Source organism: Grus americana, chromosome 1 (assembly GCF_028858705.1).
Source record: "Grus americana isolate bGruAme1 chromosome 1, bGruAme1.mat, whole genome shotgun sequence".
Taxonomy (NCBI): Eukaryota; Metazoa; Chordata; class Aves; order Gruiformes; family Gruidae; genus Grus; species Grus americana.
The window spans coordinates 189,631,362-189,703,450 of record NC_072852.1 but is presented as its reverse complement, the minus strand read 5'-3'; the positions used below and the strand labels follow the sequence as shown (position 1 = coordinate 189,703,450).

At 44.3% G+C, this 72,089-nt stretch overlaps 1 protein-coding gene across 1 annotated transcript; it reads right to left on the bottom strand.

Annotated features, from left to right (window-relative positions):
• Positions 1–21,133: 21,133 nt before the first annotated feature.
• Positions 21,134–67,356, bottom strand: FAM124A (family with sequence similarity 124 member A). Its single transcript, XM_054835548.1, has 4 exons — positions 67,011–67,356; positions 56,649–56,680; positions 38,254–38,993; positions 21,134–25,167 (listed from the first exon to the last, which is right to left on the bottom strand). Exons 1-4 carry the CDS (start codon positions 67,067–67,069, stop codon positions 24,364–24,366), a joined length of 1,635 nt encoding a protein of 544 aa, XP_054691523.1. The 5' UTR covers positions 67,070–67,356; the 3' UTR covers positions 21,134–24,363.
• Positions 67,357–72,089: the final 4,733 nt, after the last annotated feature.

Genomic DNA, 72,089 nt, shown 5'->3' with positions numbered 1-72,089 from the left:
CCGCTGCGGTGCTGCAGGCAGCAAGGGTGCCCGGGAGGAGAGGGATGTGTCTGCTCATGGTGCATGAGGAGGAAGTGCAACAAAGACGACCTGCGGGAAGCACAGAGGCCACAGCAAAGCTCTCAGGCTGCCATGGTCCAGGTGTCCTGGTGCAACCCAAAAGCTCAAAACAATCTCCCTGAGACCAGACTCCCTCCCGATGCAGGATCAATCTTAGTCCATGGTGTCTTGCACCAGGAAAGGCATTACTATCTCTGTACAGGAACTACTATGTCAAGTATTCTGGGCTCATCCCATCCTTGTGACTGCTGTGAACAACAGATGAGACCTGAAGGGACAGTCATGCACAGGGACGAAGAATCCTGCTGGAGAAAATGCAAGGTTAGTTTACAGCAGTGAGGATAAGAGCAGGGGGAAAGCAGGAGATCCAAAGGTCGATCAATAAATACATTCACAATGGCATTAGGATCTGGTAATTGAAGTTAAGTCAATTGCAGAAGAGAGCAATAAGGGGTTGACTTACAACAGGGTGGATAGGTTGCGCCTGCTGCTGGTGTCCAATTTAATGTGGCCTGGCTGATTTGGCTCAAAAATGGACCACTTTGCATGAACATGTTCCCCCCCTCTTGATCTGTGTAACAGTGGCATGGCCAAACCAGCAGTTGAATAGGAAGCCAAGACGTTAAAATAAGGTTTTTCTTGGAAGGACACAACAGGGCTTGCTGCCTGCAGGCTCTTCACAGACCCTCAGCTCTGCTGGACCATTGCCTCCGTCATGTTGCCTCATTTGTGATGGTCACCCAGGACTTCTGCATCAGATCAATGCAGGCTGATAGGATCACCCTTATGGCTCAGGGAAACAACTTTAAAACTGATTTATTTGGTTTTCTATATTGCTGCAAATGTTGCTACAGATGGAAAAAGAGGGGAAGCACAGAACAAAGGTGTAGTGGTTTAACCTCAGCTGGATGCCAGGTGCCCACCAAGCTGCTCTATCACTGCCCTCCTCTGCAGGACAAGGAGAGGAGAAAAATAAGATGGAAGAAACCAGCTCCAAACTTGTGGGTCAAGATAAAGGCAGTTTAATACAGCCAAAGTAAAAGACAACACGTGGAAGCAAAGCAAAAGCAAAAGATTTATTCTCTACTTCCCATCAGCAGGTGATGCCCAGCCACTTCCCGGGAAGCAGGGCTTCAGTACGCATAGTGGTTGCTCCTGGAAGACAAACATTGTAAAAAACTGAATGCCCCCCAGTTCCTCCCCCTATCTCTCAGCTTCTTATTGCTGAGCAGATGTCATATGGTATGGAATATCCCTTTCGTCAGTTTGGGTCAGCTGTCCTGGCTGTGTTCCCTCCCGAGATCTTGCCCACCTGCAGCCTACTGCTGGGGAGGGGACAAATGTTGGAGAGACAGCCTTGATGTGTGCCAGCACTGCTCAGTAGTAGCCAAAACTCCGGGGTGTTACCAACACACAGCACAGCACTATGAGGGCTGCTATGGGGAAAATTAACTCCATCTCAGTCAGACCCAATAGAAAAGGTTAGGGGAGAAAAATACCCCAGAAATGGGATCCTGAAAAGCAACTTGCTGATCCTGAAGTGGCTAATGTTAGGCAAATTCACCAAGGAGCTACATGGGCTTTCTTCAGATACCATAATGACCGGGGCACCTCCAACCCTCTGAGCACAGCGTGATTCACTGCTTGGGGTTTACCTTTTTTCAGACTGCTCCAACAGGAGAGCCAAAAGCCAGCTCAGGCCATAGAAGTAGGTGAGCATGTACTCGCACGAACAAGTGCTGGTTTCCAGCATAGTTTGTTTGCTTTCTATGCTCGTTCTTCTTTTTTCCCCCTCCTTAACTCTGAAGCATTGCTCTCTGAGCCATAGCAGTTCTAGGAGATCAATAGAGTTAAAATAATCCCCAGAGCGGCAGCAATTTTGGGAAGCTGCCCTCTCTCATATCAGTGTGCAGCCTGCTTCATATCCAGCCATCAGCTCTTTCTGACACAGCTGGAGTCTGGCAGAAGAGACCTGGCTCCAAGCTGAGCTTTCAGGGCTCTAATGCAGGCCCAGCTCTTACAGAAAACATGCACTGCCTTCTCCTCCTTTAAACTGGAGTCTGCTGGAATAGGTATCTAACAAAATAATGTTCTTTTGTTTAGGTTTCTCTGTAGTAAGTGGCACTACATTCGACCTAGGTTTGGTAACACAACGTTATTCTCAGCTTTTCTCTGGGAAGAGGGGGTCACCACATAGTTGAAGGTCTTGTGTGAAGCCATGCAGAAGGCATGTGCCATTCACAACAGGATGGCTGCTGGTGTTTGTTTTATCTGGAGCTGTTCTCTGTACACTTTTGTCCTCAGATGCCTTTCAAGCTAGGACCCTCAGCACTGTTATATTCCCAGTCCCTGAGGTTGCATGTTTGAAAATGTCAAATCTGTGTTCTGGAAGAAGACAAAATTAAACTGTTAAACTACCTTGTTTCATCAGAAACATTACTAGTAATAGAAAAGAAAAAGTGTTACAAAGCTAATTGCTCTTTCTGAAGGTCACTTCTTCAAGGACACAACGATGCACTGATTCTGCTTGGGATGTGGCATAGCACATATGCTCACTGCATGACTGTTGTAATTAAATGTAAAACATTTATTTCTCAATGGATTTTTTTTCTCCTTGCCTAATGTGTCTCTTGCTGCTTTGACTCATAACAACTCTATTAATTAAGAAATAGTGTCAAAGGACCAGCTGATGAATGAATGAATCATGAAATTAAGAAACTGTTGTTTTTCAATGTTTTTTTTCTTTTAAAGATAGAAGAGCTACAAACGTCTGAAAGTGCTCTTGTCAAATAGGGGGACATTTAATATTGCAGTTCCTTGGAAAATAAGCCTTTTCTTTCAAGAAGAGAAAAAATATTCATAGTTTGTTTAGGGGAAAAAAGGAACAGCTAGAAGTTGTCACAGTGTCAAAATTAATTATTTTGGATTGATCCATTTGCCTTGATCTTTATGACCCTCAAGAATTCCAAATACTTATCAGTCAATCATTTAAATTCCTCAGCAAAACCCCATACCTCATTAAATAAAGAAATAAGGAGGGTCTTGATACGCTTTTCTTTAGGCCTTTCACTCCACAGTGTGAAAATACAGACCATGGCCTCTTAAAGTATTCTCAGGAGTTTCCTTTTCAAATAGAAAAAGAGCTTTATGTTTCTCTCTAGAGTTCATCACATTCTCATCAGTGACACTTTCTTGCTGGTTCCTCTTAGGACTAACTTCAAGTACCACCTTCAGTGGTGGAAGGAGACCATGGGACATTAAATTTACTGGTGACTGTGCTAATGTCATCAAGCAACAAAAGATTGTTGGGTGTTGCAATAGCCTAATGAAAAGCAGGGGGAAAGAGAGAAAGGGTGTGCTTAAGAAGACACACATGGAAAAATTTAAAAGATATGCGTGAAGTTTTTTTGTGTGTACTGACTTCTTAAAGACATTGGGGTCTAATGGGAATATTGCAAATGGAAAGAGCAACTTGACAGGCTGGAGAGGTGAGCCCGTGCAAACCACATGAAGTTCAACAAGACCAAGTGCAAGGTCCTGCATGTGGGTCGGCACAATCCCCAGCACAACTATAGGCTGGGCAAAGAATGGATTGAAAGCAGCCCTGAGGAGAAGGACTTGGGGGTATTGATTGATGAGAAGCTCAACATGACCCAGCAGTGTGCGCTTGCAGCCCAGAAAGCCAACCGTGTCCTGGGCTGCATCAAAAGCAGCGTGACCAGCAGGTCGAGGGAGGTGATCCTGCCCCTCTACTCCGCTCTTGTGAGACCCCACCTGGAGTACTGCGTCCAGCTCTGGGGGCCCCAGTACAGGAGAGACATGGAGCTGTTGGAGCGAGTCCAGAGGAGGGCCACGAAGCTGATGAGAGGGCTGGAGCACCTCTCCCATGAGGACAGGCTGAGAGAGTTGGGGTTGTTCAGCCTGGAGAAAAGAAGGCTTTCGGGAGGTCTAATTGTGGCTTACCAGTACCTGAAGGGGCCTACAGGAAAGCTGGAGAGGGACTGTTTATCAGGGAATGTAGTGATACAACCAGGAGTAATGGGTTTAAACTAAAAGAGGGTCGATTTAGATGAGATGTTAGAAAGAAATTCTTTACTGTTAGAGTGGTGAGGTACTGGAACAGGTTGCCCAGAGAGGTTGTGGAGGCCCCATCCCTGGAAGTGTTCAAGGCCAGGTTGGATGGGGCTTTGGGCAACCTGGTCTAGTGGAGGGTGTCCCTGCCTGCAGCAGGGGGGTTGGAGTTAGATGATCTTTGAGGTCCCTTCCAACTCAAACCATTCTATGATTCTATGACTCAAAATATCAGGCTATAGGAGTGCATGTCCCAGATTCTGTGCTTTCTTCATTCTAGGTGCAAAGCAAAACAGAGGTAGGTAATTCTGTAACGTGTAACCTACTGAGACTCAAACCGCACTGGGGAAAACCAGAAAATGCCATTGAACATTATGGGTGAGACAGGAAATGGCTTGAAGGCCAAAAAAAGTGAAGCTACTCTCCCAGAAACCTTGTTAGTGGTACTCAGTGTGGAACAACCTGTCTGCCCCCTCCATGTCCCAGCTGCTCTCTCAGTGCTCAGCATGACTCACGTGGTCTCCTCAACGCTGACCTCATGCAATGGCAGAACAAGGCTGGGATCCCTCTCACCTCCCTTCAGCTGCTTCCAAGTTAGGTTTCCTGTGATATCTCAGTGACAGGACACCGTAGCTGGGCTACGAGGGACACACAGGCACATCCTCCCCTGTCTGACCTGCTGAGTGGTCGTAAAGCCTGGATCTCCTAGGAGTTCCTCCTTCCCTGCCTCCCACCACCTTCCCTGGGCAGCTGAGCCAAGCTGCTCTGAAGTCCTCCTGCTGAAACTTTCCACTTTGTGTAAGCCCAGTGAAGTCTGCAGGGAGGCAGGATATCTGTAGTGATGTAGCCAAGAGAAGCTGCTGGGCACATAAGCCCTTTTCAGACTGCTGTGGCTGTAGTAATGAACCAACCAACAACTTTTAACTGCTTCTAAGAGATCTGCATCCTGGAGCTGCCATATGAGCGTCTGGTTATACACCATGTCACGGAGGGGCATTTTGCTTTCTCTGTGGCTCAGGAATATCTGTTACTGATGGAGAAGGAGCAGCCATTGCCGGGCAGGTAAGAAGCCATTGTCAGTTTGCAGGGAGAAGAAATGATCGTTACTAACTTTCATACACCTGTGCTGAGCTAGACAAACACACGTTTTACAGGGCTTCCAAAATCCCACAAGTGCTCCCTTGAGAGATCTGCTAGGATCTTTCAGTTGATTCTGGGCTCCTCTATATCAGTCATCTTTGCATTTCTTTGGGCTGAGATCCCAGTGGTTTGGTGAGCCACAGTAATGTGCATTACAGGATGCACAGGTAACACCTTCCTCTTTCCAAACCATAGCCGAAGTTCTGCTGATGTCTCAGATCCAGTGTCCAAACTATGCCAATAGATATATTTCACATACATCATAAATTTCATTCCATCATATATCTCTATTGATACATGAAAGCCAGCTTTTGCCCTGATCTGTGTTTTCTCATGATACATAATTTCTTCTCTGAGCATTCAGCCTATTTTTGTTCCTGCTTCTTTGGGATGGCACAGCTGGTTTGTTTTCCACTTTCAGCTTTTCACCTTTCATCTGCTTTTCCCATTCTCTCACGGTGTGATGAGCATTACAAAACAGTATCTGGACTTGGGCTCTGCCAAAGGGGAAGATTAAATCAGAGGCAAATCAGAGCCATTTATAAATCAAACCTGAATAGATTTGTGCTGCATTTTGTGTCTCACAGTATTGTGCACTGTGATAACTTGAAGGGGAAAGGCATCAAACATTCAGGGTGTAAAAAGCCTCAGTGGCACATAGTCCCCCAGACAGACTCCAGACTTCTCAAATTTCTCTCCTTCTAGCAGGTAAGAGCTCACGCAGTGTGGTGATCTGATCCAGATCTGATGAGTTGCCCCTGCCAATAGCCCCCATTTCCCCAAGACAGCAGAGCAGCAATTAACTCCTTTCCCACTGTGTGGGTGACTTCATATCATGCACCTTCATCTGTCAGGCCCCGTAGCCCATGGAGATGTGGCTTTTGCTTTTGCTAAATGTGTATCCCAATGTTTGAAGGTCCCACCGCCCATTGCTTTCAGTGTAGTCATTAGCAATCCATTGTATTGTTCAATTTTCCCAGAGGCTGATGCATGATAGGGGATGTGATGCACCCACTCAATGCCATGCTCTTTGGCCCAGGTGTCTATGAGGTTGTTTCAGAAATGAGTCCCCTTGCCTGACTCAATTTTTTCTGGGGTGCCATGTTGCCACAGGACTTGCTTTTCAAGGCCCAGGATAGTGTTCCGGGCAGTGGCATGGGGCACAGGATATGTTTCCACCCACCCTGTGGCCCCATATTTATATTTCAGCCATCGTCCTCTATACCAGAGAGGTTTTAACCACTTGGCTTGCTTGATTGCAGCACGTTTCACATTCATGGATAACCTGTGAGATGGCATCCATGGTCAAGCCCACCCCTCGATCACAAGCCCATCTGTATGTTGCATCTCTTCCTTGATGGCCTGAGGTGTCATGGGCCCACTGAGCTATAAATAATTCACCCTCATGAATCCACCAGATTCATGAGGATCCACCAGTCCAAATCCACCTGAGCTACTTCAGTCTTAGCAGCCTGATCCACTGGCTGGTTGTTTTGAAGTTCCTCAGTGGCCCAACTCTTGGGTACGTGGGCATCTACATGATGTACTTTTACAACCAGCTTCTCTAGCTGGGCAACATTATCTTGCCACAATGGAGCAGCCCAGATGGGTTTGCCTCTGCGCTGCCAGTTGCTCTGCTTCCACTGCTGTAACCACCCCCACAGGGCATTGGCCACCATCCATGAGTCAGTATGGAGGTAGAGCATTGGCGGCTTTTCTCATTCAGCAATGTCTAAAGCTAGCTAGATGGCTTTCACCTCTGCAAACTGGCTCGATTCACCTTGTCCTTCAGCAGCTTCTGTGACTCATCATGTAGGACTCCATACAGCAGCCTTCCACCTCTGATGTTTTCCCACAATGCGACAGGACCCATCAGTGAACAGGGCTTATTGCTTCTCATTTTCTGGCAGTTTATTATATGGTGGGGCTTCTTCAGAGCGCGTCACCTTCTCCTCTGGCGATATTCTGAAGTCTTTGCCTTCTAGCCAGTCCGTGATCACTTCCAGAATTTCTGGGTGACTGGGGTTTCCCATTCGAGCCCGCTGTGTGATCAGTGCAACCCACTTACTCCATGTAGCATCAGTTGCATGGTGTGTAGAGGAGACCCTCCCTTTGAACACCCAGCCCAGCACCAGCAGTCCGGGTGCCAGGAGGAGCTGTGCTTCAGCACCAATCACTTCTGAAGCAGCTCAAACCCCTTCATATGCTGCTAATATCTCTTTTTCAGTTGGAGTGTAGTGGGCCTCAGATCCTCTGTATCCCCGACTCTAAAACCCCAGGGGTCGACCTTGAGTCTCCCCTGGTGCTTTCTGCCAGAGACACCAGGTAGGGCCATTCTCCCCAGTTGCAGCGTAGAGCACATTTTTCACATCTGGTCCTGCCCAGACTGGCCCAAGGGCTACTGCATGAACTATTTCCTGTTTAATTTGTTCAAAGGCTTGTTGTTGCTCAGGGCCCCATTTGAAATCGTTCTTCTGGGTCACCTGATAGAGAGGGCTGTGGATAAACTCTAATTTGGAATATGCACCCTCCAAAACCCCACAACACCTAAGAAAGCCTGTGTTTCCTTTTTGCTAATTGGTGGAGACATAGCTGCTATTTTGTTGATCACATCCATTGGGATCTGATGACACCTATCTTGCCATTTTATTCCTAAAAACTGGATCTCCTGTGCAGGTCCCTTGACCTTAATTTGCTTTATGACAAAATTTGCTTTCAGAAAGATTTGAACTATTTTCTTCCCTTTCTCAAAAACTTCTGCTGTGTTGCCCCATACAATGATGTCATCAATGTATTGCAGGCCTTCTAGAGCTCCACGCCGTTCCAGAGCAGTCTGGATCAGTCCATGGCAAATGGTGGGGCTGTGTTTCCAGCCCTGGGGAAGTCGGTTCCAGGTGGACTGGACGCCCCTCCAAGTGAAAGCAAACTATCGCCTGCACTCTGCTGCCAAAGGGGTCGAGAAAAATGCGTTAGCAATATCAATTGTGGCGTACCACTTGGCTGCCTTTGACTCCAGCTCATGTTGAAGTTCCAGCATGTCTGGTTGTGGTGGGTTGACCCTGGCTGGGGGCCAGGAGCCCACCAGAGCTGCTCTATCACTCCCCTCATTCACTAGACAGGGACGAAAAAGTATAACAAAAAGCCTATGGGTCGAGATAAGGACAGGGAGAGATCACTCACTGATTATCGTCACGAGCAAAACAGACTGAACTTAGAGAGGGAATTCATCTAATTTATTACTAAGCAAAACAGAGTAGAGGAATGAGAAATAAAATCAAATCTTAAAACACCTCCCCCCACCCCTCCCATCTTCCCGAGCTCAACTTCACTCCCGGCTTCAACCTCCTCCCCCCTCAGTGGCACAGGGGGACGGGGAATGGGGGTTACGGTCAGTTCATCTCACGCTGTTTCTGCCGCTTCTTCATCCTCACGGGGAGGACTCCTCTCACTGTTCCCCTGCTCCAGCATGGAGTCCCTACCACAGGAAACAGTCCTTCATGAACTTCTCCAACGTGAGTCTCTCCCATGGGCTACAGTCCTTCATGAACTGTTCCAGCGTGGGTCTCTCCCACGGGGTGCAGACCTTCAGGAGCAAACTGCTCCAGCGTGGGGTCCCCCACGGGGTCACAAGTCCTGCCAGCAAACCTGCTCTGGCATGGGCTCCTCTCTCCATGGGTCCACAGGTCCTGCCAGGAGCTTGCTCCAGCGCGGGCTTCCCATGGGCCACAGCCTCCTTCAGGTGCCTCCACCTGCTCCGGCGTGGGGTCCTCCACGGGCTGCAGGTGGAATCTCTGCACCCCCTCATCCTTCCTCCATGGGCTGCAGGGGGACAGCCTGCTTCACCATGGTCTTCACCACGGGCTGCAGGGGGATCTCTGCTCCGGCACCTGGAGCACCTCCTCCCCCTCCTTCTTCACTGACCTTGGTGTCTGCAGAGTTCCTTACATCTTCTCACTCCTCTCTCTGGCTGCAAAAGCTCTCTCTAGCTTGTTTTTTTTCCCTTCTTAAATATGTTATCACAAAGGCACTGATTGGCTTGGCCTTGGCCAGCGGCGGGTCCATCTTGGAGCTGGCTGGCATTGGCTCTATCAGACACAGGGGAAGCTTCTAGCACCTTCTCACAGAAGCCACCCCTGTGGCCACCCCGCTACCAAAACCTTGCCACGCAAACCCAACACACTGGTACAGCAGCACTCAGCAGCAGTGTGACTTCATTCAGGCCACAATAGTCTACTGTAAGTCTCCACTCTCCTTTAGACTTCCACTCTGGCCATATGGGACTGTTAAACGGCGAGCAGGTTCTGCTGATCACTCCCTGACTCTCCAGTGGACGAATCAGCTTATGGATGGAAACCAGGGAGTCTCGGTGCAATATTGCCACTGGTGCACCATTGTGGTAGCGATTGGCACCTGTTGTTCTTTGAGCCTCAGCAAACCTACAACAGAAGGGTCCTCCAAGAGAGCAGGCAAGGCAGACAGCTCTTCAGTTCCGTCTCCAAGGCAGCTATGCCAAAAGCCCACCGGTACCCTTTTGGGTACTTGAAATACCCTCTCTGGAAGTAGTCTATGCCCAGGATGCACGGAGCCTCTGGGCCAGTCACAATGCGGTGTTTTTCCCTGTCATTCCCAGTTAGACTCACTTTGGCCTCCAGTACAGTCAACTGTTGGGATCCTCCTGTCACTCCAGAAATGCAGATGGGTTCTGCCCCTTTATAGCTGGATGGCACTAGGGTACAGTGTGCGCTGGTGTCTACCACAGCCTTATACTCCTGGGGGTTTGGCGTGCCAGGCCATTGTATCCACACAGTCCAGTAAACCCAGATGTACCTTTCCTCCACTTGGCTGGAGGCAGGATCCCCCTAGTCGTGGTCATAGTATTCACTACTCACTTCTTGTAAATATGAATCAGAAGTCCCTTCATTAAGATCAGGAGTAAGATCAGCCCTTCTGCTCTACCTGGGGAACTGCCCAGTGGAGACTGGAGTGGCATTTTTCCCGAAGAATCCCCTTTTGTCGTTGTTTTTTCCTTGCAACTCACATACCCGTGCCTCTAGGGTCAAAGTGTGGTCAAAGGTCCTCATGTCCTCTCTGTGGTCACACAGGTAGAAATACAGGGTGCCTCATGGTGTATACCCTCTATATCCCTCTCTCCTGAGCAGAGGAATGCTTATTCCTAATAGCTGAGATACTGGTCCATACAGGTGGGGAGTAGGATCTATCCTCTTTGAGTTGCTGGACCTACTGCAACAGTTTCTCCACAGCTGTGACAAGGGAGGAAGAGAAACTTTCATCATATTGCTGGAGTTGGCCAGCCAATTCATTCACTGTTTGTCCATCTCCATCTTTCCAGGTCATTACTGCCAATGAGTTCATGTATGATGATCGTGTGCTCCGTACAAGCTTCCGCCACATGGGTTCCATGCACTTGATTTCATCTGGATCTGTGGAAAACTGCTTGCTGTCCAGGTCATAATAAGCCATCTCCCACACAGCTAATTCCCTCAGGTACTGGATACCTCTCTCCACAGTGGTCCACTTGCCTGGATGACATACAACATCTTCACTGAAGGGATACCTTTCCTTCACGCCTGACAGAAGTCACCTCCAGAGGCTGAGGGTTTGTGCCTCTTTTCCAATCACATTGTCCATGGCCCCTTCCCTAGACAGGGATCCCAGCTGCTTGGCCTCCCTGCCCTCTAATTCCAGGCTACTGGCTCTGTTATCCCAGCATCGGAGCAGCCAGATAACAATGTGTTCTCCTGGATGATGGCTGAAATCTTTTTGCATATCTCACAGCTTACTCAGGAACAGGGTTTGGGGGTATCAGAGGTGATAAACTGTGCTGCAGGGAGTATGTACAGCAAGTAAGGGTTTACGTAACACAGCCATATGAGCAAACTAAACATCATTGTGACCAGCAACCATTAAACTAATATAATGAATGTTTATAAGAAATTTTTTTTAACACACTCTGGTCAGATCTGTCACTATCACAACGCTTCGAGCCCCACATTGGGTGCCACAAAGGACTGATGTGGTTTAACCCCAGCCAGCAGCTGAGCACCATGTGGCCACTTGCTCACTCCACCCCAGTGGGATGGGGGAAAGAATCAGAAAGGTAAAAGTGAGAAAACTTGTGGGCTGAGATAAGAACAGTTTAATAATGGAAATATAATAAGAGAAAGATTATAACAATAACAATAATAATAATAATAATTTGTAATGAATAGGAACATTAACAACAAGAGAGAGAAATAAAATCCAAGAAAAACAAGTGATGCAAATGTAAAACAATTGCTTACCTCCCACTGACCAATGCCCAGCCAGTCCCCAAGCAGCGATCACTGTTCCCTGGCCAACTCCCCCCAGTTTATATGCTGAGCATGATGTCATATGGTATGGAATATCCTTCTGGCCAGTTTGGGTCAGCTGTCCTGGCTGTGCCCCCTCCCAGCTTCTTGTGCACTTCCAGTCTTCTCACTGTCAGGGCATGAAAAGCTGAAAAGTCCTTGAGTTAGTGTAAGCACTACTTAGCAACAACTAAAACATCAGTGTGTTATCAACATTATTCTCATTTTAAATCCAAAACACAGCACTATACCAGCTGCTAGGAATAAAATTAACTCTATGCCAGCCAAAACCAGAACACCTCACCATACGCACTATACGTGCATATGGCAATGTGCTACAATAAGGTTGCAAAATTTGCAAATCTGCTTTCTTATCCTCCTACTTGCCTCTCAGGGGCAATGCCAGCACCTCCCAAGCTCTGGGATAGGAAGTGGTGATGTTCATTCTCTTGGTCAACATCAGGGGACAAACCTAGTAATGTCACATTAGTTACTCATCAGAAACAGCCTGATGCCCTTCAGCAGGACCTGCTCTCTTGTACCTGCAGGTTTTGCCCTGTGCAAAATCCAGTTTGCATGTGGCATCTTCAGTGAAGCTTCCCCGGAAAACAATGATTACTTTCATGGAAAAGTTGTTGCTCAGTCCCTGAGACCGCAGTTCCCTAAAGAGTCTAGTTCTAAGAATCAGCAATAATAGGACTGACCGTTATTCCTATCACCTTTGGGAGAATTCTTTTATGTAACAATTTAATTTAGTATAATTTAATTTATATTTTTTTTCTATATAGCATTCTTTTCATGTACCCAGAATTTTAACTCCCGTATCACAGATTGCAGTCCCCGTCTATACTTCTCATCCATCCATATCTCAAGTCTTCTTTTTTTTCATGCCAGTCTTCACATGATTGCATATCATTTTCAGAAGATTTCACACTTCTGAAAGTCCATATGGTTGTCAAATTCTTTTCTGATGCCACTTGTTTATGGCTTCAAAATAATCAACATGGATTCACACATCCTTCTTTTTTTTTTCCCTTTTTCCCCCTTCCCCCCTAGTCTCTTTCGTACACAACTCCAATAAGATTAATTCACTTCTTCTCCAAATGATGCTGCCAAACTTAACACATCAGCAGAGAAGGCCCGGAGCAAAAATCTGTTCCATCTTGCTATGCTGTTCATTGGTGTCATGCTGCAAGCTAGCTGTCACTCCAGAGAGCAGCCAGGTTTTCCAAAAATTGCAGCATCAGAAAAGGCACGTTGTGGTGACATGGTATGTCTAACAGACAACGAGCCCCCATGCACAGAGAAGAGCAGGGCACACCTGCAGCTGCATCCTCGCAGATGACATTGAACGATTCCCACTGATGCTGGAAGCAGAGTTTTGTACGCTGCAGTGTGCTAGAGATAAGGTAAGTACCAAATCCCATTGATTCAGTAAGGAGACAATAAGGAGAGGAGTGGGCAGGAGGAAAGGAGCTTGGGTCCTGTCCTGCGTTGTTCCGGACACAGAGCTGCAGGTCCAGCGCCATACTTGGGTCCTGTCTGAAGAGATGAGACAAGGGATGTGTCAGGGAACTGGGGGAGCGGGCAGAACAGGAGCACCTCCAGGATCGTGTTGGCCAAGGAGGGGTCAGTGCTGCACTGAGTGTGATTTTTGGGTGAAGGAGAGGGATGAGCTGGATGGGAAGAGAAAGAGAAGAAAAGGGAAGATTAAGGGAAGGAAGGGAAGGACAGGGAAGAGGAGTGTCTCTGGGGACAGGCAGCATGAATCCAAGGGAACTCACCTGCAAAGCAAGGGGTTGAAACAGCAAACCAGCCTGTCAGCTTAGAGCAAAGGTTGTCCTGGAAACCTGGAAAACACTCTGTGCACTCGGGCCCTGTTGCCATCCTGACAGCTTCAGTGTCCTTAGCCCCCGGGGCTGATGGCTCCCCTCCACCATCCACATGTCTAACCCCAATGCCTTGAAGAGCAGGGTCTTGCATGTCCCCACAGGCCTGGAGCTGGTGCACTATCTGGGGCTAGAAAAAGGGGAGGAAGGTCACAGCTGGATCTTATCTTTCTGTTCCTCTCCTGCCCTTTGGCTTGTCCCAGTGCTCCCCTGCCCTCATCTCCACATCTTGCCTCTCCGTCACATAGCCAGGCAGGCAGCAGCGGCAGTCCCAGCAGCAGCTGTGCCTATTGCTGCCATAGGCAGCCCCGAAACTCCTTTCTTCAAAATCTCTGCACAGTCTTTACAAATGTGGCAGGGTGGGAATGAGCATCCTCACCCCTCCTCTGGGAAAACCACAGGGCAACCAGCTCTTGAAAGCAAGCAAGGCAGCAAAGTGCTGGGAGAGAAACTTAAGGGCAGAGGCTGCATTTCTGTGGCTTTATGTGGCACAACAAGGGAACACTGGCAACTAGTCAAAATCCATGAGCAGAGTAATTAATTAAAGCTTTGCTTTCTTGTGACCAAAAAACCCCAGAGCAGGAAAAAGTGGGACTTATAGCTGTATCATGGCAAACCATATAAAAACCCACCTGCTCCTAATCCATTTTGAAAAAAACAGCCTATGCAATAGCACATGTAAACTGCAAAAAGATGGCTGTTAATTCACTGAAGTAGGAGGAATTATAAAATTGGTATTAAGTATTGCATTCTTAAAATGTATCAGTTTTGGGAGGCTCTGTCAGTGAGTGCTTTATACCTAAGGAGCAGGAGTGCTCTGGTGGCACTGCTAACCTAACAAGAAGTGTTGTCTTGGCAGGAGTTGGGTCATACTTAGCAGATTATCTCCATACCAGAAGGGCTAAAATTTCCATCAAAGTAAAGAAGGGAAATTGTGACAGCCAGCCAGCTTACTGTGTTGTGCTCAAGGGCTAGTTCGCAGCAGATGCTCACCTCCATCCAAAGTACAACCCTCATGTGTGACCACTTCCTCACCCATGGATCCGATGCAGCAAAGCGACACAGCAGAGCCATTTGGGTCATCAGGCTGTTGGGTGGTGCTGCTGCCCAGCTTTGTGATGGAAGGGAGGGTGATAAAGCACAGTGGTGGGGTGGAAGCCCAGCACAGGCACTGTCAGCAGCTAATAGTGAAACGCAGGGGACAGAGGGTGCGAGGGCAGGCAGATCTTGTTGGCGGAGATAGCTGGAGCAAGGATTGCTTTCTACTGTGCTGTGAAGTGAACGTCACTCCGTTCACCCCGCGCTCTTCAGGGACGCTTGCTGCAAAGCCCCCCGCAGACCTTGGGGAGGGGGGGGCACGTCTCAGGCTCGCCAGGCACTGCTGTGGCGTGTGGAGGGCACAGTGCCAGGGCTCGCAGGGTTCCCCGCTGGGTGCTCTGAGGGTGTCACCGGCCCGGGCTGGCAGTGCCTTACGCTGACACTCGTGTTCATGAAGACCACGAGATGGCACTAGCAACTTTTGCAGACCCGTGGCTTCCCAGCGAGGTACACAAAAAAAATAGCATGCTGCATTGCCGTGATCCCATCACAAAATACAGGTACTCTGCAGTCACAGAGACGTGGATGGGGTATTTCTTTTAATGACTGGTCAGCTTTGGCTAAATCCATCTCCATTGCCACTTCATTATGTACTCATGGTCAGCAGTTTTTATTTACGATGGGCAGATTGGACTAATGGCCTCCACCTACAAAGCTATTTTGAATTTTATGCCTCATACATTCAGGAGAAAGGTAATTAAAAAGGACAACTGATTCTAAAGTGAACCATGCTTAATGCAAAAGGCTGAGTCAAAGCAGAGACAGGGTGTGCCTGTTCAGTTGTGAAGCTCTCTAAGACTCCAGATGCTCTTTCTGTGGCCAAATTGAAGCAACACTCTCTATCTGTAAATTGCCAACTAAAAGCAGGCTAAATACTGATGTTCAGCTCCAAGGCCAGCCCAGTACTCTTTGACTTGTGTCCACACCTTTCAGAGCTGTCCCATTGGTCACAGACATACTACACAGCAGCTGGCCTGGCTTCCCTCCTGGACTGCTGTGGCATCCTTACAGCCCTGGGATACAATTATCCCATTTTGCAGGGGAGGTTGTTATCTAAAATAAAGTGATGACTCCATTGCAGTCCAGCTGAGAAGTGTTTTTACAGCATGACCCTGAGGGGTGTTTCATGCCCTGTGGGATGCCCAAGGGCATGTGGGAGGGCAGGAAGATGCAAAGTCTGGTGGGACAGTGTTGGAGGCAGAGGGGCCCAGGCAGTGTCTTGGAGAAAGCTGCTTGAAGAGGTCCAAAACAGAGCCAACAAGCGATCAAATGATCCAGTGTCTGAACCTTTTCTCTGTCCCTCTTCCATTTACCACTGTAGACATTTCCCACCACAGGATTTTCAACGCCTTGCAGGGCTTTCCACATTGAACAGTTGTATTCCTCCCCGACATACACACGTGCAAGGATTTTTCCTCCCAGTTATCTCACAACCCATTCATTCCTGGACTCAGGGCAACAGGATTCTTCCCAGGTACTGAAGTAACATTGCCCAGAACACTGCACTGACTTCTGAAACAGGGAAGCGCTTAGTGAAAATATCTAGGTGAAGGCTGCAAATAAATGTGACTATCTTCTCATACAGGGCATGAATTCAGTGCCGTTCATCGCCATGAACTGCTGTGGAAACGTGAGGAATGAAAAGAGATTCAACAGGAAATTTGACACATTGACGAAGGATAAATCTATTGGTAGCACAATGTAGCAGTTGGTCACGCAGTGATCTGAACACAGTTTTTGGCTCAGGAAGTCTGAATTCTGTGTAAATTTAGCAATTTACACTATGCTGAGTCCTGGAAGCAGGGAAAGGATGCCACAGGGAGGATTGCTCTGTACTCAAATGACACCTAAGCTCAGATGAGAGAGAATTCATTATCTGAACAGAAATAATTTTGAGTTAGTTTGGTGAAGAGTCAACATGGTTTTACAAAGGGAAATCACACCTCATAAATCTATTAGAGGTTTCAGAAGGCATTAACAAATAGGTGTACAGCTAAGAACGGTTTTCCAAAGTCCTTCATCAAAGCCTCTTAAAGAAACCATGCTGTGATGGTTTAAGAGGTAAGGTTATGTGAATAAAGGACTGATTAAAAGGCAGGAAACAGAAGGTAGAAATAAATAGCCAGTTCTGACAGTGGAAGGAGGTAGGCAGTGGAGTCATGCAGGGATTTGTACTCAAGCTTATATTGTTCAGCATGACTTAAACTTGGAAAAAGGGGGGCTTTGTGAGCTGGGAGTTTGTTGAGGTTATTAAGCATCCAAGATAGTAAAGATGATGAACAACTGGGGAGGTTGCAGAAGAATTTCACAATACACAGCAACTGGGCAATAAAAAGGCAGATGAAATTCAATGTAGCTAATTCTAAAATTAATTACATCAAAAAAAATCAATCTAATTTTACATACATGATAGTAGGCTCTGAACTGACTTTTACTGCTTGGGAATTGGACCTTGGGGTTATATAAAGATCTATGAAAAGGGTAGCTCAGTGCTCAGCTGCAGTCAAAGCAGTAAGTCACATTACTAGAAAAGGAACAGAGAATAAAATGAAAAACACCTTCAAGCCATTCTGTAAATCCACAGTACATCTACATCTCCAAAAGTATGTGTGGTTATGGACCCTCTAGCTCAAAAAGCACATAGCAGAATAGAAAAAAATACAGAAGGGTAACAAGAATGAACAAAAGCATGGAATGGTTTTCCTATGAAGAATAACTAACTAGATTAGGACTTCTCAGCTTGAAAGGAAAAAACTGAACAGAGGGAGATAGATTTATAGAAATCTGTAAAACCATGAGTGGTCTGAAAATAACAGAATCATAGAATCATTTAGGTTGGAAAAGACCTTTAAGATCATCAAGTCCAACTGTTAACCTAGCACTGCCAAGTCCACCACTAAACCATGTCCCTAAGCACCACATCTTTTAAATACCTCCAGGGATGGTGACTCAACCACTTCCCTGGGCAGCCTTAATAATCCTTTTGGTGAAAAAAAAATTCCTAATATCGAATCTAAATCTCCCCTGGCACAGCTTGAGGCCATTTCCTCTTGTTACTTGGGAGAAGAGACTGATACCCACCTCGCTGCAACCTCCCTCAGCCTCCTTTTCTCCAGGCTAAACAACCCCAGTTCCCTCAGTCACTCCTCATAAGACTTGTGCTCTTCACCAGCTTCGTTGCTCTTCTTTGGACATGTTCCTTGTAGTGAGGGGCCCAAAACTGAACACTGTACTCGAGGTGCGGCCTCACCAGTGCCGAGTACAGGGGAACCATCACTTCCTAGTCCTGCCGGCCACACGATTTCTGATACAAGCCAGGATGCTGTTGGCCTTCTTGGCCACCTGGGCACACTGTCAGCTCATACACAGCCACGGTGAACAAGAAATGGTTACTGACTGTCTCTCCCTAGAGCAAACCTAGGAGGTATCAAATGGAGTTTGCAGGTGGCAGGTTTGGCAGATAATCCTTCCTGTACAACATGTAGTAGTTTCACATGTAGCAGTGGAACTCCCTGCCACAGGACGCTGGAGATGACAAATGGGCTCAGAAAGCCATTGGACAAATTCAAGAGAGGAAACCCATTTACAAAAGTGCCATCTATGGCACCTCAGGCCTTCCTGAGCCACACAATTATTCATATAGCCTTTGGATATGTTCTTATGAAGGCAGCTCAGGTGTTCAAGCTAGGCCACTGCAGTACCCGCTACCTAGGCATGAAACTGCAGGCCTCAAAAAGCTTCTGTACAGGATCACAAGAGCTCATCTCCTTGCTGATACCAGCCATTGAAAACACCAATGTGTTCCAATATTATGATTTCTTCAATAGTTAATGCAGCCATGGGTTTACTCTGCTTCAAAAGCCCTTTGTGAGATGTGACTGTCTTACCAAGACTAGGGTAGCTCCATTCCGCTGGGCAGATGGGATGGCCGGTGCCAATGCTCAGACTGCTGAATGTGAAAATCACTCCTGAAAGACCTCAGCCCTCTCAGTATGTAAAACTAGATGATTAGAGATGTGATGGGACAGCTGCGTAACTAGAGCTGCCATGGCTGGATACAGGTTCTTTAGGAAAGGATGGCAGATGGTGGTGGGGTTTGTGCTTTAGGCAACCAAGAGGCATGAGTGCATGCATGTATGCGAGGCAGCAGAGGATGAGACAGTCAAGAGGTCATGGATCAGGAGAAGCTAACAAAAGGGATATTGTTGTGGGCATCTCCTACAATCCACTCAATTAAGAAAAGATGACAGACAGAGCCTTCTTTGAACAACTGGAAACTGGTTCAGAACAGACTAGAACAATTCCTATCTTCTGCAACTGGAAAAACCTGCCAATTGGAAAAACCTCTGTCTTCACTCACAAGATCTTCACTCACAAGATGTGCTGTCAGGCCTGCTGTGTGTCTGTACCTGAAGGCAAAGTTTGGAGGAGAAAATAACTAATCACACTAGAAGACTGAATCAGGGATGCAATAAGCTGGATATACACAAGTGCATAGGGCTGGATGGGCTACATGGGACAGTGTTAAAAGAACTGACCAATGTCATTGAGAAACCGATCTCTACCAGTTTTGAAAGGTTGTGGTGATTGGAGAAGTTCCAGATGGCTGGAAGAAAGAAAATGTCATAACCCACTTCAACGGCAAGAAAGATGATCTGGGGAACTACAGGCTGATCAGTCTAACCTCAGTCCCCTGGAAGATTATCAAGATATCCTCAAAGCCATTTCCATGCTCAAGATGGAAAAGAAGCTGATTTGGAAAAGCCATCACGTATTTACCAACAGTAAATCATGCCTGACTAACCTGATTGCCACCTTTGATGAGATTACTTCCTTGGTGGATGGAGAAAGGACAGTGAATACAATTTTCCTTGACTTTAGCAAGGCTTTCAACATAGTCTCCCACAGTATCCTTGCAGCCAAATCAAGGAAGCATGGACTAGATGGGTGGACTACAATGTGACTGAATAACTGACTGGATTGTCAGGCTGAAAGGGTACTGGACAATAGTTTAAAGTCTAACTGGTAGCCAGCTGCAAGTGGCATTCTTCTGAGGTCAACACTGGGTCCAGTGCTGTTCAACATTTTTGTCTATGTCTTGCACAAGGGGATGAATTGCACCCTCAGCAAGTTTGCAGATGACACCCAACTGGGGGCAGTGATCAATACCTTGAAGGGCAGGGCTACCATTCACAGAGACCTTCACTAACTGGAGGAAGGTGCCAATGAGAACTTCATATAGTTCATTAAAGACAAATGCAAGTCCTGCATGGGGCATGGACTAACCTGATAGGACAGCGCAAACTAACCACCTACTGGCTAGGGAGCAGCTCTGCAGAAAAGGATCTTGGGGTCCCAGTGAATAGCAAGTTGAACATGATTAAGCAGTACACCCTTGCAGTGATGAGGCCAGCAGCATACTGGGTGGTATAAGCAAGGGAGTTGCCATCAGGTTGATGGAAATTATTCTTCCTGCCTTCTAAGCACTCCTCAAACCACATCCAGAGGGCGGCATACAGTTTTGGGCTCCCCAGTATAAGAGAGATGTTGACAAACTGGAGAGAGTTCAGCTGGTCAGGGAGCTAGAACATATGATGTGCAAGAAGAGGCTGCAGGAGCAACTGCAGTCTTCCAACACCTAAAGGGAGATTATAGAGACAGAGCCAGAGTTTCTCAGAGGTACACAGCAAAACAACAAGAAGGAAAGATCACAAGTTCGAACATGGGAAATTCTGACTGCAGATTAGGAAGTAATTCTTCACCATGACAGTGGTTAAGCACTGGGACATATTGCCCAGAGACACTCTGAAATTGCCACCTTTGGATATTTTCAAACCTGAGCAGCCAAGGTCCTGAACAACCTGATTTAACTTCAAAGCTTTGAGGTTTGAGCAGCTTTGTGCCTGCTTTCAGCAGACACTTTGGACTAGACGACCTCCAGAGGCCTCTTCCAACTCCTGATGTTTCTATGACTCTATAACTGCCATATAAATATATATAAACCCCACAATATTAAACTATAAAACCATTAAAACCATAAAAACTAAACAAAGCCAAACCTACATAGCTTTGCATATACAATGCAATGCTGACACGCAGACATGTCCCATGAGGGGAATAAAGAAACATATAATAGATAACACCACACACTGATGGAAATAAGAGGGAAGCACTGTTATGAAGACCAACATACACGAAACAAACCAAGATGGGATTTAAGCATGCAAGATTACCAATATGTGTCACAGCTCCTAATTTATCATTCAGCTTTACTGGAGCAAATGATTTACAACAACATATTGAGAATCAAAAGATCTGGTCTGTAGAGGCAAAGCTGAGTCTAACATAAAAATATTTTTACTATGTTTATTTTGTAATTATCCCACCAACATGCACTGCCAAGAGCTGGAGAGCTTGTGTCACTGCAGTCATTTCGAAGTCTAGGTAAAACAGTGAGTCTGCAATACTTCATAAATGAACACACAGAAGGTTAAGCACAACTGACTTCTCATCTCTATTTTATTTCACAGAAGCAACACATTCTGGGGTGAGGAGGAGAGAAAGTTCAGGGAAAATCTGCAGTTCGGAAACAACGATGTTCATAATTCAACCAAAACAATAAGTAAATGCCATGAAACTTGTGCATTTCAACTCCCTGAAGAGATCAGCCCCTTCTTAAATAGTGGGAAGAGAATTAATGAAGCCTACCTTCAGTGAAACACTCTTCAAAATCCAGCTTAGACAAAAAGTTTTCTGTACACTATCATCTCTGTTTTTTCCTGACAGTAGGACACTCGGTTATTCTAAAATTTGTTTACAAGCACCACAAATGTAAACAATTAAAACTTTCATTTCTGGATAAGTATCAGTAAACAGAAGAGAAATACTCGGAGACAGAACCAGTGGAGACAGCTTAAACTCAGAGTCCGTGGAAGCTCATTTGGCTTTCTTCCCATTAGGATTAACATGGTGAAGTCTGGAGCGGAGATGTTTGTGGAGCTGCTGGTTAATGCCGCACATGAGCTTCACGACTGACACTTGAGCTATCTTGTGCTTGTTTGTAGACCTCCAGTACCAGTGGAGGTCTTCCTGCCGCTTCAGGAGATGGCCCCCAGATGTGCCGAACTCCTTCTTGGAGAGGCACACCCTAGGCGGAAGTATGTTTCAAAGCCTCCTCTTCGTTAAAAGCCCCATCCAGCTTTTGTCAGGAGTCTGGATGTTGGCATAATTCCAGGATCAGACAGACACATCAGCTCAAACCAGCTTTTGATTTCATGTTCAGATCAAATGTTATCTATATTATTAAAATATTGTGAAAAGGCTTTTTCCCCCTCCCTGTTCCAAATAATGAATACTAAATTTTTTAACAGATTTGAATCAAATTTATCCTGTTGGTTGTCATATCTGGAAGTTGCTAGTGTTGATAAAATTGCTGTCACATAAATACATAATGCTATTTCATCATTTATTTTTGTACTACCACGAATATGCAGAAAATAATGAATCATAAGTTTAAACCTGTGGAGCCTGACTGTCCCAGGCATTGCTGCTCCTATGGTGAATTGCAAGCTGATGGAAAAAAATTGCTTGTCTGACCTCACAGTGTTTTATAAGTATTTTGACATGGTACAAACAATAACATGGAGTACAACTTCGGATAAATCAGGTCTGCTGTGTTCAGAGGGGGTTTGATCTAAAGGCCACAAAAGTCAGAGGAAAGACTGAGTGGACTCTGAAGGAGTATAGAGCAGGTAAACACATGCACACCATGACAGATCCTTCACTGGTGCTATTTCTGGTCCCAGACGTTTCTTAAGAGAACAGTTTACCCAAAAACTGCAGTAAGCCTAAACAGTTTGGAGGGCAGGAGGAGGCTGATAATCTCCTGTGCTCTTAGAGCTTGAATAGATTTTCCTATTTATACATTGTGTTCAGCACAAAAGACAAGGTCTACCTCTGGTACATGCTATGATAGCATCTCACAAAGAGGAGACTTGGACTTCAGCCTGATGCCTCCTTCCCTGTGTGGAGAAAATGACAGCAAAAGGAAAAAGCTTTGAGGAGTAGCATCCTGACTCTTGACTATCCCTCTGGCCTCTTCTGGATTGGGGGTTTAATGGAATCCCCCCTCCTCCCCTATAAACCTGTACTCAATTTCCCCCAGGCTTTCTTCCAGAATTGTTTGTACAAACTGCATTTACTTAAATGGCCCAGGGGAGCTCGTCCACTTTTTGTAAATATTATTTAAAGTATGTGTATGCTTTTTGGTTTGTTTTTTTGTTGTTGTTGTTTTGGTTTTTTTTTTCAAAGCAGCAATTCTTCTGAGTAAAATTACCTGGTAATATAGCAAACATCTTTCTCCACAAATTTGTTTTTATTCCATCTACCACAATACCATCATGGTAGGTCTTCAGCATCTGTACCTGTACATAGGTTACATACAGCATTATACATACACCTTTTAACATGGTCATTTTCTCACTGGCTAGACCAGAGTTGCAATCAGCGCCACTTCTCTGCCAGAAATGTAACTTTTCAGAACATGCATGATGTAATCTGTATATACAACTTAAATCCTGATGAAGGTACTTAGCTGTCATATTAACAGCTTTTTACTTGCTTTTTTTAAAAATACCAAATGAATTGGAGCAAGACAGGTTATCAAGAATGTGTATTTTAAAAACATCACTTGAAAAGCCAGTAAAGTTTGACTTTTTCTCCCTTTGGAGAGGTATTTGAGAAGAAATGTGTTTTACTCAGAAAGAAGTATGCTTGCATTGGAAATATGAAGAATAAGTTTCTGCATTAATTATTTTTAACAGAAAAAAATCCCAACCCCTTAAAAAATAGGGAGCTGCCATATATTTGGGGCTAGTGGTGTAGCAATATATAAAAACATTGGGTTATCTTCCTTGTTTTGTATTCCAAAAAGGTAAGCTCTGTATTGCCTTAGTTAGAAGTAGCCAACGTGGTTTACTTGAGTTTACCACTGTCTACACGAGCGGGTCAGGCAACAGCCCAGATGGCTGCCTTCCAGCTGGAAAGGATGAGCTTTTTGAGGGGACAGGTTGAAAATGTTCTGTAAAGTTTCCCTTTTGGCACTTTCCGCGTCCTGGACTGTCAAAGTAACAGATACAGAGGAGCCTCCTCTTCCCTGTGGAAGGAATGAAGCTTCTCCCCACCTCAACACTGCCACCTCTCAAAAGTTAGAAGGAACCGTGTGTGTCCTCACAGGAAATGTCTTGGCTGACTCTCCTGGAGATGAGATGCGTTACTGGGACCTGCTGTGCTTAGAGCTGCCTTTCGAACTTGTGAAAGGGAAGGAAGACCCCTTTCTCCTCCCATCTTTCCTGAGTTAAGGGAATTTCTCAGAAAAGTTAAAGCAGTTTGGTGTCACAAATTACTCTTCAGTTTCTGCCAAAGAAAACTGGATTATTATGTGCCTCTTCTGTCATTTCCTTCACCACCAGTCCAAGGATCACTCATAGAAAGAATCCACTTTGCACTGCTGTGGACAAGCCTCTGATCATCCCCTCCAGCACACATGTACAGGGTGCAAGCTCAGACTGCTTTACTGTACATAGTTTGGGGACACCCGCCTCTGAGGGATCTAAATGCTTTCTTCAAATATTTAGCATGCTCTCCTGTATCACCTTCTCCTCAGCGAGTAACCTTCTGCAAGCTCAAGGTGGGCCCGCTGCTGTCATTCACAAGTAGAACACGTTTGCCCTGGAAGGGTGTGAGATAGAGAAACCTCAGATGTAAAATTCTTCTTCGTTGCCTGGTGAAGCTGGGCAAACACTACCTCGATCATCCAGAGAACAAGCAACTGCTCTTGAGGACTGTTTGGGCTGCTTGGAGACAGATGCTGACATGAAAGAGCTGGAAGACCATTCAGAGAGAGAAGGCAGTGAGCCGTCAACTGACTCAAAGGTATTGCACATGGCTGATACAAGCCTTCCACTGGTGGCTGCCTGTTTAGCCTTACCGACAGTTTGATTCTGTAGGGGAAGAGAGGCTTCCAAGTCATTGCAAAATCCATTAAGGACAGAATATGCAGAGACCACAGACAGGTCTGAGAAGGACAGCTTCATCCCTGTGTCTACATCAGTCTCCTGGGCACCCTCCAAGTCGTCAATGTTAAGCCTGGGGCTGCATCTCCATGTTTTTAACCTGGTTGCAGGTGACTCAGTATTTAAAAACTGAAATGGTTTATTGAAATGAAAAGTCTCTGAGGCTGAGGAGGAGTTCACTGTGGGCAAGCAGAACAGAGACTTGCTTCGTTGGAATGACCATGAAATGCTGGAGGCACTGCTGGATCTGCGTGTGAAGTCTCCTTGATCACTATGTCTCAAGTCCTGCTGGGAGAAACCAAGATGATGACCAAGGCCATTTGCATGATGTACCTTGTTTTGACCTGTTTCTTTTGGTGGTTCAGGGACAGATCGGTGGCTCTGAGGAAGAAAGGCTGGCAGAGTGGTGAAGTGGGAATCTGTTGACACAGATGGATATGGTTGCTTGTTCTGCTTTGCAGACTTCCTACACCAACTGCGTGCTTGCTGCAGCCGGGAGAGGGAGAAAAGAAGATCACATTAATACAGAATTGGCAGTCACAACCGTAAGTCTCCATTGCTGAGTTGTTACTGCAAATAATTATGAAGCAGACTTCATTCAGTATGCTTGCAGCAAATGTTTCACTTCAATAACAAAGAGAAAGCACCCTGCCAAAATCCCAAATATTTACATAAGGAGCCTTGAAGACAACAAGAACAAATGGTAGAGGAGCCCTGCCTTGCGGGCTGAATTACACTAGCTTGAAATTCTCACTTACTATTGACTTGATCAGATTCATTCATATTCTGACTTCCAACACTACTGCCTTAGTGGACAGCTAAAGAACAAAAATGAAGAAATGGGAGATGTATGTTACCATCATTACTATTTCTCATTTCTTCCTTACTGTGGTGCAAATGTTTTTATTTTTTTCCTCTGAAACATCAGAAGCCTTTAGCAAGCAACGTCATTCTCTGTTGTCTTAATGGGAATTTACTCCTCCTTTCAACTTTCACATTTTCTCTTTCATATCTGGTTACTTAAACAGTGCACCCTAGAAACCACTTGCTCTATGATCTAGCTCCTAATGACTTTAAGAACAGCTTCGGACACCTAATTTTCTTGTAGACACCTAGACTGAAGACCTAACGTGATGGTTGTGATCTGAATCTGGACCTGAATCTCATCTCTAGGGCAGGATTCAGTTGTCTACCTGCCGGATACTTGAGCATTTGTGCAGAGACAGCAGCTGTTTCAAATGGGGAGCCAATGTCCTTCTCAAGAAGCTGCTGGAAGCCAGGTGGCCTTCCTATGGGATTAGACGCTGACATGTGGGTAACTGAACTGAGTCTCTAGTGTCGGAGCAATCATAAGGTTTTTCATCATCCCACTTATCTCAGTAAGGCTTTTAGAATTTTGCATATTAAAAAGTTTAGCTTAAATTCTTCTTACTGGAATTTCTTACATAATACAAAATGCTACATTTCTGTCCCAAAAGGGACAGTGGGACAAAGTGCAAGATCGTACCCTTGAGTATCAACATTAATCTCAGCTATGGGACTTGTCAGTGGGAAACAACAGAGGAGAAAGTACTTGGTATCTTGGTCACTATGTACTATTAAAATGTCAAGGCTGTGACAAACGTGATTCTGGGCAGTCTCAAGTGAGTTAAAAAAGTACTAATGCACTGTGTACAACATTGCTATGGCCTCATCCAGGATGCTGCACATGACTCAAATCATGCCTACGTGAAAAAGAATAAATTCAAGAATTAAAACAGACAGATGCAGCCACAAGAGAACAAACAAATCAAAAATTTAACTCTCCATTAAAAAACCTGAATCACAAACTCATAAAAGGTTTCTAATCACAACAGAAGTAGAAGAGTCTGCTGGGGAGAGTAATGGATAAAGATGGAGCTTGATCACTTTACCAAAGAGATTATATGACCTGACAGAGAGGGATGAGACCTGGCAACCAAGGGGGTCCTTTGTATCCACTGTCTCTAAAAGAACTCCATACATTGCTGCTTCTAACATCTTGCTAGTGCACATCCCATTGTCTTAGTGACCCAGATCTGTCATAACCATCTTCTTTGATTTTATAGGCAAAAAAGGATTTTCACATCTGCAAAAAATGTTTTGCTCATTCGTGATCATCTAGCCAGAGGTGATTTATAGGACAGCCAAACCATAGGAGTTCACTTAAGCATTGTAGATGAATATCTATATATACACCAATGTATATATAATGAGGTATGCTAATTCAAAACCTATTTCTTTATAATAAGCTTTTTTCCTTAATGTCATAAAGAATTAAATGCATGAATGGGTAAATTAACCACAGTAGTGTAGCAGTTTCATTAACTGATAAGAAATTGAATACAAAAGAGTAAAATAAAATAAGTCAAATTGTTAACAAAACACTAACCAGAAATCACTTTAAACCTCTACATGCAACATTGTTTTATTTATGCAATAGGTGAGCTAATTTGTTTAAAAAATTACTCAGCAAGATAAAAGGCTTGTGTACATGAAGAAAATACCAGCTGTTTCTTAACTGACATTTCTGGATAACCCAGCAATAACAATACGACATGCTGAAAGTACACAACCAAATCACCGTACTCTTCTGATGAGTTTTTTCAAGAAAACACTCCTCATTATATTGCTGTTTGCACTAACCAATGGCACTATTTTCTTCTGTTCAGGAGCTCTGATATCAGATGCCCTACACGGACTCAACCACCATGCTTGCTGAATCAACAGAAGCACTTCCAGAACACTTCTCCTACCTCTCAGAGAGAAGATGGTGGATTGCCTGACCACGGCTAGTTTTTAGGCTATATTCTTGTGTTTTTGTAGACTTAGTTGATAATTTGGCAGATCAAGCATCCAGAGAAACCAAGGATCCAAGCAAGCGCAGACTTCTTGTTTGTGAAAAGGTAAGGAGGCCCTTTGGGACCAAAAGCACCGGTAACAACTCGGACAAAACTGTACCTGAAAAGACAAGGCTTTTGGGGACAGATCTGACACGTGCACTGGGGGGAGTCCTGTGGGCAGCACGAAAGCCGTGCCTTTGCCTTGCACAGACCATACCATCTGTCTATATCTCTAAAGCAGAGCCCTCAGACATCACAGGTAGGATTCAGTTGCCTAGTTAATACAGCCGATGGAGTCTGGAGAGGAATTCAGCTTTCCCTAAAGGAAATTCCTGTATCTGATTAGCTGAATTGCTCTCTAGGGGCTGTACTGAGTACGTATCCATCGACTACAGTGAGAACACAGAGTGTGGCTCACACAAAAATACCTGCAGTTAGACACCAGTTTTAGGTGTCTACAATCTGCGGCCAAACCAAATCCTGCAGAGATAACTCCCATATGTTCATTTTGCTTTGGTGTATATAGGAGGTATTTTGCATGCTAGTGAAAGTCTCATGTATTTAGACAACGGTAATAATTTGTTAATCTTATTTATTGACATAATTTTGATATGTGTTCCAAAGAAAAAGTAATTTAATTTGGTCTCTCAGGTCACCACTGGTGAGAGATACTGGGTCCGATTCAGTTGTGTAATTGCAGGTACCTGCTGTATCCTGCCTGGCCTGCAAGCACACACATGGGCCACTCCGTATCAGGGATTTCAGTGCCTGGGAATGTTCCTGGGCACGTTTAATTTATTAATACAGGCAGTCTGAAGCATTTTGGGAATGAAGCACAGACACAAGAATAGCTGTTTTGAGGTCTTTCTAATATTTATAAACCCTCTAACTTAAATCAGCTTGTGTTACTTTTGGATTGTAAATATGCAATGCAATGATTACAGGTGCAACCAAATTACCCCTATTCAAAAGGATGCTTGCCCGAGGCATCGCCTACGAGGGTAGCGTAGGGCAACGCCGGGATAAATTGATGAAGTGAGATGAAATACCCCTGCTAGAAACCCCAGGGCGCTCACGTAGGAACTTTCTAACCAAAATGCAGATAAAAAGTAAAGACCCGAAGGGATAATGCACTTCTAAGTGGGAACACTTGGGAGGGGCAACCTGCCCCGTGCAGCCGAACAGCTTTAGGTACCTGGCCTAACTGGAACATGTTTACACTAACAAGAAAAATCTACTTTAGGTAAGATATTAGTTTTAAGGTTTTGTTATTTTTAACTTTTTTTCCTAGCTCTTTTAACATTCCAGTAAACAGATAAGAGCATTTCATTTTATATAAGGTATTTGCTGTTATTCGTGCTACTGGGTCACAGCTCCCAGTTGAGACCAGTTGGCCTGGCAGGAGGTAATGGTGGATGAATGAGGAGAAGGGGACAAGTACAGCCTTAGAATAGCTGCCTGCAGGGCAGGCCAAGAGACATCGCTAACGCAGTTTGTTTCTGAACAACTCTGCTTGTCGGAAGAATTGTTTACGTTGATCCTTTTTTGTTTAGATGTGTTATGATTTAGAAGACCTATTTTCCAATGCTGCTCCTTGTGATATAGGCAAAAAGGGGAAATGATTGGGGGGGGGGGGGGGGGGAGGGCAGATTTTTTTAATACATAAAGCAACATAACTGAAAACTTTCCTGACTGTGAGAATACTGGACTGCGCACCTGTACTACAGGTAGAGTGTCAGAAGCTCCATCTCATGAAATACTAGTGAATAAAGATTACAGGCTAATCCTACGTTGTAGAGAACTGGATTATGATGTGGACTAATAAGACTTTTCTATATCTACATTCTGTAGCTTGTCAGAGATCACAGAGAGGATTCGATGATTTAGCCAGGATTAAAAATCAGGCCAAACTAGCTGCTAGTCCCGTGCCAAGGCCGTTGACCGTGCTCCCCCGTACCATCGTGGCATGGCCCAGGGAGAGCTGCACGCAGCCTGTGTGTTCATGTGATCACTCCTCTTCGTTTTAGCAGTTTTACAGTGCCTGACAGTCCCACAGAGTTCAAACCAGATTTCCACATGCGACTGCTCTTGGGAGAAACCACGACAAACAAGCGGGAGACACTGATCTTCCTCTGCCCTTTCGGCCGTGGGATGCTGAAAATATTAAGACGTATTTTTGTGCCTTGAGGACAGCGCGATGCACATGCAGATACTCTTTTCAGCAGAACAGCTTTCTCCCTCCTCTCCAGTTCTTTCCTTGGCTTTGGAAGCTGTTGCATCTGCTTTAATTTTTCTCTTTTTTTTTTTTTTCTTTTTTAAGTCCTTATCTTCAGCCTTTTCACAGCTTGCGTTCTGCATTGCCCGTGACCTGGCTGCAGCCTGGCAGAGCCCTGCCTGCTACAGCCATGCTGCCTGCGTCAGGCACGAGCACGGCAGAGATGCTGGAGAGGGGGTTGGCCATCTGAGAGGACAAAGACTCAATCCAAAGTGACACGTTGATTTTGACTGAAATTCCAAACGCAGGGAGAGAGATCTATCAGACCTCGCCATAAAGACACACAACAAACCCGGCCATTGACTAAACTGACCGAGATTAGCTCTCTAACAGAACAGATTTTTTCATGTGGCGCTAATCTGCTGCTCATTTATAATCTCTGCACAAATCTTTGTGAAGCCTGGGGGGATTTAGAGTCTTTGTGTATTACAATGGGCTGCACAAGAATTTCATGACGAATATCCGGGAATGCCGTAAACAACTTGGGGTGAACCTTGCAGAAATTCACTTTCGACTTCACTTGGGCTGCCTATACCTGACACAAAAAATCCATGGGTGCTCCTGCAGTCTATTTTAAGTTATCTGCTTTTTAAGAAAGCAGATAGTGATCTCATTACGCATTATCTATATTAAGCACTGCCAGCAAGGCTGCGCTGAGGTCAGAACCCAGCCAAACAGCCAACATGGCAATGACATCACTATCTCGATCCCCGATTTTGCCTGCCTTGCTTAACAGGGGTGCAGTAGTGTTTGTTTAATTGTATTACAGCCAGTGGGATTGATGCAGGGGGAAAAAAAATCAACACAAGAAAAAGTGGCAGAGGTTAGTCCTCAGTATGACCATAATGATTCTTACTTGAAAGGCAAAATGTATTCAGAAGGGCAGCATATCAAAAGGCAAAATATACAAATTTGATTTTGAATTGAATTGGACATATTTGAAAAGTGGCAGGTACTGTGTTTACAAAACTAGAACAGGTGGGTGTCTTGTAATGCTAAATATACTCACTCTCAAGAGTTTTTGCTGGGTGTATAGAGTGATCAAAGACCTTACTATGCCATGAAACATGTTTGCACTAATGGAAAAGACAGAGAGAAAGTACCTTAGGATGAAGAAAAACAACTAAAAAATCTCCTCCTGTTTGAGTTGTTAGTGACTGATTCGCTGTGTGCCCCCCAGACCAATCATTAGCACTAAGAAGAACTAAACACCTACAGCACTAAAAGGAAAGGAAAAATAGAGCAGATTTTTAGAAACAGGAGGCTTGTATTAGACTTACAGTTTAATTAAATCAGTTTAAGGCACCTCCCTTGACTGAGTCAATTTTTACTCCAAAAGTCTGTCCTTTCCACCAGTTTTAATAGAAACGAAAGGTAATTTTTGTAAAGCTGGCTGTATACATCCTTGCTCGTCCTTGATGCTTTTCTTGCCTGTCTTCCTCTTTGTGTTCAGATCTGCTCTGACTGTACTATTAATTCAAGCAAGCTTGAAGCTCCTCTCTCACCTCCTTTTTCCTTCTTGCAGACCAAACTGCAAAAGTGCCCTCTCTTTGCCTGTTTTTGTCTTTCCTTTTTACCTTCTCTGCTTCCTGGTTTACCTGCTCATCTTTCTCTCTTCTACTTGAACTTAAACTGTAGTGACTCAAGACTGCAGCAGCAGCACTGCGCTTTCTTTCCTTTATTTCCCAGAGTTTATAGTTGGTAATGCTTTGAGTAACAGGGACGAGATGATTTAACTGCATTTAAGACTACGGGGGTACATTATATCATCCGGTCTGACCTTGTGTTCATCATTTTACAAATCATTAAGCCATTTCTCTACTGAGCCTGCTGACAATTTAGGGAGATAAAAGCATTTCAGTTTTCAGGAGACTAAATTGCTGTATGCTTCAGGCAGGGGCACAAGATAGAGGTGCCACAAAGCCCAAGGCCCCTATAATGGTAGCAGATTGCCTAATGCTCCTAGATTATTTACCTGTTTTATCAAGATCATATGACTGCTGGATGACCGTCAAGGCACCCAAACTGGAAATTAAGGGCAGTAGAAGGAACACTACCTTGTGTTGGAGAACGGAAATGCAGAGCCAGGTGAGGTCTGGCAGGGTATGGTGGGTCAGCTGAAGTAAATGCATCCGTGACCACACTGATCTGCGTCCTTGTGGTGGGTTGACCCTGGCTGGAGGCCAGGTGCCCACCAGAGCTGCTCTATCACTCCCCTCATTCACTAAACAAGGGAGAAAAGGCATAACAAAATGCTTGTGGGTCGAGATAAGGACAGGGAGAGATCACTCACTAATTATCGTCACGAGCAAAACAGACCGAACTTAGAGAGGAAATTCATCTAATTTATTACTAGGCAAAACAGAGTAGAGGAATGAGAAATAAAATCAAATCTTAAAACACTTCCCCCCACCCCTCCCATCTTCCCGGGCTCAACTTCACTCCCAGCTTCAACCTCCGCCTCCCCTCAGCGGCACAGGGGGATGGGGAATGGGGGTTACGGTCAGTTCATCTCACGGTGTTTCTGCCGCTTCTTCATCCTCACGGGGAGGACTCCTCTCATCGTTCCCCTGCTCCAGCATGGAGTCCCTCTCACGGGGTGCAGACCTTCAGGAGCAAACTGCTCCAGCGTGGGGTCTCCCACGGGGTCACAAGTCCTGCCAGCAAACCTGCCCTGGCGTGGGCTCCCCTCTTCACGGGTCCACCGGTCCGGCCTGGAACTTGCTCCAGCGTGGGCTTCCCACGGGTCACAGCCTCCTTCAGGTGCCTCCACCTGCTCCGGCGTGGGGTCCTCCACGGGCTGCAGGTGGAATCTCTACACCCCCTCATCCTTCCTCCATGGGCTGCAGGGGGACAGCCTGCTTCACCATGGCCTTCACCACGGGCTGCAGGGGGATCTCTGCTCTGGCACCTGGAGCGCCTCCTCCCCCTCCTTCTGCACTGACCTTGGTGTCTGCAGAGTTTCTTACATCTTCTCACTCCTCTCTCCGGCTGCAAAAGCTCTCTCTAGCTTGTTTTTTTTCCCTTCTTAAATATGTTATCACAAAGGCGCTGATTGGCTTGGCCTTGGCCAGCAGCGGGCCCATCTTAGAGCCGGCTGGCATTGGCTCTGTCAGACACAGGGGGAGCTTCTAGCAGCTTCTCACAGAAGCCACCCCTGTAGCCCCCCTGCTACCAAAACCCTGCCACGCAAACCCAACACAGTCCTAAACCTCCGAACAGAAACAGAAGTGGACCCTGAGGCTCCAAGATTTTCCGCTCTTTGGCCAAGATAAGCTCGAGAGGCAAACCATCCCTTGTGCTGTAGAGGAGAGTAAAATGTTTCTTTTAGTCTCAGTTGGGGCTGGGAGAGGAAAAGGAAAAGCTTTGTCCTAACCTCAGATCTTGTAATTATTTTGACCTCAGCAGCTCATTAATACACATGCTTGCTGCCCGTACATCTTAAGAGGGTATTTTCTGCATTGTCTGAGTCCTCCTGTCCCAGCTCTTTGCTTTGGTTAAGTCCAGTCTCCAGCACTCTGTAAGGAGGCAGTGTCTCTGCTGCCTAAAACACATTGGGTCAGTTGTGCATCATGGAAAAAACCTCTGTCCCTGATTTCTGCATTCAGCTATCTTGAGTGTGAGGTTTGACTACAAACATACTTTTCATGCAGATACATACATGCTTTAAATAAGCTGAGGGAAATAAAGGCACTTTTGTTCTCCTCGTGGCCCCAGATAAAAGGGAATGAAGAGATTGGTTCATGAGTCTCACAGACACCTGTATATAATACACTGAATAAACAAAGAGGTTTTCAGCTATAAGCTTTTGATTCTTTCTGTATAACATATTTGCCGATGTCTGCGTAGGCATGTACCCTTCATGCTGCTTCCTATCTTCAGGCATTTTGCACTGCAAATGCCTAGCGCAGAATTCCTTTATGCAATCATCTGGCAGACATCTGCACCCCCAGACTGACTGCTGGCAACTCCAAGGACATATTCAACAGTAACATACTGATCTTAGAGTAAATAAATGACTGCAGTTGACCTCATGAAACCATTGGGGGATGACTACTGCCTGACCATAGATCTAGAGTATTCATTTTGTACACCAAGCGATGGAGAAATCTCCAAGGCAGCAGACACCTGCGCTTGCAGGTAGCACAACAGCAGGTTAATCATTCTTAATGGTCGGGTCCACAAGCAATCTTTTCTCAGAACCAAAGCTTCAGGTAATGAACCATGTTTCCTAAATATGATTATACCACTTCTGAATTCAAGATTATGGTTGCCCAGTATAGGTAAGAAGAACATTGGCCGATTAACTCAGCAAATCAGCTAAAAAAATTCCTCTAACTAAAAGCTGTCATCAGTTAACATTTGCACTGTTATTTCAAGGATGCTCTATAAAGCAACGCTAGGCAGAAAATAGCCATCCCATAAACAGTGTAGGTGCATTAGCACAATAACTGGTATAAAAGCCTTACAATGCCTGATCTGACTACCTTGTTTCAGGCAGGATTAGCATAGAATGGTATCAAACCACACTTTTCTTGGGATTTTTATTAGTCTTGGCTTTGTGGCAACTTTGTTTGCTTCCTGGTCCTGAAGATGGTGGAGAGGGAGGGATTTTGGCAAGAAATTATTACGGGGTGAATCAGGAGCCTGGACATAGGTGTTTGGTCCATTCTGGTATCTCCTAGGGTGCCTGTGCAGCATTCCAGGAGGGCACAGCCCTACTGTAGGTCCTGAGTCTAATCTGCTAGGACATCTCTCCTGGGTGGCTCAGGTGCATGTAAAATGGCAGTACGTTTTATGCTTAAGCGCTGAGTCGCTACTTAGATGAGACATTCATTTACTGTCGCCCACCTTCATCCCAAGTATGTCTGCATGCCCCACCTCACGCAGAGTAGCTAGGAAATTCTGCCAAAATGTTATTTTACCTTTCCTACTCTATCCAAAGACATTCTCACAATTTAAGGAAGCCATCTGTGCACTTTCTTCTCTCTGATCACTACCCCTGCTTCCCAAACATGCATGGCCAAGCCAGTCCCATCAGTTACTAACCTTTCCTGCTTCCCATGTTGCACTGCCAGGAGTGCAAGTTCATTAGCACTTCAGCTGTCTCTGTGGGGATTATGGCCAGAGGCAGCCAAGAATTTGGGCAAGACCTCTAAAACTGGCAGTATATTCAGTATACCAATATATGGTATATTCTTAGCTACATTATTTACATATTCTTCCCACTGCTCTGACAAGAGCTGCCCAGAGCTCCTGCTTCTGGGCTCAGCAGTGGTGAAGCAGTGCGGGTGTCTTCCCACAGGATGCAAACATGTTCTTAAGCCTTGCTCCTCCTGAAGCCAGCTGAAGCTTACTCTTTGCCTCAGCTGGTATATAGCTGCACCCTTGGAGCTAACTTGCCAATATGGAAAAGCTACTGTGACAAAATAATTTTGAAGGGCTTCCTTGCAAATGAAGGAATAGTTTCTGTGGTATTAAACAGACTTATCCTGCCCATGAATAACTTTTTATTTTCTCTTGCACTGACTTTATCTAAGCCCCTTGGTAACTGCATTTGCAAAATGGGTTAAGAACATGGATCAATCTGGCTGGCAAGTATCCAAGTCCCTGTAAGCACACCAAGAAAAACACAGAGGTCACATCTTGTTAGTCTAATCGTGGAGGTATAGTCAAAATTCAAACATTAAACGCTGCCTGTAATTTAACAGGGATGTTAATCTACCATTTTGGGTATAATTGGTAATTTTAATCTGTAAAAAGGTGCAGTATCTATATGAAGTAAATAAAAATATTCTGATGATTACTAAGCACCAACTGATGTGCAGGCTGAAAAACACTAGGAGGTCATTTTTTGGGTTCATATAACTGGAAATAAGTGAAATTTATTACCAACACTGTGGCATTCATAATATTGTTAATAGCAGCACTCCATGAGAATTCAAAAGGTAGTCCTGTTACTTTAAAAGGTAGATACTATAATTGTTTTGAACTCAGAATGAGTTAAAAGAACATAAGGAGTCCATGGATCACCAAGTTCAGTGTTTCCTACAACCCATGCTCCATCATATAATCCCTTTTCCTTAACTGACCATCCTGTCTTGAGTTAGGGTATTAACCTGCTTGCACCTGCTGGGCGGACGCTATGTAGTTGGCCATCAGTATGTACAACTGCCAACTTAAATCTGTTTATTGACAGTTTTTTGTTCCTGTGCCAGAAGAGTCATTTAGTGAAACAGCCTCTTCCTATTCCTGCCGCTTACCTTCTGGTCAGAGCTCCCTTCAGACTTACTCAGGCTCAGATGACCCTACTCCTCCAGTTTCCATTTGTAAGACAGTCTCTCCAATCCTCTGCACGGGGTGAGAGCCCTTCCCTGTACCTGCACCTGGAGCCCAGGGCTGAAGGCAGGTGAGGCCCGTGGGACCTTCTGCAATGGCACAAACACTTCCCACGCTCCTTAGGGGATGCTAACTCTGGTACACACCAGAGACCTCACTTTTCTTTTCATGGCTGTGTTGCACTGGTGGCTTGCAGTCATCTCAGTACAAACAGGACATTTTCCCTTTGGTTTAGTTACAGAGCTCCGCTTCTGATTGCACAGACTTGTTTAAAACCTGTACACCAGGACCTAGTCTTCCTGACTTTACAATCACATAAATCAGTCTCTGTTTTCCCCTCATTTTGCATATATTAAACTTCTTTTCCTTCACCACACTTCCAATGTGACAATTTTCATTTCTGTAGCTTCATTCCCATTTGCCATTTTGCCCTCCTGTTCAGCATCATCATCCTCACTGAAACCAGAAATTAAAATTAATTGCACTTGGAGGCCATGCTTAGCAGGCTTTTGCTCTTCTCTTTTGGTGTATATGGCTAAAATCTTATTCTGATTTTCTTTACAGAGTTTACCTGCTGTTCGGCAAGTCTCCCTTTACCTCTGTACCGCCTGGTGTTTGTTATTTCTGTTTTGAAATCAAAAGCCTTATTTAGAAGCCCTGTCGGTTTTTTTAATCCTACCCTTCAATTTACTTGAAAGCAGTGTGAGATCCCATAAACCAAAGTCATATCACATAGCAGAAACCATCTGAAAAAGAACAGGGAAAAGGGGAGGCAGGTGAGTGTGGTTGCTGTGTAAAAGTTTCATGATGGCTCTTGTAAGCTTAAGTTTGCAAGTTCTAAGTTATCTCAGGCAAACACAGATATGCCTACGGTGCAAGCAGTAACCCCGGCAAATTGGTGACTGTCTTGGCAGACGGGCAGGGAAGTTGAGTTGCCTCCTGAGCCCTACACGTGTGCTGTTCAGCACGTGGGGTGTCTCTGTGGGTGGCATCTGCAAAGCGTCATTTAAAGGTTTCACCACCCCCTGGATGTGACTCACAGATGCCCCATGTACCTGGGTTTTCAGTCCCAGGAGCTACAAACTCAGAGGCGTTGTGCCACAGCGGTTGTACACACCTCTCTGCACACTGGGAGGTCCGTACAGTGGAAGGATGGCACCCAAAAAGCCTCTTCCACAGAAACAAGGTAGGGCAATTTGACAAGCTTCATGAATGCAATTCACTCTCAAAAAATACCCTTCTTCAACATCTGAACAGCAGTCTTCTAAAGGTGAGGGTCTGTGCTCCTTGATCCAAACGCTAAGCAGCAATAAATACCTCTGCAGTGCAGGAATGCACATTAACCTGGCTCTGGATTGCCACAGATACCCCCTCTGCAGGGCAGGCTGCTATTAAAAGCTTGCTGCTTGTTATCCCCTTTATCTCCCTTGGATGCGGTGTAGTGAAGCAGAGCATGCTGACACATTGCCCAGACATGGTGCCTACAGATGTCCCAACAAATAAATTCTCTTTCAGGACTTGGTTATGAGCACTTGAGATTAGTTCAAAAAGAGAGGCTGTGGGAATGTATCTCTTAGGCTGCTCTTCAGGGTGCATTTCTTTTCCTTCACCACCTCTCTCCCCATGCTGATAATCACTGTGCAAAAGAGAGATGCAGTTTGTCACCCTGTGATGCTAGAAAATAATGAGTACCATCAGGAATTCTGCCTGTCTTCCATAAAAATCTCATAAGTGAGAGCTATTTTATAAACCTGTCGGTTCTGTGCCTGTATTTCTTATAAAACTGCACCCATCAGCCATCATTTCTCCACTCGGGCTCATAATTCCTTCTCTCCTCATTCTTTTAAACAGCTACCTCATCTCACATCACTCTTTGCATAAACAGAGGTTGACTGATATCTGGATAGTATCATCCACTGCTTTCCTGATTTGTTAGACACACAGCAAGGGGGGTCGAGTTCTTTCTTTAGCAGTACTGTCCTGGCTCTTTCTGCAGCAAGAAAAAAAGAAGCCTCCTTTTCTGGCTGTCACTACAGGTTAAGTTTTCCTGCACAAAACCAATACACGTGCTTCTGTTTCCCTTTGTACTGAACCTACCTGCAAAAGGATCCTATTTCCATCGTGGTCTTCTGTCTGCCACCTGCCTTCACTGATGGGGCTGCAAGGGTTGGGCAAGAGAGGCACAAGCTGCCCCACATCTTTTACCCTGAACTCCAGCACCGCTGACTCTGTCGGCATTGGCACCTGCCCCTTTGGAAGTTTTTTTAAAGAAAACTGAATGTCTATTTCCATGTTAGAATAGACGGGAAAAACACAAAAGTCCGCTTTTTTCTGACATATCGGCCTTTTCAGTATTAACTCGTACAATTTCAAAATGTCAACGAAGTTTTCACTCCTGCAGTATATAGTGAAGCGGATAATTTCTTTCCCGTAGTGCACTGGGCGGATGGCCCACAGAGGAGTCTCTGGAGCCAAAGTGTAAAAGTCCTGGCTGCATGGCATGTAAGGGAGGAACTTCCCATGCACTCTCTCCGTGTGGTGGTAATGCCAAGGTGGCCGCTGAAAGGTTTCGTGGAGCTGCAAGATGGGTTCTTCTCCATATTCTTCCTGCAGAAACAGAATGATGGCAAGGGCTGGCTGAGAAACACCAGCCTTACCTGGCTTCCTGCGCTTCTTGGGCACCCGTCTTTCTGAGACTCGAAACAGCTGGAGGTCTGGATGGATCCAGGCTAGAAGCTTATCGATGGCTTGCTGAAGAGTCTTGGATTCCCCTGGGTCTGTGATAATATGTACACTAACAAGGAATGGGTCTTGTATGCCTTCCACAGAAAGTTCACCTGAGAGTATAAAAAGAAAAATATCCTTTCAGATTTGTAACCAAGTTGTCAACATTTGAGTGATCCTTAAAGGAGAAACAGTCTATTCAGTCACACTGAGCTTTTTTCCCTCTCTCTCAAGCTCACCTGCAGTAAACTAAAAATAATGTACAGATATATAGCAACAAAGACAGAGAAGTTTCATCAAGCATACTGTAAGAGCTGCTGTTACTACTGAGGTAGCATCCAAAGACGTTACCCAATGTGCGTTGCTGTGTCAGAAGAGAGCTGCCCCATACAGCTGAGAGGTAGGAAAGACAAAAACACTGACATAGAGTGGGGGTGAAAGGAACACTAATGATGTGCAGAATGATCAGGGCAGACAGTGTTCATCCCACCTTGTTTTAATTTGTGCCAATTGGCTCCGGGCATGGAAATCACACCACTGAACTCCACTCTATCACCTTGACGTTGGAGTTTTCCACCCAGTTAAGAGTGTTCTGTGTCCTGGAGGCAATTGTTTTAATAAGTAAGGCAAAGTTTGTAGGGAGAGGTAATATCTTTTATTAGACCAACTGATACAGTTGGGAAAAAAAACAGACAAGCCTTCAGGCACACAAGTCCTTCTTCAGGAAAAGATATTACTTGTCCCTACAAATCCTGCACTGTTGGTCTTCAGACCATCAAAACTATAATACTACTACTGCTTCAAGGGTTTCATAAGATTAGGGAAGACTGGTAAAAGCAGGAAGCAGAAAAAATTACACTTACTCAGGGGAAAAAAGAAACCTCTAGTTAGCCTTGGGAATGTTCACAGGGGCTCTATCTGGTGTTGTCCCTGAAACCTCTCTGATAGCGCAGAAGCAGAGCAATGGCGGTTGGAGCGCAGGGGAGAAATTGTCGCTTCTGTTCTACTGGAGTTGCATGCCAATAAACATGCATGTAAATGGAGATCCAAGACAGTTTAATAAATTATCCAGGTAATCTGGATATATTTTTCTGAAATGGTTTCCCCTGTGCGGTGTTCTGAAACCACCTCCATGTCTGAGACCCCGAGACTGGGCACAAAGCCTAAATGTGTGAAGCCTTAGAAAGGCTTCGCAAGCTTTTCATTGTGCAGATCACATTTAATAGGGGGATTGTCTCACATGCTCTTTTCCCTCCTATTGGCAATCAGTAGGAACCTCTCCCTCCTGGCATCAGAATAACATTCCTGTGATACTTCAGCAATTGCTTTAATGGAAAAGCAGTATTATACAAGTAGTGTATTTTAGTTGTCTTTTGATACCGAATAGCTGCAAGACCCAGCAAAAAGCTAGATGCAACTGTGTGGCCTTCCAGAGATGACCAGTAAACATACCATCAGCCTCAATTTAGAAGCTGCAGAAAGATATGGTATGCAGAGCAAATAGCAAGCATGCATTTTGCCTGGGGGAGATATTGAAAAAACAAGTAAATAATCAAAAATACAATTACATCAGAGTTCTCACATCTCTGCATGAAATGGGTGACGTGGAGTGACTTTGTCAGATGGTTAATGGAAGAAAAAAATTGGAGCATAAAAATTATAATATTGTGTCAGTATGTGGCAAGAGGCTTTGCTGTAGCAATTGTTACTGGTAGGTAATTCTTTGAGATATCCCCTGTGGATAGTCACAGTGTGGGAGAAAGACAAAGGGGCTGTGGGGGGAGGTCCTCTCATGGTCCCTTACATGGGACAGCAGGACAGGAAGGAAAACAAATTGCGGAGGACAGTGATCTAATAAAACCAGAAAGAAAGTAATCGCCATAGCTACGCAGTCATTCATTTTCTAAGACTGGAATAGAAGATGTTCAGCTCTTTTCTCCCTCTGTTTCCATTGTTACACAAATGCTATCAAAGCCTGCAACAAGTGACAGGCTTGATATTTATGCATATAAATGACTGCAGCTCTGAAAGAAGCCTGGGCACAACAATGTAAAGCAAAGGGCCATCGTTCCTGTTGGCTTCTTGCACTGCATTGAGAAAAAAAAAAAAAAATCCCTGAGCATGGCTTTTCTGCCCTCCTGTTGCTCAGCATGGTGCATGGACACTGAATGGCTAAAGCATTTTTCAAAAGTGGAGCCTTGTGGGAGCCAGCCCCGGCATTAGTATTCTGCAGCCATCGCTGCCTGTGCCCATCAGCACCAGATGCTCGCAGAGCCAGCCTCAGAAGACCACCAAAGCACGGCACAGAGCCATCATTAGGAGCCAGGGTTATACATACAGCACAGCAAATAATTTTTTTTTTTTTTTTTTTTTTTGAGCTAGAAGCAACCAAGTTGAAGGGGGAAAAGTGTACCAAATCAGTACATAAAGAGCTTCAGTATCTATTTTATCTTAGAAAAGATGCTTTTACTGCAACACTTTTATACCTTTCATTATGTGGCTTCTGTGCTTATAAAATGGCAGCCCTTTCTGTTTTGGTAAGAAAAAGAGAAACATAAGAAAAGCAGAAATATGAGCCAAGGAGCTAAGAGAAACTTCACCTGAACTGATGATAAGTTGCAAACTGTTTCTGTGTTACTAACAAGTCTTTTTGCTTCAACCGCCAAGGAAGCGGGCGGGGGGGCGGGACGGGATGGGGACAACACGACACCCGTTTCTCATGACTCAGTTCAATTTGCCCCTGGCAAATTGTCACAGAAGCAAATGAAAGCTCTGCATATATATTAGCCTTCCTGTGTTACCAGCTAATCCCACATAAAATATCAAAATGCTGAGGCATCTAGTTGAAAATAAGCTTCACAGTTCTCACAGCTATTACAGTTTTTTTCCTTCCTATGACAGAAGGGGATTAGTTCTCTTTGAGTTGGCAAAGCACTAACATTGCTAACAGGTAATTACTACCGGGATTAAAAGAGTATTTTACAATTCTAAACTTTTTACTCCTCTGTTAGGTAGTATTAACCACCCATGAGATGTTAAAGCAAACAGCCCAAATGCTGCGGGGCTGTCACGCTTGATGTCCTAAAGCTGGGAGCTGAAGGTGGCCTGATATTTTATGATTGAGCTTTGGATGGATCCTTCCCTACATATTATTTTTGTTTTGTTGCTGATGCAATATTGCTGAGCGGAGAAAAAAGAAAGTCCTGCAAAGCAGAATGGCAGTCTTGCCCTGTGGTTCTTCCTCCCCTCCTTTCCCTGCTGAGAAACCAGGATCTTTTCATCACAAAGACAATCTGACATAAGCAGTGGGTGCTTTCAAGTCTGTCTGTGCCAGCTGCCTCTTTCCAGTAGCACTTCACTGTCTCGAGGACAGGCAGGACAGGTACCTGTCTGTCTAGCCCAGTTGCCTGCGTCCCCTGCTGAGTGCATGGACAGAAGCTGCCACCTCTGCGAAACCTGCGGAGGATGATCTCGCCTTCCTAACCCCTTTCCTCCCCCTCACTCTGCAGGGACCAGCGGAGCATGCAGAGGACAACCCTCCTGGCACCCAGAGCTGCCCAGCCCTCCCCTGGCCAGAGGTGCCTCGCGGGATGGCTATGACAACAGTGGCAGTCCAGTGACACAAACACCCGTGGGTGACGTGGGAAGCGATGGGTTAAGTGCTCTGCTCCCTTGGGCTGGAGGGTGGGGGGGGGGCAGCCCCCACCCCTGAGAGGTGCCATAAAGACTCAGGTATCTGGTAACACCATCCTTGCTCCAGCTGGCCTGGGAGGCAGGGCTCCTGGCCCACAGCAGGCACAAGTGAGCGTAACTTCAGGTCAGCAACCCTAGCAGCTGGCAAGCAGCTAGGCTCAGCTGGAGGTACAGGGAACTGGAGCTACAACTCCTTTTCCCTGGAGTATGTATGCATTTTACATTAAACCACACAAGAGGCAAAACATCCCTAGAAGAAATGAGCAGACTTTTCTCCCATGCCACCTGAATAACCCTAGGTTAGAGAAGTCTCCCTCTTGCATTTGCTTTTTGGCCCCAGGAATCTTGCACACCTGGCTCCAGCAGAACGGTCACTGGGTTATCTGGCCATGACCTGGCAGTCTGGTCCCTCTTCTACACTGTGAGAGGCCCAGGTTGCATTCCCCCTGGAGCTGCCCTGCACGAAGCCTTGTCCCCTCTCGGGGCAGTGCTCCAGCCACTTTTTTATTTCAGGAGAAGTCACTACGTTCAGCATTCTTGATGACATCTGATTTTCCAGGCTTCTCCCATGGACTTGGCTGGAAATCCACAGACTGCCTACACCCAGTCCGTAGCAGAGCTTAGGAAGGAGGTAAGCACCAATCTCCCTGAAACATCTCTCCTAAGCCTGTGTTGGTGAAACAAGAGGTGGATGTAAAGACCTCTCGAACTCACCAGAAGATATTTAACGAAGAGTTACCTACAGGGTTAGGTAAACCTGGTAAGTATGTGAGCTAGGATGGAATCTATGGTGAAGAAAGGTTTTAGGCAGACTGGATCCCTGCCCCAGTTTGTGCACGGGGAAGCACATTTCCAAACTGTGGCAGATATTTTCAATTTTCAATCTTCCATCCAGGAAACTCAGAGTAAGTATTCAACCTATAAATACTTGACATAAATATTTTTTTTGAGCTGACCCACAACATTGCATTGAGAAACTGAACACTGGAACACAAACTTCCATTTTCCTGCTGCTGCACGCCGCTTCATGGGAACCAACGCCTGAACCTCTCTTACACGGTACAGACTAGACTCCTCTATCATCACATCAGGCAGTAAGATTTCACATTTAATTCTGACCAAATTGCATGATGCACTACAGGAGATGTAAATCAGGCAATGGGAGAAGATCAGAACAAACGCACCAAGCTCCTGAACTGCAGCTCCCATCAAGCACTATTTCATTATCAGGAAATAATCGCTATCGGGAAGTAATGAAATCAAAACTGAACATTACAGATCAGCATATTTTGTTCATTGTTAATAAATCAAAATATTTCAACTGTGGGGAAGTAAAAACCCAAATTCACTGCAGAAATACTGTTGGGAAAAAAACACTGTAATATTTCCTAATTGAAACTTCCCGTGATTTCTGTTGCACAGAAAATTTCAGTATTTCCCTATTTCAATGCCATTCTAAAACACAAAGAAATGTTGAAATGGCAGCGTTTCTCACTGAACAGGACCTTCATATTTTATCTGAGTCCAAGGCAAGACCGACCCATTTAAGTGTATTAATTGAAAGGCTCATGGGCAGACACAAAGACAGAGGCTGTTTCCACAAACAAGGAGCATCACTTGATGGGCAGCTGCAACAGAAGCGGTTACTGGACACCTCTGGCAGCAGAGCCCACTGCTAGGTCATGCTTTAATGAATTATGCAGCATCAATAATCTTTTGAACAAGCAGGATGTGACAGATTCACCAGCTCCTCCATTCTTTTTCCCTGCTGTTTAATAGCATCTGACAAATGCAGGGCTGCAGGATAATGTGCTTCTGAGCACGCTCTACTTTGCACACCACCTCAGACTCATGACGGTTGTTCAGAAGCAATAAGAAAGGGGATGTTCCGCATGGCACAGCAACAAGAGAAGAAACCTCCTTCACGCTCCCATCAGAGCAGTGTCTTTCTGCAGAGGTGCAGCTGAATGTTCTCTAATGGAGATAATGGTGCCAGAATGCTCACTCCTCCATCTCTAAGGTAGCCCAGACAACGCACAGCAGACCAGCATAATGACAAGCACGGCAAACTGGTCTATCTGCTCCTCCAGATGAGCAAGTGATATAGGCTCTCTGTGCTGTTATCCCGTTGCTATAGGACCAAAAATACCTAACTACAGAGCAAAAATAAAGCTGGAAAATTAAGTCCATTACCTGCCTGATGGAGATAAAAAGGTTTCTCCAGTACATTATCATGGACACTCTTACGAGGTGTCATTGCCTTTCGTGTACAGCATGCAGCCAACCCTGTGGGAATGAATCTTATCAAAAAGCGATATTTAATGCCCACAGAGGCACTGCGTGATCAAGCAAAGGCAATGGCAGATCTTGTCACGTGGTAGCTCTGCTGTTAGCTGGTGCAGCACTTGCTCAAACTCCCCACTGCACTACAGCCCCCAGTGAATTCTCAGCCCTCCCTCAGACTACCTAAAGGTAACCATCTCGCTCTCCCTTCTTCACCGCCCCGGACACTCCTGCCCACTCCCTTATGTTGGTCTGGGTACTTGTGTAGCCACACATCTTAGGCCGATCACGCAACTGCGCCTTGACGCTCACTCTCCTGTTTGCAGTCATACAGTCTACGGTGCCAAGGTTGCCATCTCAGCTTGCCTTCAGAACCATATAACCCCTCTCTTCTCCACAGTAAACGCAACCATTGTGGCCCACAGCCATGGAAGGTCAGGTACCTAACACATGTCCCTCCAGCAGGAGGCTGGCTGTCCCAGGCTCCTTTTGTAGTCCATGGTGAGACAGAATCAAACCTCAGATAAGGTTCATCCCTCTCCATTGTACACAAGCGTAGCAGGAACAAAGTAACTCCACTTCTATCTTGGGAACTTCAGCTATGCAACTAAAATTGGAAGGAAAGTTTATGGGCCTACATGCTTACCTTGAAAATCATTCTTGTTCTGGTATCTTATCTTGCTGTACAACTTTGTCAACAAATGAGACATGCTTTTGTGATGAGCACTGTGGAAGAAATGCTCTTGAACTATGTAATTGTCATGTCTTCAATCACATCCTCCAAACCTAGCTTCTTTAATGCCTTTAGTCAGGCTGCTGACTGCTCATAGCAAAGCGAAGAGTCAGGGACTCCTTCGGTCAAAGATACACTCTCAGTCCCTATTTTCCTCATCTCCTCATTCACAGTACTGCAGCTTTTTCACTTATTCCCTAACTGTGGCAGACAAGAAGTTCACACTTGGTATAAAGGTATGTGTGTGCTGCCTGTGGGCTGACTGTCCAGCTGTAGGTTAGCAGAAGTAGTAACTGAACTCACATTACAGCCTTTTTTTCTCCATGGAGACAAAAGTTTGTGCCACTGCCTTTCATCCAGTTCTGATGAAACCTGTGGGAAGTTTGTGCCTCTGTGAAGACAGATGGCAAACGTTCACATCATGTTTCCCTTCAAAAACAGGCTAAAAAGAAAGGGACGGGGTGCCACACTGTGTTTCTGGCTCTATAATCCAATGTCCCTGACACTACAGCCTTCTTGCCATGCCTAGGTGTTCTATCTAGGCTTTATGAAGCCTAGAGGCATGTCAAAGTAGAGGCTGTGCTTTACTGTATATTAAGCACCCACCAAAAAAAAGATCCTTAACTCTAAAAAGAAGGTGTATGGGAGTTTCACGCAGAAAAACTGTAGGAACCCAGAGGGGTGCCTTTTTGGTTGCATGGCTACAAGCAAGAAAACTGCTTGGCAACTCCTCACAAACACTCCCAAGGTAAGGATTTTTCCACCAATGGTCTTCTCCATGGGCTCTTTACTCTTATTGCTGCATGGTACTCTTACAACCTTGTGTTCTCCTTCAAAATATGCTGTTGACACCACACGGTACATTGGCAACAGCAGTGTTAGAAATAACTAGAATTTCAATTTAAAAAAAATAAAATCTTATTGTCTACTTAGCCTCTGGAGAGCACTGAAGTCTTACTTCAATGCTCTACTCAAGCACAGACTTAGCTACTAACTGGCTGAAAAGCAAGAACCTCAAAATGCTGGTGTACTCATACATCTTCAGGGATATTCTCCTGGATGTCAACTGTTGTCATGTCCCCTCTTCCCCCCCATACAGTTCACCACAATTCGAAAGTGGTCTTGGTGTCTCAGTCTGCACATGTGTCCATGCCACACAACACATTCACATGATTTGGCATCTTCAAACTGTCTTCACTGTCTCAGCTGTCTTCACTCAAAAGCCACAATCTACCTTTATTTGCCCATCTAGGGGCTCAGATGCCTTCATCACACAGAGGTTACTTCTCACAGGAGACCAGATACCCATAAGAGAAACAGTAAAGAATTTTATTTTATTTCTTTGCCACCTGAAAAGTATTCCTGATCTGTGGAAGACAGCTGGCAATTGTCATTCTATGTCTTTCAGAAACACCCAAGAAGAAACTATAATCAGAAACCCCTGTGTGGGGAAGTCAATCACAATGCTGAGCTGCTGCTTGCAGGATTTGCCCCAGTGAGTTTGGTGATGGTACTGGCACGAATGAGTCTGTGCCATCAGGGTAAAACACAGGACTTTATGTAGCAGCCTATATTGCTGCTGAATTAAATACAGTGAAGAAAGACAGGAAAGGTGCATTAATTATTAATGCTCAACTATTACATTAATTTGTTTTGTTGTTATTTTATATTGTATGTAGAATTAAAAAAAAAAGTCGCCTTACTTTTTAGGAGGGGGTAAAGGAAGGGAAAAGGGCCTGAAACTGAAACACACAGAGAGCCATATCCCAAATGGCTGCAGATTTCCACTTCAGAAGAGTTAAGCTTTGCAAAGATGCACATCCTTCCCAATCATAAAATTTTCCTAAAGAAAGATATGGATCGTTGTACCTGGCAAGAACCCAGACACCGATCTTTGGTATTAATATCAGATGCCGTACAGAGTGGCAATGTGTAGTAATTCAGTAAAACTCCCTTCAGTAATCACCGGTAAATCAAAAGCTGCACAATGCATGTCAGTATTCAAATTGCCTCCAACTACATAGTGTTCAGAGTCCTTTGATTGCAAGCATTGTATTTTCTTAAAATCCCACTCCTATGTAAAGCTGAGATTCTCAAAAATACAGGTTTTCTTAAAGGGCAGAAATAACATTGCTTTAAAAATACCCAAGAAACTCTGTACCCTTGAGCAGCTGACAAATTTGGTCCAACAATGAGCTCCATACCTCACACAACGTACTCCAGTTAACTGAGAGTGTGATTTTATGACGGGCTTAAGACAATTTAAGACTTCACTGCTGGCGCTCTTTCCCCTACTATTCCCAGCTAAGTGTTTCCAGTGCTTCCCATGTGTCAGGTCTAGGTGCAAGTTGAAACAGCTTGCTGAACAGACTGAAAAGAAGCCCTTGGACGCAGAGCAATCAGGATTGTGCCTTCTGGTGGTGGTCAGAGAACGAATGTGGCAGATCTCTTCTTTTAATCAGTTTGCGCTTTTGCACAAACCTTCTTGGTATCACAAAGAGGTGGCAAGGAAACCCAGCCAGAGAGAAGGCAGGAATCACAACAAATCATCTACACTGAAGACGCATCTAAAGAAAATATGGTATCAAACCCTGAGACATGGTCAAGCATTGCCATGTTTGTGTGTCTGTAGACAGTCAAGAATATCAGCATCACAGCAAAGGAGCCATTTGGACTTGACAGTAGTGGAAAACCAGTTTGAATCTCATAATCCTTTCAGCTGACAGGATTGCGCAGTTCAAAAGACCTACCCCACACCAGCTGACGGAAAAGGGAAGCAGTAATAGAAAGCATGCTTTGTCATCGGTGCATCATTCTAATCCCTTATGGTGGCAGCCAGGAGTCACCTGGTAAACATTTCATGAACCTTTCAGAAATTATACATACAAGATTTTTTTCCAAAACTGTTAATCAACATACATGTTGTACCAACAAAAATGAGGCAGGCAGTGGACATCTACTGCTCTAGAATGTGGCATGCACTGATTACCAAATGTCCCAGTTCCCCACTGAGCTTGCAAAAATAAATTTTACATATTTATTTTAAAAAGTTCAAATTAAAGAAAATACACCACAATAACGTACTGCAGCCATTAATTGAGGAAACTAATGGCTGGCATTGTCGAAACAGCACACATTTAGTAGAAACTGCCTTAATAGCTTCAGTCTTCACAAGTGTTTTGTCATTTCGCTCCATGAGTCAGATGGCTTTTCCCATTCTACCTCTACCACTCAGTGCCTCTGAGTCAGGAGATGCCATGAGATGGATTTATTTTTTTAGCTTCCCTCTTTGGGCTTTAACAATTCAGATGTCTCAACAATTTCCAGATCTTTCTCATCACTGTACCAGCTGAACTTGGGTTGTCAAGATCTTTCCTGCAACCCATTGCTCATGGTAAAAGACCCACTAAACGGCTGCCTAGCTCCTTGGGGTTTTCTAGGACAGCAACAGTAACACTTCCACAAAGGGAAATTCAACCCACATCACCTAATAATCCAATTTAACATTCTCTGAAAACTTTGCTGTAAATTTTTACAAGAATTGTGTGGCACTCAATAGCTCAGGGTTTATCAGAGATTTCCTATGCTTCTGAATCATGCTTAGTAATGAGAAAGAGGAAATATTTGCTTATGTGGTTTTGATTATGACTATGCGTGCTTAAAACAGGAGCTAGAAAAACATTCAGATAGTCATTCTTACCTGATTTTTCAAAAAAAAAAACCCAAAAAACTAGTCCAGTTTTATCTGCTGTATCTATATGACAGGAAAAAAACCCTGACACTGATGTGGTCGGAAAAAAATATACAATGATCATATAATGAACAAAAAATATAGAGTTTTGATATATCAGATCCAATAACTGTTTAGGAGACACTTATACCCCTTCGATACAGAAATCCCAAGCTAGCACTAAGCCAGTAGTAAGTAATTTAACCATGGGACACACAGTTTGGTGCGCACTAAACGATCCCAAAGAACGAAATACTGACTTTCACAAACAACAGAAATACATGGGTTGCTCCAAGCTAAATACATTTAAACAGCAACTTCAGCCTTTACAAGGGGAAGGGCATGCTCGTGGTTAACGCCACATACTTGACATGCAAAAATCAAATCGAGATTTGATTTCAAGCACAGTTACACATTTTTTTGTACATGTCCTTACACGTGACTGTGCCTCTGTTCTTTTTTATCTTCTCTTCCTGGCCACTGGCCATCTTTAGTCATGTCTTTAAGGGCACGTTTCCTTCCTATTCCTTATGCTTCTAAATAACCACATGCAGTAAGACCAATCTCGACATGCTAGAACAGCATGCTAACCTCAGCTTCTCCAAAGGCAAAAGTGCAAATAACAAAGTTAGCTCAATATCAACAACTCCAGCACGGTTTCCAGGCAATGGTGCTGAGCAGTAGTGATAACTCTGTGCCGTTCCTGGCAGAGGCAAGGGTCCATTTGCAGCTCCTGAAAATCAGGATGCATCATCTATGGATGCTTGTGGATGAGACTGGGATGCTGATGGGGCTGGGAAGGGGGATAGGGCTGTGTGATCGAATACCATGGCAAAACAGGAAGAAGTTGATTAAAAAATATGCAACTGACAGGGCAAATTAGGGACTGGAGAGTAACAGGGCCTCTTGATGTTGCTCTGGGCAGACGATTCAAATTGAAATACAGGAAATTCTGTTTAAACATAAGAAAAAACCTTTTTTGTTACTGGTAGAGGTTGCCCAGAGAGGCTGTGGGGATATTCAGAATATGATGGGACATGGCCCTGAGCAGCCCACTCTCACTACCCCTGCTTTCAGCAGAGAGCTTGGACTAGATGATCTGCAGAGGTGCCTTCCAACCTTAACTTCCCGGGGTTCAGTACTATACTTTTCCACTCTGTATGCAAGCATTTGCTTCTTCATCGCAGTGGAATTTGATGACAAGCAGCTACATAAACACGTTTTGCACAGCTAAAGACTGTTAGGTGGCATGTAGCAATGACACAGTGAGAAACAGCATTGCTCTTTACCTCTAGCAGCATAATACAGGCCAGGAAAGATATGCAGAAGATGCTCACTGTATTTTCCACAGGAGCTGACACTTCCGATTTCAGCACTATATAAAACACCTGAATTTGCAACATTGACAGATGCTGGAGGCTAAGAGCTCTACATGATTTGAGTCCAATTTCCTCTTCCATTTTTCCTCACACTTTAATTAGTCTTCTTTTTATAATAACACCTTCTGGAAATGCAGCATGATGCTGGCAAGCCCACTGTAAATTGTTTTTACAATTGTATTTAATACAGCTTGTTGCTAGCCATTGTAAAAGCATCTCAGTTCTCTGTGGAAATATGACAGAATACACTATATTATATCTTTGTATCGCAGTAAAATAATATAATTATATTCTTACACTTATTAAATGACATTGTTTGGAGAAATATACTTAGAAGATACCCAGTCCAGCAGTGCCTGAGTCAGAACTGGTTTGAACTAACCTAACTTAAAGTACACAACTATATTAGGAAATTTTTGCTTTGTGACAGATTTTTGAAAGCCCAAATCAAACCCAGCCCCCTTCCTGCTCCTGGTTAGTTTTCATCATCTTTAACAGTTAAGTGAAGGCAGCCAGATTTTGAAATAATACACAAGTAATGGGAGGCCATTTCTCCATATGGTATTGTAACAAGGGACCTATACATCTGCATAATACTATAGATCCTTATGCTCCCGTAGCTCCCATTATCTCTCAACCAAGAAGGCTACATCCAGAACTTCTGGAGACACTGACTTTGCTCTCCTCTATAAAGGAATCAGTGCTCAGGCTGGATCTGACACTGTCTTTTATTCAGGGATACATTTTCCTCTTCACAATGCCTTCCAACAACACTTAGAATGTAATAACTTGAATAGAGAGGGAAGAGGAAGATTCTTGCCAGGTAACATCAAGAATCAGATGCCATGGGGCGGGAAAGGGGGGAGAGAAAAAGAGACAAACCAGAAAGAGCAAAAGAGAGAGGCAGCACATTGTTACACGCACACGGTATGGAAGCGGTATGAAAACTGTCGTGTAACTGTGCCACGGCAAGCTCTGAGCATGGATGGGACAGGTGGCCTAACACTGACCCCTCACAACCTACCTGATGGACTACATCGGCTCCTGAGTAGCTTTTCAGGGGCCCTCAGAATGACAGCGCATACAGGTACGTCATTTCTACTTCTAACATTGGCACTGGGTGCAGCAACCCCTTAACCTCACAGCTGGCTTTGAAGTAGAGTTACTCAGAATAAAAGCAGATAAATACAGCACTGAAGCAGCAAAGAAAAGTAGTGCAGCTTCAGAAAAACAAAGGTTTACCTCAAATTCAGGACAGCACTATCTTTTGGGCCACCATTTTTTTTCTTATTTGAATACTGTCACTCGACTACATGCCATTAACTTACCCTAATTGTCTTTAATGAGAATTGCTAGGTGTCTAAAAAAGGCTGGGAGTAAGTCTGAAAGAAAAAGGACATCAGTTAGGGTATGTCACCTTAGACTAGTTCAGGGTGCGTACACAAACACAAGGTTTCAAAGGGCTTTTCATAAACAGCAAGTACTGTAGTGCTGGTGATTTCCCGTTCCCCATGGCCAGATCCGGCACAAAGAGCAAACACCACTCAGGAAATAAAATCTAGCACCCAAAATGCTGTTAGGGCAGCCTATTTCAATGCACAGCTGGTGCATGGAGGTAAGGTACAGCCTTAGCACCTCATTCTGCCTCTGGAATCAAGAATAAAAGAAACCTTGACCTTACTAGCCCTCCATAAAAGAGAGGACTCTTGCCACTTGTAGAGAAAAGAGAGTCCAAAACCAGCCCAGGGGAGCTGATGCAGGTGGCACTTACAAAATGTTGACCAAATCCAAAGATCTGAATTTATACGAGCACAGGAACAGTATACCAAACAGAAAATAACTTAAAGGTAAATTTTATTAAAAAAGAAACATTTCGGTAACCCACATATTTGTAAATCTGCCAAAAGAAACTTCTTGTGCTTAATTTTTAGAACCAGAAAGTGGGTGAAATTCCATGGGTTAGGAAGTCTGCACAACACAGAAGTAAAATTTTAATATCCCAGCTCTCAAGTTTATCATGGAACAACACGAACAACCTCAATACACCCCAGAAGGACTCAGTCATTTCCCAGCTGTTAAATGAAAGGCAGGGGAGCAGGGGAAGGCAAATTACCAGGTTTCCAACTGGAAAGCAGGTGAGTGACAAGCCCTTTACCTCATTGAGAAGCACAACATGAACCACAGCATGCTACAGGGTTTTACTATCATCTCCAACGTTCTAAAACCTGCCACAAACTTGCATCTTATCCCATAGGGCCAGTTTTATGTTTCATTTACCGACTTAGCTGGAACAGTACAACTGTGTATCCAGGCAGCTCCCTACTGATTGCCTAGCTAAAAAATGTCGGGGGGGGGGGGGGAAACCCACTCACTTTCACTATTATTTCCAAGACAATCTGGTTAAATTGGCTCCAGAGCTGACTAGGTAAGGAATATTTCAAATGTTACAAATCACAAAAGTCTTGCTTCAAAATGCCCACTTCTGGTTTGAGTCTTTTTGAAGAGCCATTATCATAAATGCAAAGACTATGCAGAGGAGGAAATAAGCAGTCTCGATTGAAACTCCTCCCTGGTTGAAAATCATCCCTGAAACAGATAGCTCAAAGCAATTTGAAGAAAATTAAAATGTTCATGTGCAGAGACCGTTGCTTATTGTGCTGACCAACACTAATTAATTTTTTTTTTTTGTTATTCCAACTGTCTGTATCCATATGCCACCAATGGTCTTTATATTTTGGTATTATGTAATTTGGGTAAAGGTCTCTTCTGCGTTTGTAAAGCACAATTCCCTCTCGTATATGATTAGGGATCCCTAATGGTAATTGGAAACTGTAATTGAAAAGGTAATTGAAAATAGGAGCAAAAAGAACTTTAATACATTTTCTACATTAATGAAGAGCACATCAATGGGCAAAACATCCTAATAAGACAAAACACACCTCCCACTAAAGAACAAAGGGAAAAGCGGGCTATACACACCAGAATTCAGGGGAAAAAATAAGTCAAAATTAATTTAGCGCTTCTCTTCCTTGAAATCACACTGCTGAACCTCTCAAACCCCAGCATCCAGCAGACAGGTTTGCTTGGCCTATTTACTCTGCTCAATAAGACAAGACAAAGCGGCACACGGTCACCCTGACAACAGCCACAGCCTGCACGGCCGATAACGACTGCATTTTCTTACAGAAATAAAAACACTCTGCAAACTTTGGTACTCTTCCCCAAAGTACTTGCTGTACAAAACCACCAATGTTAGATGAAAGCTGCCAGTGGAAAGCATTTTTGGGTTACCCGAAGCCCAGACACAAGGGCAAAGAAGAAAAGATGCTGCATAAGACCCAAGGTCCAACCAACCCACCAGGCAGGCCTTTGAACTGCTGACGTCGTACATCACCCACGGTAACTGCTGCCATATGCTTAGGGTAAAAAAGCGCTAGAAATAACGCCTGTACAGAATGATCCTTCCGTTGCTATATAGCAGCCGATGAGATTTTGCTTCTGACTTGGGGTGAGGTGTCTCCTCCCATGGGTCAAGGGTCCCTGTATATTTTTGCATTGGTGCGAAGTCCTGTGGTTTGCTCAGTTGCTGTCATCGCAGCGAGTGACGTAGGCAGCTGTAGTTAATGCACCTGCTAAATCTTTCTTATCCTTTTCCTTGGCATGTCTGTGGAAAACCGTCGTCCAGTGGAGTTTATCCAGAAATTTAGAAGGTTATTGATTTATTAAACACTGAAATCGGAGCCTCATTGGTACCACCAAATAAGACCCTTGTAAAACCAAATTAGCCTGTAATCCTTCTGGTTTCGATAAACTCCACTTCATTAGAACAGGAGCTTCAGATGAAGCAGCTGTAGGCAATAGAGATTCTATGCTTTTTAATTTACAGCAGCTTACTTTGTATTACGTTAGGGTCTAACAGCATCATTGGTTAGACAGCTTTCTGTATTATGAATGATACCATTTGCTGAATCTTTTCCCCAAAGAAATTAAAATGGCCAAATCACTTTTTTTTCCTAATAACTCTTCCCCAACAATCTTTTCTTCAAATGCATTATGCACCCCCCTGCATGCCAGCCTCTGACATGAAAGCATTTCTATTTTACTTAAATTCTTTTATGTAGCTGTTTCTGTTACTCTTGCACTGTCTGACCAAACTGACCGAACACCACAAAATGCGCAGTTAAATACTGCCACTTGTGAAGCCGTACCAATATAATTTGCCTTGGAAGCAGAAAAGAGAAAGAAAGACACTGTCCTGTCTCCTGAACTTTTGTGTCTTTGCTGGAATGATAATACACACGTGTACTGACAAATTACTGGTGTTGAAATACAACTGTAATCCCCACATATTCTGGACAGCTGTGGCCAGCAAGACACTGAGGTGACCACAGTTAACATGACGCACTGTAGCTGCCACATGACCAAAAACTACCCGTACAAAAAGCTCATTTTATAAAAAAATTTACAAATGTAATTTGCTACCTTTATTTGTAAAAAGCGCAGCAGCCATGCAAAGTTGGTAAGGAATCAACCCCAAAATTTTAGATGAGAAATCCTTTACTTACACCTTGTCTTCTGAATTTATCTGCCAGATAAGCACTTTTACTAGGCAAATAATTATGAGTCACCACCTAAAAAGTGGAGGAAGCTGGCAACGTATTCCCCAAGCCATCACCAAAAACTGTGAGCTGAGGGGGCGATGGGGCACACGTATGGAGAAACCACTCAAATCCAATATGCTTTTACTATCACAGAAAAGCTGATTGCCTGAATTTTGCCTCCCAATCATTTCAGGAATCATATCTGACAGTGGGAAACCAGAAATCTATTTAAACAACAGAATTTAGGAAAAAGCTGCACTGAATTCTCTCTTTCTCAGATGCACACACACACAGCAAGCAGATGGAGGGAAGACAGCGAGCTCCCTGCTAGTCACATCGGCTCAGCAGCCAGACATTACAAACACTGTCTGATCCAGCTCTTGTTGAAATCAATAAAAGCCCTCCGCTAAAGAGCATGGGAGATGGAAAATAACCCTCGCAACGCTTCAGCCAGAATGTGTGAATGAGAAAAAACCCGACAGCTTTCTTCCCCTCTGATTTACATGGTGCTTAAAGATTATAAAATACAATTAGTCATCTGTGAATTTTTTATCTGCTTGCCTGGCATAAATAAAGCTCAGGTCTACATGTGAATCAGGGAGACAGGCATCACCTTGCACTTTGACAAGACAGAGATACTAGTAGCTGTGCATGAATAAGCATTACTGCATTTCAAAGTGCTGTAGATACTGTATGTCCTACAACTAAGAAAATGGTTGCAGTGGGTAGATGGAGGACTGAAAAAGTGTCTCTTGTTCCTAAAAAAAAAAAAAAAAAAAAAAGCCATTTTCATTGGTGAAAAAGAAAGAAAAAATATCCAGACACCAGCATTCATCTTTTGTCAGCTGGATAACCTGAAATTCAAATGGCTGTCGTAAACATCTAGAAAGACTGTGACACTCACTAGAGCATCTATCATCTTCGAAATAAAAAAAAATGCTTCACAGAATTTGCTCTCAAGTGCTTCCTTGGCATCAGCTTACAATTAGCATTCAATTATTCCTGCATCCCCCAGTTTTAATGACATTCATCACTGCAAACGCATTTGGCCGGAGGACCCATTCACACTGGCCAGACCGTGTTTACAGATTTTGTTCTCATTTTGCCTCGCATTCTTGTGAGCTCCAATATTTATCACTTTACACATGGCTCGTATTTTGATCATAAACATCCAATCAGTTGAATTTTATATAGTTTCGAGACATAGATCCAATAAGAGAAGAATGGGAGCTTTACTCTCTGTCAATGTGAATGCCATCATAACACTAGGTTGACGCTAACAAATAGGAGTAATCATAAAAAAGAAAATATGAAAGTCCATTTCAAAAAATTCTCAAAGTTATACTCACTGCTGGTACTGGACATACGGCTGTACTCAGACCTGCAAGACAAACATTTTAGTTAGACAGGGCTCTACAATATTAAATCTAAAAGAGATAATGAAAAATGCACCAAAAATCTAATTCACATCGCATATTAAAATAGTTTAATGCCCATTTAGTGTTATTTTTGTGCTAAGATAATAAGTGGAACAGGTTTTGAATGTGGCTTAAGAAAAACTGGCATCTTGCATGAATTTTGAAAACACCTACACAGACTAAGTAAAGCAAGTAGGTTTTTACTGAGGGATGGAAGTGACTATTCGCGCTACCGAACTTTAGGCATAAAAATTAAAGCTCAGAAGGCTCTCTATAAGGAAAAAATAGGCTGCTTCTGACACAGGTTAAGAGCAGAAGGGTACTAGATTTTGACTCCGCTCCTCATCTTATGCCCTTTAAATGCTGCTTTGCGGATTTTTTCTTTTTTAACAGAACTCTATTAGAAGAGCGGAATTTTTATTGTTCTTTGGACATAAATGGCAGGGAAGACACAAAATGAGTACCAAAATATAAGCATTTAGATTACAAAGTTTTTTGCTTTAGGAAACCCTTTTACTTTTCAAGACATCTCTCAGTAAAACCAGAGCCCCACTGGTTCTACTTCAGCACATACTGGATTACCTGTGAGAAAGTCAGAGCAGTTAAGTATTTTGAGCAACAGTGCAATGAATTTTGCAGCTGCATATAACCCCAAACTCCTGAAAACCCCATTCTGGGCTGATTAAAACTCATAAACACAGCCCATTTATGTCCTAAAGATTCAGAAATACAAAGGTAAAACAAATACGCCAATACTGAATACACTTTTTAAAAAAAAATAAATAAAATTAATTTCTACTTCTGAGGCCCTACCTATGACTTCTGAGTGTTTGGTTTTGGAGTTCACAGTCACACAGCCTCCATTCCCCTACTCGCTGGGTCCCCAAAACAGACCCCGCTTGCCAGATCTCTCTGCCGCAATTAATGTCTCGCATATATGCCCTGCAGTGCCCTGAACATAACAGGCAAACTGTTCGGGGAGCCATAACACAGTTCTTGGATTCAAACCTAAATGCTTGTTTTATATAAATAATTGCAAGAAGTTTGCAATATTGCTTTAAATCAAAAAACCATGTGAGCCTTGACTTCCAAGATATTTGTCTGGACATCGATACCATCTAAGCGTATTCTCAGGACACCTTCATACTCTAGGCTCTCAGGTGTCCAAGGGAATAAAGAACATCAACCCCAAATAACTGTAGTGTTCGCTTTCAGTTTAAATATGGACATATCTCTGCAGAAGAAACAAAGCAATTACAGGCATCCCCATATTTCATAGCCCATGCTTAGCACTCAGATTCTGCAGATCAGATGTTAAGACTGCTGGTTTAGGTGACAAAGACCATGAGGAACTACCTCCAACTCTTCTTGCCAATCCTGCTGGAGCGGTGAAAGATGACACAATCTGAATTTTTCACGATACTCATGAAAAAAAAATTCACCAATACCATCAAGTACCATGAGGTTATTCTAGCTTTTGAAAAAGGTCTGGGCAATGCGGGGGAGAGAGTTGCTGATGGGGGCTTGCAGCGTTCTCCTGCTCTCTCCTTTACTAAATCCTGCACCCCCAGACACTTTGATAACGCCAAGGAGCAAGGAAACATCTTTGTCGTACATGGCAGAGACCAGAGGATTAGGTCATTAGTAGCCCCTCTCAGTCACCCCATATATACCTGCTACATCACGCTTCCTCCATGAATAAAATGCTGTCCCTCAGCCAACCTCCCCCAGGACCCCTGTGTAGCTGGGAAAGGCAGAGGCAGTAACACCACGAGCAGAGGAGACCTCCTTCCTCCGACTGCTGGGCCATGTACACACCACCGGTCCGACTCAGAGGGCAGAGACCGAGGGGAAGTGATCCCAGGGGCTGGCTACGTAGTGCTGTGCGGGCCATAAAGCTGCGTGGTATTTTCAGCAGAAAGTCACGTCGGTACCGTTTGGCACCATGAGTATTTGGAAGGATGTGAAAACTGTGTAATGTGTCATTCTTCACAAGCCCACAGGCAAACAATATACATCCAGCTGCCTCCAAGCATCCCAAGCACGGATTCATTTAGTCTGCACTTCTGTTTGAAAACAGCCCGGGGCTGTCCTTCAACGTATCCGTGTTCAGCAGTTGGTGGCTAATTCAATATGAATCTGTACCGCTTGTATTTCGGATAGAAGCGAGACAATATTTTGCCTTTTGCTTACTGCAAGTAGAAGCAGCTTTCTATTACTTCACACTGTTATTTCATTATCCCAAAGTGCTGCAGGCACATTATAGGACATGGAGAATTAATGAGTCCTGAACCGAGGAAGTGGCAGTCTATGTACAGGCAGGACATGAAAAATGAGACAAGAGGAAAAATAAAAAGATGGGGAGTGAGAAAGGAGGAGACAACAGTGTGCTTGGAGACTAATTGCACAGACACATTTTAATAGGCTTTAGAATTGTATTGGGGGGTTTTTGCAATTCAAATATGGTTCAAGCTAATATTTAATTCATGTTAGTTGCATAACTGACATACACAGGATTAAAAAAAAAAAGGATAATTAAGCTCAAAGGCTTATGCCAACCTTGGATGGCGAAATGAGGACTGCACCCTCCCTTAGCTCCCTCAATAGGCAATAAAAAGAGAGGTCTGAAGTGCGTCTCTCCCTAGCTGTTGTCCAGAGATGAAGCCTATAGAAACCATGTTCCTAATGTAGGACCCTCGGCTACATGCCTAAACCCAAATGGGACGAATATCAGTCTCTCTGTGTTCTCCCAGGGCCAACCTGAATCCCCTTTTGTCCTCCCTCCAACTCCCTCCTTCCTTTCTTAAAATTTCTTTGTCTTAAATATAGTCCTTAAGAACAAAAAATAAGAGTGTTAGTAAAATCCTTATTTTCAAAACATTAGCACAAACCATTCAGACTCGTGACATACACTGGTAAGTGGCATTTTCTTTTCCTTATAGTCAGCTATTTAGGATACTAAATTCTGAAGTTTCTACAAGACTTTTAAACTTTTTAGACTAGTATACACAACGGACATTCCCTTTGACAAGATCATGCATTAGAAAAATTAAGTACTGAAATAAACATTTCCTGGATCATGTAGACTCTTTGGACATCAAGCAACTTTGTTCCTTCTCATTCCTTCCATACCTGTTTTAAACATCCCAAATATCAGCTTCTATTGGTTCCCTTGGAAGAGGATTTTCCCATTAGGATAACTCAAGAGTAAAGCACTCATGGGCTTTAATGGTGACAGACTGGGGCCATACTGGGGCTCAGAGGCTCCAGGCCAATTACATGGTCTTGCAGCAAGCTATTTCCTCTGATAGATATTACATTATAGATAAAAGGAAAGAGACATTCAGGACAGAAACCGAACAAATGGAGGACTGTTCCCTTTATAGGCACATAATGAGGAAAAAAAATGATCAAAAAGGGTATTGAACCAGTGGGAGGTACTGAAAAGGAGGGCTCATCGCTCAGTCAAAAGACACATCAGTCTGCAAAGAATTTGTGCTCAACGGTCAGCCCACCAGCAACGAGGAGCTGTGAACATGTCAAGAGACATTAAAATAGGAATGTAGAAGCTTGAGATAAATGTGGGACCTCAATTCCCGCTAGCGCCACTGAAGGATCAGGACTGTGCGTTATCGGAGAGCACAAATGATCCTGAGCAATCCTCTGCGATCAGCCTGCACTATTCATTGCTGATTAGTAATACAGAGCCTCAAAATACCCAAGAAAGGGAAATAGCCCACTGAATACCAGCAAGTAGCCGCCAGCGCAACTTGCAGGTACTGAGTATGGTATATAAAAACACTCTAAACCTGCTTCTTTTGGTAAGAAGCACAACTACATTACATCTCTGAATCACAACAGCGATGTAACTACACCAGCCTCGCGCTGTGCTTGGGTTACTTCAGCCTGCTGATCAGCCATGGCACAGCATCACGTTAACGTAGCTACAGCAGTGACATCTACGCTAATAAACAAATGCGCTCAGGAGAATCGTCTGGGACTGAAGCCAACTGCCATGAAACAGTCCGCACCTGTGCCATTAAAACCTTTTGCCTTCCAAAACAGACTGGCAAGTGCTCGGCTGGGAATGGTCCCTGGGCCATGGTAACGTGGTGAAACAATTCCCCGGCCCGTGGTAAAACACACCCAAGAATCACATGGGAGAGCTAGACAGCCCCATCCAAACTGATGCCATCAAGCATTTTAAGTGTTCAACAATAAGGAGAACTCTGTCCCGGTGCTCAGGGACAGCCCCAGATGCTGCTTAATACACCGGCACGGCTGTAACTAGGGTTTCCGAGCCAGGCAGCATCTCCACGAGGCAGTCTGCTGTGTAAAACAAACACGTCTCTCAAGTTATTCCAACACAATGCTACACCACAATATGCCCAAGGTCTCCATTGCTAGGACTCCTTAATCCCCCTAAAAAATGAAATTGTGGAAAGTTTACTAGCTCTTCCGCTGTCTGCATCCTTCGCTTGCACCTGCTGGATACACGTTTCCCCTGCCTTTTCTACCTACCCTTGTTTCAGATTTCACTGTTTCATATTAAGAGCTGTATTTAACAGCTTCTTTGCCTTCCCTCCCCCAGAAAGTGCTCCACGGGGCACACGGGAGGATTTTATAGCAGTTAAAGCACAATGTGTGAGTCAGAACATTTAGCTTTGTAACTCTGTCTTGGGTTTCTTCTCACCAAATTCCTGTGGGTCAGATTACAATCTGCTTCACTAATGTCAGTCCAGCGCAAAGCCGTTACCTTCATCATACTTCTACTTCTGTAATCAAGACAACTGCAATGGATTAACTGAGAGCATCTTGTCTTAAACCGCCTTGCTCTGGATTTCTAGTCGAGTGACGAAGTCGGATGATGGATCCCCATCCCTCAGCTGTAACTACCCACCCTCCCAGGGTCCTGTTGCTCTTCACTAACGACAGAAGCAGCCTAACTTACACCAAACGCTTAACCTTGACACAGCCACAATTAGCTGAGGTGAACCTCACTGCCTGCTGGGACCTAGCCATCACGGGTGTCAGCGCAGACCTCCAGGTCACCAGAATGTGATTGAAAGTCTGTTTCATCCTCACTTTTCGGTGCCTAGCCCCAGTGCCACGCACCAGCAGGTCTGCCTGCCCTGAGGTTCAACCAAACGGCTCCGCTCTGTCGACTAGATCTCTTAGAAATGGTGCCTCAACCCGAATTTGTGACAAATAGCTCAACTTTATATTATTTGAATGTCAAATCAGAGACAAGTTGTCTACCTTGGCACATCTGTAATGATAGATTTATAGGAAGTGAAAGTTTCGGGGAGGGGGGGGGGAAGAAAAGAAACCCCAAGGTAAAAACAGGCCTTAAAATAGGTTTCAGCAGCAGCGATTTCTATTCCGGGGAGTTTCTCATAGATGGATGAAATATGTGACAAGAGACTGACATGTCATACTGAAGGACTACCATACAGATGACAAAGTCATAAATGTTGAATCCCTTTAAGCTAGAAACATGTGACATGAAAAAACCTCTCACCCCAATAAACCATTCAACTATTCATTTGACAATTTAAGCAACCCATTCTGGCTGAGGACACACATGAATTACAATTTTCTTAATACTTTTTCCTTTAAGTACACCCTCTTTTTTATAGGCTGCCTTATCTCCTATTAACAATTGTATTTTCTGCTTTAGAGTCTAGCACATTTTACAGAACTGCAACAAAGAAAGAAAGAATTTTTTTTATCTGCTTAACAGAAAAATTAACAGAGCCTCAAATAATTTGTGATTTGGCCAGGGTCACACATGCAGCCAGTGAGAGCCATAAGAAAAACCAACAAACGAGTACAGTACAGTCAAAAAAATTAACATCATCTCTGCAAAATTAATTTGAGGGAGAGAACCACAGGAGAAAATGAAAAGGAGGTAACAACCCCTCTGAATATAACTGTAACCAAGCAGTAATGGATTTTGCTAAACAAATGTTAAAAATAGCTGCTGCGTGGTACAAAGCCCTAAGCTTCAAGCATCTTTTGTTTATCTGTTTTGCAATAGGTTTCTCTACATATCATTGAACTGTTCCTTGGCAGTTGTCTGCTACCAAAGACACGGTATAATTTTCCTAAAATTTGCCAAATACTCAGCAATTAACTACTAATTAATTCAGTTTTCATCATCAATGTTTAGGTTTTTAACTTATTATACAGAAAAAGGCCCTCATAGTTCAATAATGTCCCCCCCACTTTCTCTAAAAAGCTAAATAAATTATTTGAAATATAAGTGGAAAGGTTGCAAATTCAAATAATTTAACTTAACAGTTATAATATCTCAAAACTTTAAATGACGTCTGTATGAGGAAGGAGAAAACCAAAGGTTTAGGCAAACTTTGATACTTAAGCTTACTAATGCTTAAAGTGTGACCCTTTAAGACATGGGGTCTCACAGCTGTCTAAGGGAACAAATGAAGTTCTGCTGGGAATTGTCACATACATTGAAATCTTCACTAACGCCAGCTATCTCACCGAAGTGTTATGCTTAGTTAAGGCATATACACTTGATAAAGAGGAGGGAGCATTCCTACACAAGTAATCCTTGAACACAGCTTGCAGGACCAGATAAATGTTTAGAAATCAAAAATTTAAGACTCTAGGTCTGAGAAACTACCTGTTTTCCACATTCGCTATGTGTCACTCAGTCCTGAATACAATGAATTCAGCTGATGCTTTGCCCTTGACAGCAGTGGTAGCAAGAATCTGTCTCATTGCTTCAAAATTACGTGCCTAACAACTTCTAAAATTGTTTTAGTTTGTCATCTTGGAAGTTTCAGTCCCTAAAACCTTTGCTCTGCTATTCAGAGTAAGGATAGTGAAATAACAGCATTTGCACGGCTTGTAAAACCAAGAAAATTTGAAAATGAACATTTCTACAACTCATCTTAGGTAGCTTAGTGTTATTTTTTCTGGTTTTCTTTTGTTTTTTCTTACAATTTATCTACAGTTCTTTAAACATACATATTTCTCCTCCCTTCAATTTCTTTCTTCCACTTGTTTTTCCCTCTGTCTGCTTTCTAATAAAAGACCAAAGAAAGACCATTTTCTTCTTCCTGAAATGTCATGTTTTATAATACAAATCCACTACTAAAATTATTACCATAGAAAGCAGTCCATCTCACATACTGCTGGGCTAAAAGACTTCTGTGGCAGATCAAATAAGGGGTTTATACTAAAAAGCCCAAAAATACATTTTCCGAGAAGACACGATCTGTACAGGCAAAATCTCTAAGACCAAGGATGGTCAAACTCTTTCAAATCTCATTAATAAATAGCCAATATAAACTAATTGGCTTATATGTTCCTCTCCCTTTATTTAGGTACTGGACAACACCAGCTCAATCCATACTTATTGGATTTAGGAACTCAAATTACACTGGTTTTGCTCAGCAGCCTCTTTGCCAACCCCATTGACTGAGGCAAATGCAGTGAGAGGAAGGTATTTTCCAACGGATTAGGAAAATGAAGGCTTTAAACTGTAACCAATCTTGCCTGTAGCACAGAGTTTTGCCTGCTCTTGCAGTTGGAAGCCGCAGCAAAACCTTAAGGAACATGTGCCCACTAGAGTACTTGATGTATTAGATTGGTTAGCTGCTATAAGCAGCTCCGGTGGTACAGGCTCCGTATAAGAGCTCATCCATCATTACATATGATCGTCAAGATGCCAAGGGCTTGCACCGCCTGGATTTACTACAGTCACTATCCACTGCTGTTCCTGAGTGACAGAAAGGGACCACGTGATGTAGAACCGCTACTGAATTTCTCTGGCAGTTGTCTCTCCTTGTACTTTCAGAGGGTGAAGGCTGAACTTCACAATAGTTAATCAATTTTTTTCTTTTTGTCACCACTGAATAATTGGAGAAAAAGGAAGACAGCTCAATTTTGCAATAGCTGCGATGGGACTGAGACAAAGCAAAAAGCAAATCTTCTGGTAAGAGGGAAAAGCGAGTGCTGTGAACAGTTGGTTTGGTGAGAAAGCTGAAATATAAACATTGTGAAAGAGACATACGCAACATGTTTATCAGACTAAAATAGCTGCTAAACAGAACTAAAAATAATAATTGCAATGCAGAGACCCATTGCTTTTCAAAATAAACTTCAGTGCAAAGCACTGCACTTATTAATTCCCATATATCATTGTTCAAATTCCTCAGACAGACTCTTCTGCTAACCTACACCTTCCAGTATCAAGCCTGGGACAGGGATGCTTCATAAAATCATCAGCTTTAGCACCTCATCAACACCAGACACAAGCAGCTGTCATGCTGGTCACTGAGGTCTAAAGGCTAATGTCATCAGCTGGGTCAAATCCTTGCAAGTGCCCCTCCCAGGGAAACCCATGTTTTTTCTATTCCAGATAAACACAGCAAATTAAGAGTGACTTGACCCACCAAGGATGTTTTGAGCTTTGAGCTAGCCATGAATTCACTGATTATTTTGTCTTCCTTTTACCCACATTCCCCCAAGATGAACTAAAACCCTGTTGTCCCACTGTCTGCAAAGAGGCCTGGATTTTTTCCTTTAAGCTCATGTCACATAAAACATTTTAAAAGTCTCTTCATTAGGTGTGTCCACAATACTACAAGTATTTAAGGTGATCGAAAAAGTCCTTAACTTCTCAGACCACAGAACAAATAAAAAAAAATTATTTGAATTAATAGCTGGATGTACGAAAAAGATTGCCATATTCCATTTCCACCTTTTTTTTTTTTTTAAATTTGTAATATTGCTGCTTCAGTTTTGGTGCCGTGCACCTGACATCACTTTGCCAGAAAGAATTGCCTTTACAGTTTTGTTATGCTCTCAGTCTCATATGTCAGCGCGGTGTCCTGATGCAACAGTAGGTGCTCTTATTCACCAGTGTCAGTCTGAGATTAGGGTACCATCTTTTTTTGTGAACCTCAGCATGTCCTGTTACGGTAGGAAGAAGGAAAAGAGTCAAAGAACGAACAGGAACGCTGTCTGACCTTGTTGCAAAGGGAAGTACCCCCTGGTGCCCATGCAACAGTCATACTAGAGACCACAGGAGATGCACCAGACAAGGAGCTGGGAGAAATACATCTGGGAAAGCAAGGAAGGAGGAGAATGAAGACCTAAGTGAGAACAGCGTTAACCGGAGTGGGCAACCTCCTTTTGTCCTTCTGGAGCCAGAGAAGGAGCAAAGACTCACTGTTTTTCCTGACAAGATGACACGACAGCAGTATGTAGGACAGGCTGGAAAGCACTTCCCTCTCTCTCCCACAGAGATTGGCTGAAGGTGGGAGCTGAATAGGGATCCCATGGATCATCCTTGCAGCTCCATGATCTTAGAAGTCATCCAACTAACAAACACAGCACACCTCTGGCAGTGGGGTCACAAAGTGAGAAAAAAAAAAAAGTCATTCTCCTTGACTCTTATATGGCACTTACAGGTTAGACAACTACCAGCAAAGTTTACAGCACTTCATAGGTCAGTATGATGAGAATCACGACAACAGCAAACCAATTTCAAGGTGCCTACAAATCTAATTTGCTTTTGTGGCTCTCTGATGGTCCCTCTAAGGAGTCAGCTCTGTCTGCCTGATGTTGTCCGGGTGTCCAAGGACAGCACAGGTAGTTGGGCACGCTTCCAGACTATCCTTAACACAGGATATCCTGGGATACAGGGATGGTGCAGCACCAAGCCCTGACCAATGTGTCCACAGCCCGTAAAGTACAGTGCTGGGCCCCACTGCTGAGGCAGCACAACGTGCTTTGGAGCTCAAACTTAAAGCCCATGGTCACGACCTCTGAGTATCTTCCTCCCCTTGTACAGAAGGAGGATCATGGGCATCTTCCCCCTACTCAGCCGAAGAAGAAGGTAAATTCCCCGGGGCTTTCCAAGCGCGGTGATGCCCCGCAGCAGGAGCGCTCCCCGTCTCCCCAGGGGATCACACAGGACCCCCAGCCCCGGGGTGGTGGGAGGAAAGCAAACATCGCGCTGAGCGGGGTGCTGCCCGGGTGCAGTCCCGTCTGCCGGAGGGAGGCTCAGCCCAGGACACACACACAGCCGTGCCCAGGACACACACACAGCCGTGCTCAGGACACACACACAGCCGTGCCCGCCACCCCAGCTCCGCCGCTGCCGGGACGCGCTCGGCGGCGGCCGCCGGCAACAAGTGCAGCCGCCGGGCGGGCGCTCCGGCCCGGGAGGGAGCTCCCCAGCGCTTCGCCGCCACGGCCCGGCCCGGCCCCGGGGGGGGGAAGGTAAGAGCCCCCCGCCCGGCCCCCGCCACTCACCCGCCCGTCTCGGCTCCCGAGTCCACGCAGTCGTCCTCGCCGCCGGGCTGCTGCTCCATGGCGACGGCGGGGTTCCACGCCCGCCCTCCCGCGGGGGAGCGGCGGCTGCCGCGACCTGTCTCTGCCGCCGCTCCGCCGTGTTCGAGAGGCAGCGGCTGCCGCCGCCCGGCCCGCCCCGGCCCGCCTGCCCGGGGCTCGGAGCCGCTCCTCCGGCCCGGCCTCCCCCTCCCCGCCCGTGGCGGGCGCCGAGCCCCCCTTCCTCTCTCCTGCCGCGGGGGCGCCCGGTCGGAGGGGAAGGGGACCGCCTGCCTTGCCCGGTCCACTCAAAATACCCCCGTCCCGCAGAGAAAACCTTTTCGTCCACGCTTGCCGACAGGCCGCCGTGTTTAGGTGGCCGTGTTTTAGAAACTGCTTCAGCACCTTCATTACATCATTTTTGTTTTTCCAGCTGGAAGAAGGGCTGAGAGGTGCGGCGCCCCGTATCCAGTGAAAGTTAAGAGATGGATGTCCTCACTACCCGTATGTTTTTGGATTATTCGCTGTTACAGCCTTTATTTGAAGTCTCGCGCTGTGCTGAGCTTTCTCCAGTCTCCCTTAGTGCTGCCTGGCACTTGCTCATTACATTGAATATAATCATTTTGAAATTACACACAGAAGCAGGCAGGGCATGGTTTTCCAACCTCCTAAGAATTTCTGTAATGATGACAAAAAATGATGTGATGCAGGGGGAGCATTTTGAATACTGCCTGTAAAGAAATGCTGATGTAGGAAAGCCTACCGGTAGCGGGGCAGTCCTATTCAATAATGTGAGAGTGCAGTGAAAAGTTGTGGGTGAGCTCCTCTATTCTGTGCAAGTTGTATGTGCCCCTCTGTTTTGTATTTGAACACCTCTCTGTTTCTTCATCGCTTACATAAATACAAATATTCACCCACATAGGTGTGAACCAATCTCTCAGACAAAAAAGTCAGTCTTTCTTTAATGCACTTGGTCATTCAGGCTGTAGCAGGTGACAAGAGAAGGGGACAGAACTGGTTGGTACCTTGTGTCTCCAAGCTGGGGGACCAGCGCTTGTGTCTCTTCTGGATCAGGTTCAAGCACAGAAGTGGGAGGTGGTGTTCTGTGCTCCCCACAATCTAGATATTGCAGGACAACTACAAAAATGTATCTACACCAGAACTGGGAAAACTCTTCGATTAATGTTTTCTGGAAAATATCAGGTTTGATGAATTGAAATTTCCTCTTCAAAATTCTCCAACTAACCAAATTACTATCAGCAGCAGGGGATGGCCACTTGCAGAAAGTGATCAGAAGTAAAAAAAAAAAAATATTTTTTTTTTTAAAAATAATTATTTTCTTCTACTTTTTACTCTTTGTGCCTTACAAGAAAGAAGAAAAATAGTGAAAATATCAATATTTGAGACATAAAATCGTAGAATCATTTTGGTTGGAAAGACCTTTGAGAACATTGAGTCCAACCATTAACCTAACACTGCCAAGTTCACCACTAAACCATGTCCCTAAGCACCACATCTACATGTCTCTTAAATACCTCCAGGGATGGTGACTCAACCACTTCCCTGGGCAGCCTGTTCCAATGATTGACAACCCTTTTGAGGAAGAAATTTTTCCTAGTATCCAATCTAAACCTCCCCTGGCACAACGTGAGTCCATTTCCTCTTGTCCTATCGTTACTTGAGAGAAGAGACCAACACCCACCTGGCTACAACCTCCTTTCAGGCAGTTATGGAGAGCGAGAAGGTCTTCCCTCAGCCTGCTTTTCTCCAGGCTAAACAACCCCAGTTCCCTCAGCCGCTCCTCATCAGACTTGTGCTCTAGACCCTTCACCAGCTTTGTTGCCCTTGGACCAGAATGCAAAAATATACCACGCAAGACAATCATACATCGGCATAAGAAGTGCTAAACTGGTTTAGTTTGCCACAAGTACTTTTTTAGCTATGTCTCCATTGCATGGCATTGACGTCCTTCATTTCAAGATACATTTGTGCTTGTCAGTGGTACGTTAAGCTGTTTATAGGCATACAGTAGCACAAATTCATAGCAACATCTAACATTGTTTAACAGGCTCACACTGGGTGTAGTTCATTCCACTATTGTCTCTAACACTGTATGGCCCTGGTTCTCTAAAATAATCTGGATGTGGGTAGGACGCTTGTAAAATCAAAGGAAAGGAGAACACCTTGGGAAGAGCTGTCAAGGTGGTGTTAGCATATTTTAGGAGCAACAAGCAGGCACCAAACCAGAAATGCTTATTATGAAACCGGTGAATTCCCGCTGCTCTGCTGTGGAGAGACGCTGGGCTCGTGTGCAGTCCTGCGGCCCCTTGGGATCACAGGAGGTCAGTCCACTGTGTGATCTTTAGAAGAAGCAGCTTTTAGCCTCTACTATTCATCAAGAATTAGAAAAAAAAATTGTATAGGAAAGTTGGTATTTAATCTGTTTTGAATATCTGGCTAGGTTTGCATGACGTTTTGAAAGCAGTATAAATGATTTTTAGTTTACCTGGAGGATTTCATATAAACATTACCATAAATATAAGGCTTTGGGTATGGAATAAGCCCCTTTAATTACAGTCCCTCCTCTGTTGTTCCCTCAGCAAGTTGCTAAAAGCTAGTTTGGACAAAATGCTATAAAAAATACTCATACAGAACAGTCCTGTACGGGTGCCTACATAGAAGTTCAGAATATACAGAAACAAACTCTTCTGTCCTTCATGACTGGTAAACTGCCATTAAACCAATTTACTCACAAAATGTAACGCGTATGATTTCTTTTAGGACTAGGACCAAATTTCTGTGCCTGGCTATGAAAGTAACTGTGGCATGAGCTGGTTCTCAGCTTGCTCATATTCAGATCATGATATTCAGGTAAGAGGCATAAATTCAGATTTAATGTGATGCTAAGAGATTCGTCCAAAGCCAGAGAGAGGCAAAACTGAGACATCAGTTCAGTGTATCTTGATTCCCAGCTTGGGCAGACTGGGTAAATATTTATTCTCCATCAACTGCAATGGCAGTGGAGGACCCTGAGCCCCCCAAAGGAGGTATCGGTAATCTCTGTTACCAGAACTGGACAGACCTTGCTGTCTCTCTGATTCTTAGTCTACACGCATGCATTTATTTAGTTAGGGCAACTGTGCTTAAAAGCAGATCACTTCCATTTGCTTTTAAGTGTGATTTCAAAGTGAGATAAATTGACTCTAGCCACTGTTGAACTGATTTAAGATGTAACCAAACCTCCTTAAATATTTAGAAATAGGTTTAGTTAAATTGATACATTTCTGTATGTAAAATTTTAGGTGGTCAGCTAATAGATCTTTTTCATCTCTGACTTTTATTATTCTAGTTAGTTATGTTTAAGCACTGGCATATGAGAGGATCTGGAATAGATTTTATGCTGCATTTAAGATTAACTTATTCCATCTGTCCCAGGGAGGGAAAAAAGGAACATTCAAAGGAAATGTACAATTAAGATAGTAAGTAAAGCTACCACAAACTCTAGGCTCTCTTATTTATATATTTGCTTCATTTAACTCTGTTTTATTCTGGTCTTTCACGTAATTATGGTGAAAAGGAGACTTCTCCACATTAAATTCCAAGCATTTCAGAGATTTTAATGAATGAGGTGTTAAGTCCTGGCCTTTACTTAGATTTTATGTTACCTGTGCTTCACATTAGCTCCTTTGTAGGGTTTGTTGAAAAGAGATGTTAAGTTTTAATTACTTTCTTAGAATTATGAGGCTGTGATACTGGTTTAAAGATAAGGATATAGTGAAAATATTCCTAGGGTAAATTTCCCAAATTTCAAGCCTTTTATTAAATGGCATTTAATAGCTGTGGTAACAAAGACTGTCAGAGACAAAAGCATCAGAAGACATCTGCAAAGAAGCCAAACAAGTAAACCACTCTGTTGTCGAAACCGGACTATCACTGAGGACATGAAATTAATGTTACTTCTCCAGAAAGTTCTCTTGCTTCTAGTTGCCTAGGGCCAGATCTGAAATCACAAAATCACAGAATCACAGAATCACAGAACGGTAGGGGTTGGAAGGGACCTCTGGAGATCATCTAGTCCAACCCCCCTGCTGAAGCAGGATCACCCAGAGCAGGTTGCACAGGATGGTGTCCAGGTGGGTTTTGAATATCTCCAGAGAAGGAGACTCCACAAAAATAGGACTTAAGGTACTTAGAAGAGGATGTAAAGTGAATTTTTATGACTGTGTTCAAATCTGTTAGCCTGATAAGTCCTGCACAGTGGCTAATGAGGACATGTCTGCCTTACAAAGGAAACTTTAAATGTGCCTGGTGCTGTATGTCCAGATTGTACAAGGTTAACTGTCTTATCAGCGAGGTTAAGCACCACCTAACTGCAGCCTGCAGCTGCTATAACCTCTGTCCTCACACAAGGAAATGCAGGCAGCAGAACCTCCTCCTCATCCCTCACATAAAGGGTCTTAGTAACCGAGAACATGGTACAGGAGAGTGAGAGCTGCAGCCGCGAGATGAAGAAAGGCAGCGCGGAAAGCTGAAAGATGAACCGCATCAGATCATGTGTGTGCTAAAGCAGGAGAGGATGCAAAAGCATCCATTTCCCTGATGAATCCACACCTGGATTCAAGTTTCAATCTCTCTTCTGCTCCCTGAGTTCTGCCTGCTGGGCTATCATCTTTCCTGCACCAGCCGTGAGGATGGAATATGAGCAGAAGAGTACGAGTCTGGCTCTCCAGCCCAAAGATGAATGAGCAAAAAGAAGGGGCTGTTTTGATCACTGCCCCATGTGAATGTCCTACCGGTTCTCCTATCACTTATGGGATATTTCTAGCCTCTCCCCTATATTTCTTTCTATACAGTGGCAGAGCTTCACTGTAGGGTAGGGAGAGAGGAGAAAAATGTGTCCCTTTTCGTGTAACTGAAATTCTGGTGGTAAGGTTGTGCTGCTGGGAAAAAAAAAAAAGTACTCAATTCAGTTCTTTTCATGCAGCATTTTGGATTTCTCCCTTTTTTCTATGCAATTCCAAAAGAAAAGGAGACAGATGCCGCTGCAGTCCCTTCTGGCATTAT

What these genes read in the sequence shown, in the direction of transcription:
- FAM124A (XM_054835548.1), bottom strand. Translation starts at nt 67,069, where the DNA reads ATGGAGCAGCAGCCCGGCGGCGAGGACGACTGCGTGGACTCGGGAGCC. An exon ending in TCGGGAGCCGAGACGGGCGG is followed by an intron (nt 56,681 to 67,010) that starts GTGAGTGGCGGG and finishes TTTGTCTTGCAG; the next exon opens with GTCTGAGTACAGCCGTATGT. An exon ending in CCGTATGTCCAGTACCAGCA is followed by an intron (nt 38,994 to 56,648) that starts GTGAGTATAACT and finishes TTATACTCTCAG; the next exon opens with GTGAACTTTCTGTGGAAGGC.